The sequence below is a fragment of the Cervus elaphus genome, chromosome 5 (assembly GCF_910594005.1).
Source record: "Cervus elaphus chromosome 5, mCerEla1.1, whole genome shotgun sequence".
NCBI lineage: Eukaryota > Metazoa > Chordata > Mammalia > Artiodactyla > Cervidae > Cervus > Cervus elaphus.
In genome coordinates, this window is record NC_057819.1 from 19,801,128 (window position 1) to 19,864,129 (window position 63,002).

The 63,002-nt window shown below is 40.7% G+C and overlaps 2 protein-coding genes, 1 long non-coding RNA gene and 1 other non-coding gene across 5 annotated transcripts; 3 read left to right on the top strand and 1 right to left on the bottom strand.

Moving 5' to 3' along the window:
* Positions 1-5,488: 5,488 nt before the first annotated feature.
* Positions 5,489-18,826, top strand: DENR (density regulated re-initiation and release factor). 2 transcript variants are annotated; one of them, XM_043901969.1, is made up of 8 exons: positions 5,489-5,632; positions 6,712-6,825; positions 10,541-10,560; positions 11,246-11,330; positions 13,227-13,310; positions 16,114-16,230; positions 16,984-17,123; positions 17,231-18,826. In XM_043901969.1, the coding sequence occupies exons 2-8, from the start codon at positions 6,720-6,722 to the stop codon at positions 17,273-17,275; spliced, it is 597 nt and encodes a 198-aa protein (XP_043757904.1). In that variant the 5' UTR covers positions 5,489-5,632; positions 6,712-6,719; the 3' UTR covers positions 17,276-18,826. The 2 variants fall into 2 exon arrangements, with proteins under 2 accessions (XP_043757904.1, XP_043757903.1); XM_043901968.1 differs by lacking the exon at positions 5,489-5,632 and adding an exon at positions 5,760-5,914.
* On the top strand, positions 15,021-15,151 carry LOC122695871. The gene has a single exon (XR_006341610.1). It is a non-coding gene; the product is annotated as a small nucleolar RNA SNORA70 (small nucleolar RNA).
* Positions 18,827-22,369: 3,543 nt separating the features above from the next.
* On the top strand, positions 22,370-60,037 carry CCDC62 (coiled-coil domain containing 62). The gene is made up of 13 exons (XM_043901970.1): positions 22,370-22,549; positions 24,885-25,077; positions 27,699-27,865; positions 30,509-30,610; positions 32,510-32,681; positions 34,696-34,797; positions 38,940-39,028; positions 39,355-39,470; positions 41,284-42,009; positions 44,518-44,674; positions 47,677-47,799; positions 58,484-58,577; positions 59,261-60,037. Exons 1-12 carry the CDS (start codon positions 22,514-22,516, stop codon positions 58,535-58,537), a joined length of 2,037 nt encoding a protein of 678 aa, XP_043757905.1. The 5' UTR covers positions 22,370-22,513; the 3' UTR covers positions 58,538-58,577; positions 59,261-60,037.
* Positions 30,154-39,910, bottom strand: LOC122693956. The gene is made up of 2 exons (XR_006341067.1): positions 39,853-39,910; positions 30,154-30,247 (listed from the first exon to the last, which is right to left on the bottom strand). It is a non-coding gene; the product is annotated as an uncharacterized LOC122693956 (long non-coding RNA).
* Positions 60,038-63,002: the final 2,965 nt, after the last annotated feature.

Here is a 63,002-nt window from a genome sequence, read left to right on the forward strand (position 1 = left end):
CCCTCAATCCTTCCCAGCATCAGGGTCTTTTCCAATGAGTCAGCTCTTCGCATCAGGTGGCCAAAGTATTGGAGTTTCAGCTTCAACATCAGTCCTTCCAATGAACACCCAGGACTGATTTCCTTCAGGATGGACTGGTTGGATCTCCTTGCAGTCCAAGGGACTCTCAAGAGTCTTCTCCGTAACCACAGTTCAAAAGCATCAATTCCTCGGCACTCAGCTTTCTTTATAGTCCAACTCACATCCATACATGACCACTGGGAAAACCATAGCTTTAACTAGATGGACCTTTGTTGGCAAAGTAATGTCTCTGCTTTTTAATATGCTGTCTAAGTTGGTCATAACTTTTCTTCCAAGGAGCAAGCATGTTTTAATTTCATGGCTGCAATCACCATCTGCAGTGATTTTGGAGCCCCCCCAATAAAGTCTGTCACTGTTTCCATTGCTTCCCCATCTATTTCCCATGACGTGATGGGACCAGATGCCATGATCTTAGTTTTCTGAATGTTGAGCTTTAAGCCAACTTTTTCACTCTCCTCTTTCACTTTCATCAAGAGGCTCTTTAGTTCTTCTTCACTTTCTGCCATAAGGGTGGTGTCATCTGCATGTCTGAAGTTATTGATATTTCTCCTGGTAATCTTGATTCCAGCTTGTGCTTCCTCCAGCCCAGCGTTTCTCATGATGTACTCTGCATATAAGTTAAATAAGCAGGGTGACAATATTTAGCCTTCACGTACTCCTTTCCTGATTTGGAACCAGTTTGTCATTCCGTGTCCAGTTCTAACTGTTGCTTCCTGACCTGCATATGAATTTCTCAAGAGGCAGGTCAGGTGGTCTGGTATTCCCATCTCTTGAAGAAATTTCCACAGTTTGTTGTGATCCACACAGTCAAAGGCTTTGGCATAGTCAAGAAAGCAGGAATAGATGTTTTTCTGGAACTCTCTTGTTTTTCCGATGATCCAATGGATGTTGGCAATTTGATCTCTGGGTCCTCTGCCTTTTCTAAATCCAGCTTGAACATCTGGAAGTTCCCCATTCACATACTGTTGAAGCTTGGCTTGGAGAATTTTGGGCATTACTTTGTTAGTGTGTGAGATGACTGCAATTGTGTGGCAGTTTGAAAATTCTTTGGCATTGCCTTTCTTTGGGATTGGAATTAAAACTGACCTTTTCCAGTCCTGTGGAGTTTTCCAAATTCGCTGGCATATTGAGTGCAGCACTTTCACAGCATCATGTTTTTGGATTTGAAATAGCTCAGTTGAAATTCCATCGCCTCCACTAGCTTTGTTTGTAGTGATGCTTCCTAAGGCCCACTTGACTTCTCATTCCAGGATGTCTGGCCCTAGGTGAGTTATCTCACCATCATGGTATCTGGCCCAGTTTCAGTCTCTGGTTGGAGAACTAAGATCCTGTAAGCCATGAATTGTGGCCGAAAGAAAAAAAAAGCATGACTCTTGTCCAGTTATAAGTAAACGTGTCAATATTTTTATTTCATTCCTTAATTAGTATGGGAATCAAGAGATGTGAAAACCAAATTCAAGGGAGAATTTTAAAAAACATGCACACATAGGCATTCATATACATATACATAAGAATCAGAAATGCTGAAATGAATTTACAAGCAGATGGAAAACTAGTCAACAGAGAAATAATCAATTACAGCACCACTAGACAGAAGTGATTTGCATTTCTATGGACAAGAGCAAACTGCATGACTATCCATTTTCAACAACTTACAAAATTGTAAAATAGCACAAAAACAAAGAAAGATAACACTGAAGAGAATGCTAAACAGGACACCCAGTATTCTTTTTTGTCCATTTAAAAATCTTTCACAGTGTTTCCCAAGAGAAGAGATGCCCTTCTCAGCACCCACTTACATCTCATTGACCAGAATTGCATCACTTAGTCTCCTTCACTGCAAGGGAGGCTGGGCAATCAAGCATCTTTAGCTGGACACATGGCTACCTCAAGTAAAACAGGATTGTTAGTAAGGTAGTCTGCCTCACCTGTATCCCCACTTGATGTGTTAACAGCACTAGATTTTTATTTTTAGAAATATGTATTTATTTAACTACACCAGATCTTTGTTGCAGCTCATGGGATCTTTGCCTTGTGGGAGATCTTCCTTGCAGCATGTGTGTGTGTGTGTGTGTGTGTGTGTGTTAGTCGCTCAGTTGTGTCTGACTCTTTGCAACCCCATGGACTGTAGCCCACCAGGCTCCTCTGTCCATGGAATTCTCCAAGCAAGAATACTGGAGTGGGTAGCCATTCCCTTCTCCAAGGGATCTTCCCAACCCAGGGATCGAACCTGGGTCTTCTTCATTTCAGGTGGATTATTAACCATCTGAGCCACCAGGGAAACTCTCCTTCTGGCATGAGGGATTTTTTTTTTAGTTTTGGCATGCCGGCTCCTAGTTGCAGCATGCGGGACCTACTCCCCTGTCCAGGGATCGAACCTGGACCCCCTACATTGGGAGTGCAGATTCTCAACCACCTGACCACCAGGGAAGTCCCTAAGGGTCCTAGATTTTAAAATAATTTTTAGCACACATGAGTATGAGGATGGCTGGAGTAAACTGTCTATTGGTTTTGATACTTCAGCATCATTCCCTCTTCTGATCACAGTGCCTCAAATTTCCTTTGGGATGTAACCTGTTTCCACATTCCAAACCCAGCGCCAAAAATGGACACTTGACTCAGGGCTTGACTAGTTATGGTGACTGATTTAGGAACAGACGTGATTGGAAACAAGCCCATCAGATTCAACCTTTGGAATTTAATTGGAACAAAACTATAACTTACACTAGAAAAATAGTAATACTTAAGGCTGAAAGATATTTAGTCAATTTCCTGACAATGTTTAGTCTTCAACTGGATTCCTGTATTCTTTGCAATAATTTCCCTGCCTCTCAGAGTCTGTGGCTTCCTGGAGAGAAACCACTGTGATGTTTCTTTATTTAATAGGTTGTTCCTCCTTCTGGTACCTGAATGCTGACAGATTGTGATGAGTGCGTGAGGAAGTATAGCTCTGGGATTGAATGCCAGCAATGTCAGGCAGAGTTCACCCAGAGAATAGAACCCTATCTAAGTATTTAAAGCAGAGGGGAATTTCATTCAGGGCTTTAAAAGCTAAACAGAGATGGTGAAGCCACTCAGAAATTAGCAGCAAGAAGCCATCAATCACCACTGGTAGGCTAGAGACTAGATCTAGGGAGGGGGCGATGTTACAGGAGCCCAGAAGCTGAGATGCCTAAATTATGCAGGGGGAGAACCAGCTAGCTACTGCTAGAGATGTTGTCCAAGAAGATGGCATGGTCTCATTACTGCTTCCCATTGACTGAACTAGCTGGAAGCTCAGGAAAAAGAAAGCTTGGGAATTCAGTCATAGGAGTCAGCGCCCCCTTCTCTACAAAGCATAGCAGGAAAAGCATGAGGAATGGCACTGAAGACATTAGGTCTATTACACAGGACTGGCCACTTATCCATATTTCCTCATGTCTAAGATGCCACTGACTGCAAGATGCACCATTAGTTTATGCATCACTAAGAAAGGAAAAATACTGCCAAATTAAACTATGCCACAGTGAAATCCCACAGACAGAGGAGGCTGGCAGGCTACAGTTCATGGGGTCACAAAGAGTCCGACATGACTTAGTGACTAAAACAACAGCGCAAAGACTCCATTCCATGCAATACATCTTGATATGAGAGACATGAAAATGTAAAAATATGTATGTCTTAAGATCATTAACATGCTACTAGTTGTGTGTCTTAAACATAGGTAAACAATGCATCCCCATCTTTGAGCTTCGATTTTACCCACTATTTGGAAATTAGAGACAGTCACTACACTGTAAGGATTTTGTAAGTTTAAGACTGTTAAGCTCAATAAGATCAGGGACTTTTGTCTCTTGTTCACTGTTTCCCCAGCATGTAGCACATAGGGCGTTCTCAAGCATCAGTTGTGTCTGACCCTTTGAGACCCCCATGGACCATATAACCTTCCAGTCTCCTCTGTCCATGGAATCTTCCAGACAAGTATACTGGAGCCGATTGCCATTTCCTACTCCAGGGGATCTTCCCGACCCAGGGATTGAACCCATGTCTGTTGCATCTCCTGCATTGGCAGGTGGCTTCTTTACCACTATGCCACCTGGGAAGCCCCTGGCTCGTAGTAAGTACCCAAGTTTTATGAAATGAAGTCACCTGCACTCGATCCCCAAATGAACAGATTCTTGGCATATAAGTGTCAATAAATGGAAGCTTTTATTATTGGAATCAAATAGGCTTAGAAACAAGATCTTTTTTCATTAATATCTTTTAGAATTGATGCTCTTTTGTGAGAGGGGGAAACCACTCGTTTATTTAAGAAAGACATCAGAGTAGCGGTCACAGTCTCCGGTGCAAAAGATTATGCTAGATGGCTTCATGCACACAAAGTTCTGAGCAGACAATTTAAGGGTGGTACTGCTGGTGGCAAATGAAGTTGTAGGGAAGGGGGAGAATGAGAAAGATGTGAGTGGAGGAAAAAGCAAAATAGAAAAGAACCACCTCCACCATCTACAAAGCACTTTTGGTCTCCATTTCCCTAACCCACATCTCTTTAGCTGTTGTAGTGTTATTCCCATTTCCCAAATAGGACTCAGGCTGAAGATGGATATGAAGGGTTTTTCCCAAAATGAAACAACTAGATGGAAGCAAAGCCAAGACACACCATGTGTGAAAACCTGATGAGAAATGGACTATTTCCTGCAGTATTAGTACACAAAGGATGTCACAGTCATCATCACCACCAAACTGTGAGCTGGTGAACCCTGAGGGAACTCGGGAAGGAAAAAAATACCCGCCATCTAGCAGTCATCAGACTACAACTACTCCCTACAATGAGCCCTGAGGAAACTCAGGATGGGAAAACACAGAATATTGGCCCCAGGTAGCTGAGGTGTGTATTAAAGGAAAGATTTCAGTAAGCCCAGGTTCCTGCATCTACTCATACATAGAAAAATCACTTAATTTCTTTGATATACCTGATTTTAATTAACAATAATCTTTTGATTTTCAGACAACCTGCTCCTTGCTGCAAAATGCCTATATAGCCTGGCTTCTGCCCTCCCCAGAACAGTTCTCTCAGGGTTAACTTGAGATGCTGCCTCCTAGGCTCGAAGCCCTAAAATTCCAGCCAAGTAAACCCTAACTCTCAATCTTGAGGTTGTGAATAATTTTTTAGTTTACAGTGACGTGGGAGAGTTTAATTCCAGTTTAAAACACATATAAGGATCAGTAGACACCAGGAAGCTGTGAAAATAGTTGTTAGGTTAGTGAGACTGCAGGGCAATGAGAAAAATGGAATAGCATTGACACTGTCTTTTTAAAAAGAATTCCGCCAACATAGGGTAGGGCGTTGAAATTAAACCAAACGCCTTTTCCAGTTGCAATCTCCCCGCGGAGGAATGACATCCAATAGGCTGGAGGTTAGTCAGGACTGAAGGATGCACTCCAGACCCCAGGGACACGGCCACGTCCCCGCCTCGGCAGTAAGGAGTCACTGCGGACTTAGACGCTTATCTTCGCTTTCCAAAGAGCGCCCCCTTCCGCGCCGCGACCACGGACCACCCACCCTCTCCCACAGGTAACGAGCACCGCCTACTGGCTGTCAGCCTCTAGGCTGCTTGGCCCCGCCCCTGGGCGAAATGCGCATGCTCTCCAATTCCTCCCCGCCCCAGCCTTCAGGCTTCTCGCGACAGCCGCCCGGCGGCCACTGAATCTCGCGATAAAGGCTTATTGTCTCGCGGGACCGCCGCTGGTAGACGCGCTCTCGGGCGGCTCTGGCTGGGGAAGAGGAATCGCATGTGTCGCTTCAGCTGGCGGTAGTGGCGGGAGCGGAGGCGGCGGAGGCTGTGCGACCGCCTGGGTAATAACCCCTCGTGCCTCTCCCGTTCGGAGAAGCTTGTAGAGAGCGTGGGGAAGCTGAGGTGCTGTCCGGCGGAAGGGGGCCGGGCCGGGCGTCTCCACACCCCCGCCCACATGGGCCACTCTGGTGTCCCCGGGGTTGCCCCCTTCGCTTCAGGTCGCGCCCTCACACCTGACCGCTCTTGTCGCCTTAGTCCTCTTACATTCTGCTCCTTCCTGGTCCTTTTGCCTGTATTCTGTCTCCTCAGACTCTGGTGTCCCCGCCGTCTCCCACTTCCATCCCCTCTCCCGACTCTAAAGCGTCCCTTTCTTGGCATCCAGCCGCCCCCACACCCTGCACTCTGGGCGCCTCCGGCGACCCACTCCTTCTTCACCTTGTCTTCGTAGGTTTTTCCAGCCTCTTCAGCTGCTTCTTGGCCTTTCTCTGTTGTTATACTTTGCACCCCTTCCGAATCACCCCCTAAACCTTTTGCCTTGTCTCCACCGAGGTCACTCTCCCCATCCTTTTTCCCATTGCTGCTTCTTCCACCGGTGCCCCCCCCCCCCCCCGCCCCGTTGTCATGGTCCATTTGTTATGAATCTCGCTGTTGTTGCTCGTTTTCCTGTAGACCTGGAAAATGGTGTGCCCAGAATTACTCATATTTTATGAATCCAGCTTACCTTTCATTCAGCAAAGAATTGAAACAGATTTGGGGTGTGGGGGGGATTTCTAGTGGAAGACAAGGCTACAACCGAACAGGGTTTCTCTCAGGGCCTTGGTCCCAAATAGTGAAGCTGTGTTATTTTCTTTTCTGACAGGTTTTGAAATGGCTGCTGACATTTCTGAATCTGGTGGGCATGATTGCAGAGGAGACCAGAGGAGCAACACCAAGTTAGATGCAGATTACCCACTTCGAGTCCTTTACTGTGGAGGTAAGTGTTGGAAGGCAGAAAATGGCTTTTACTCACGGTATTTTTATACGTTATGATCAGTGGCTTCACATTTGGTCCAAGTAATTTTTTCATCTTTGTCATTTGTTGAATCTTTAATTGGGAGTTGGGGAAGAGGAGGCATGGGTGAACAGATTTTCCCAACCTGTGGGACTTGTGTCTTGCTACTTGGCCTGGAGAAATTTTCAGTCCAGTTGGAATAGACATGTGTAAATAGATTATTCCAGCCCAAAGTAACTTCCCAGTCTGGCTGTTAAAGTTGGGCTTTTTGTAAGATAATTGACTCTTAAGGGATGACTGGATGAGGGAGTGGGAAAATGCATCCTAGATGAAGTGAATAGCTGTGCAAGGAAAAGCTTGTCTGTGGAGAAATAAGCAGTTTTGTGTCAGTATAGTGTGTAGTGTAGGAATAGTGTAATAACAAGTGGAAGATGATGAGGCTGGAGTGATGGGCAGTAGGACAGTTGGAAAGTGTCCTTGGTTTGGTTAATAAAATGTGGATCAGGATTTTTTTTTTCCCTTTGAGTGTGTTTCCTCATTTTCAATTCAGAAATATTTGTGAATAAATAAATAAATTTTACTAGCATCTTGGAAAGGTTCAGAAAAATTTGAAGTCATATGACAGTAAAGTAAAGGACAAGTAAATATTATCTTTTTCAGTAAATATTTTTGGCCATTTACTATGTGCCTAACTGTTTTGTGTGCTGGAGACTGAATAATGAATAAGTTAAGAGAGGTCACTGTTCTTGTGGATCTTACCTTCTGTGAATGTAATAGAGATTTCTTCTGGAATTTAAGTACTATAAAAGGAGAGGTGATGTCACTGAGTTGAAAAATTGTATCGACTCATCATTTATTTACTATCCTTGATTAAGAAAATAAAATGAGTGTAAAATATCCCAGAGAGTAGGCAGGGGAACTTTATATAAGGTTGACTTTGGAATCATGGACCAGGGTTTGCATCCTTCCTTTGGGCATTACCAGCTGCTCCTGCTTAATTCTAGCTCTGTGACCTTGGGCAAGTTACCTGATTTCACTAAGGGTTAGAGGTTTGTTTCTTAAGGTCTGTAAAATAAAGATGGTGATTACATCTAAAGTCAGATAATTTCTATAAAGCTGGTTCAGCAACGAATACAAGAGCATAATACAGTAAGTGCTCTTATTAAAAAAGTATACTGGTTTAGTTTATTCCTTCTTGCTTGTCAGATGTAGTTACAAGTTATCGTTCTTTGTATCCTAATTCATTGAATCTAAGTCTCCATATGTTATAAGATGCACCATTATTTTAGGTTCCACTGAGAAAGAAAAATTTGTTAGATTGACATGCCATAGTTGTGGGATGCAGCCCTATAAAAGTGAAAAGAAGAAAGAATTAATGAAATACAGTATATGAAAGCCATCCTCTTCAATTGCTTATGTTACTCCTGAGATGGCTTTGAATAACTGCACTAAGTATGCATCCAACCCAGTGATATTTCACCAGTAGTCACCAGAGGTCCCTAACCTTTTTAAGAAAGGTTTATTTTTATTTCCCTAGTTTGTATTGATATTCCAGGCACTAGGATGGAGACAGGATTACATTTACCTCAAGGAGTTTAAGGTCTAGTTGTAGGAGAAGGACTTAGGGAATATTCAATGCTAAATTAAATGGTACTGACCAGAGCTATGAATTAGGATTTTAGGAAAAGGAGGGATCTTTGTTCCAAGGGAAGCTGGGAAAGTGAAGTGAGAAACCTTACATAAAAGTAGAATTTGCAAGGAAAGGTTGAGGAATTCACAAAAACAGTATGGGGGCAAGGTTTAATATGGTATTTTCAGGGTAGAGGGGAAAAAAGGGGGCTAATTGGTGCAGAATGCTGGTTGAAATATAGTGAGAAACACGGGTAAGTGGGATGGGGTCATTTCCAGGGAGACATTTGTCTGCGGGACTGAGACTTCAGAATCTGAAGTCAGTCTGAGTTTGAATCCTGGCTGAGCCGTTTACTTACTGGGTGACTTTAGCCAGTTCCTCATCCAGAAAATGGATAGCAGAGCCTACCTCAGCGAGCTGTTGAAAAGAATAAATAAAATAATGCTTCCAAAGGCCCAATCTCCTAGTAGCACCACATTGTGAATTTTGAGGGAACACAAACATGAAGACCATAGCAGAAGGTTTCTTGGATGATGGACTTTGTTCTTCATATCTCATCAGCAGGTACATAAGGTCAGGTTGTTAGTAATGTAAAGCTGGTGACTGCTCAGTATTTTCATTGAAGAGCTGTAGTTTACAAATAGTAAATCATCTGTGAAGGAAAATTGACTTTAAAAGCAAATAATGTGGAACTTGGAAGATTTTTCCAACTTTTTTCATCATATTAGAATTTTGCTGAACTGAATATTATTTGAAATGGTGTACAAAGTTTTATGGTTTTATGCAGTAATGGTATTTAACCTGTAATTATATCCTGAAAGTGTGGCTGAATATCTGTTACTACTAGTGATTGAACTTGAACTGTGAAGATTAGAGAGCTCTGGTTAAGCAGAGAGAGCTTTAGTGGAAAACTCTAAAATGAAATAAAGAGATGGTACACTCCAACTAATAAAAATAAATGGAAAAAAAAAAGATACATTTTATTGAATAGTTTTCTGCCACATTACCACCTTTGTCATTGGATGAACTATTTAACCTGTTTAAAGGTTAAAAAGGTTATAGGGCTTCATCTATAAAAGACTGATGATGGGCTGGTACACAGCTGCACTGCCTTGATAGGTTCTGTGATCTAATTAAGTGGTTAAGAGCATGAGCTTCAGAAACAGACCAGAGTTCAAATCTTGTTCTAACCAGTTGCAAATGAATTACTTGTTCTAAGTCTCATTTTTCTCAATCATGATAAACATATGGTAACTCTTACCTTATCAGGTTGTGATGATGAAACATAATACAAAGTATAACAGAGTGCCTGGGATGTGCCCAATAGATAGTAATTGCTGTTATTAGTAATGGTGTACCAACCGTCCTCTCCCTCACAGGCCTCAAGGTGTTGGGCCCAGTGAAATAGTCCATTCCTCACCTTAAAAATTAAAATAAGCAGTTGACCCAGTAATAGAGTTACAGTTAAAATTGGGAAACTTTGAGTTTTCTAGTCCCTTAGCCTTTGCAGGCTATCTAGTGACAAGACTGAACCAACGTCCCTTTGAAGGAAGGAAATTCAGTTTCATGATCTTGTATAGCATAACATGAAAAGGAGAGGAAAACTGTATTGCAGAGAAATGGTAGCAGAAGTGCTACGGAAGTCTGTAAATCTGTTAGTATGAACGAAAATTAGCGGCTGTTTTAGTGAAGTTATCAAAAGAAATAACTAGCTCCATTTAAGCTTTGTTGCATGGGTAATTGTTCCCATCCTAGCTTAGTTTCCGACCCATTGAAGTGGTTGTGGTAAAACCTTAAGACATGCCAGATAGTATAGTTTGATGTTTTAGCAACTGAAGGAGACATTGTTCTTTAGATCAAAAAAAGAAATCAAGATAGTATCTCTATTAACCCTGTGCCATTAACCTCAAAAAAGCACATGATGGGGGTAGTATTTGAAAAGTGGTATATAAAAGTTATAGGAAAAAATAGAAATGAAGCATTTTGTCAAACTAAAAATAAGTCCTGTGTGTGTACTTATTTATTTATTTATTTATATTTTCAAATCTTTTCTCTCCATTTCCCCAGTCTGTTCATTACCAACAGAGGTAAGTTCTTTTCAAATTCTTTTTTCTTTTTAAATTTGAGGTCATTGATTTTATAGCTAGCTTGGGCGCTTTATTTTGTTATTTTTCATTTTCTGTTATTTGCTGGCAGAGTTTCAACTTTTTATAGAGAACTTTGGTTTAGAATGATTTTATGGTCTTACAAATTGTTTTTTTTAGACTTTGAGTCATATGTGTGCATCTTTTGCACTTGGCTATACATGGTTTGGATTTTTGCACAGAACTCATGAATAGTTAGCCAGTAAAACAAAAGTAACCTTAAAGTCAAAGTTTAACATCCAAACAGAGAAGAAAAAGCATAAATTATGTGTAAGGTTTTCTGTTGATAAGCTTCTAAGTCAGGCTCTGTGGGCAGATCATAAAAATGAGACACCTATATGCCCGAAGCAAGAAATACTTCTGGTTATTTTTGTCTGTTTCCTCCTTTTTCTAATGGCCCTTCTGTTTGTTGGAGAGGAAATAAATTGTTACAGTGAGGAGGTGTGTTTTAATTTTTAATTTCTTACGGGACATTTCCTGGTTGAATACAGATTTTCTGTGGATGAGACATTAGGTAGGAGTAGTTGATTTTATCATTCTATAAATAGCAAGCACAGGGAATGATTTTTTAATTAAAATGATTAAAAATATACTGTTGTGACTCAGTTTGTTCTTTTCCCCTCTCCAGTACTGTGAATATATGCCTGATGTTGCTAAATGTAGACAATGGTTAGAGAAGAATTTTCCAAATGAGTTTGCAAAACTTACTGTAGGTATGAACATTTTTTTTTCTTTCATCAAAACCTGTACACCTGAAACAGATGCATGTAGGGCATTATTTTAAAGATACAAAAGTCCTCTAGTAGGAACAGAATTGTATCACTCTATCTATGTCTATTGACTTGAAAACTGTTTTAAGTTCTTGAGTTAATTAAGATTTCTTACATAAAATCACAGACCTCTTCATGAGTCTTATCTCTGGATAGGATAGGTCAAAATATCAACTTTCTTATATAAAGAAGAGTGATTTAGGGACATATATTTTCACTCATTCACTTAACAAATTATTTTTTGTATGCCTGTTATATGCTACACACTCTTTTAGATGCTGAGAATAAAGCAGTAAACAAAAGACCTGCTCTTTGGAAATTATAGAAGGAGAGACAAAATAAGTAAAACAAGACAAATGAAATAAATACATTAAATTATGATAAGCAGGGAATGGAAAGATAAGAATTTTGGGGGAGGGAATTTGAAATCTTGAAAGATTTTGCTGAAAAGATGGCATTTGAACAAAGACCTAAAAAAAGTGAGGGAGAGAGTCCTTTGAATATCTGGGTGAAGAATTTTCCAGGCAGATAGCACAACCAGTGCAAAGACCCTGAGGCAAACACTTACCACATATAGCATATTTAGAAAACAGCAAGGAGGACTTTGGTTGTTTGTTTGTTTTTTTTTTGGTGGGAAGGTGGTGGGGGAAGGTAGGAGATGAAGTCAGAGAAGTAACGAAGGACTACGTCTTAAAGAGCAAGTCTCGGCTTTTCTGAGTGAGATGAGAAGCAGTTTGAGCAGAAGAGTGATGATAAGGTCTGACTTTTGTTTCAGCAGCATCTTTGGCTGCTATGTTAAAAATAGACTGAAGAGAGACTTCCCCGGTGGTCCAGTGGTTAATACTGGTCTTCCAGAGCAGGGATGTAGGGGACTTGGATTCAATACCTAATCAAAGAACTAAGATCCCACATGCTGCGTGGCATGGCCAAAAAAAAAGACTGAAGAGAGGCATAGGCAGCAAAGCGGGGGGATCAAGTAGGTGGCTCTTGCAGTGATTGGGTCAGGAGGATGACCACCTACTCCAGGATGGTAGCAGTGGGGTGGTGAGAAGTGGTCAGATTCCAAACATGTTTTGAAGGTAGAGCTGACAGGGTCTCCTGATGTGTTGCATGTGGGATGTGAGGAAAAGGGCCAGCTAGACTTTTGACTGAAGCAACTAGAATGGAGTTGCTGTTGCCAAAGGTAAGGGAAACTACAGAAGAACAGATTTCCTCAATTAACAAATTGATGGCTTTTCTTACAAGACTGGTAAAAATGAAGGCAGTAGCAGGAAGAAGGGAAACTCTGGGCCAGAAACAGGGCTATTGAAGTATACCCAATATCATCCTGCTATTTGCTGCTTTGATTTTCAGATAGTTTTCCATGAGGCCCAACCCCTGAGACAACATGGTCTGTCTGTGATTGGATAAGAACCCTCAAATCTGATGTAACAGTCAGTCTACCTGGTGGGCCCTGAACATGTGACTTGCCTAGGACATATCTTCATATTTAGGGCCAGATTTTCTGTTAACAGAATCAGTATGCTTGATGCTAAACACTCCTGTGGAGTCTTGAGGGTTTTATGCTTCTTTAATGTGGCTTCTGTCACCATACACTTACCATAATGACTTCAGAATCAGGCCTGATAGGAGTCCAGGAATGTAATCACTGACTTTATAAATGTTACACTCATTTGTTGGTGAAATACCTTATTTGTCTGTAAAGCAATTATCCTTCAAGTAGAAAATAAGTAAATAAAAAAAAATACCTTATCTGTGTATGAGGTTTCTCAGGGGTAATTTCTTAATGTTAGTATGAAGTGATGTCAATGCTTATAAGGGTTTTGTTTTTACATCTAGAAAATTCACCCAAACAAGAAGCTGGAATTAGTGAGGGTCAAGGAACAGCAGGGGAAGAGGAAGAGAAGAAAAAACAAAAGAGAGGTGAGGCGTGATTTGACTTCTACAAACATACTGCTAGAAGAGGGCTTCCCAGAAAGCTCAGAATCCGCCTGCCAATGCGGGGGCCCGCGGGTTCAGTCCTTGGGTTGAGAAGATCCCCTTGAGAGGGAAATAGCAACCCATCCCAGTATTCTTGCCTGGGAAATCCCATGGACAGAGGAGCCTGGCGGGCTACAGTCCATGGGGTCGCAGAAGAGTTGGACATGACTTACCAACTAAACAACAACCACTAGAAGAAATAAGAAGTGAAAGCATTCCCAAACTGAATAACATCTTCCTGCTACTGCATTCTGTGTGAATACCATACAGAGGGGTATAGAATCGTTCTCAGGATGACTGGATTTCCTGTGATTTGGGCTCTATCAGTAAATTGAACCCAAGGAAACGTGCTTCATTTGCCATGTATATACATAAAAAGCAGCCAGCCAGCTTATTTATGACTTAAAAATTTTGTTACCTTATAAAAATATCTGTGTATTCTATTTAATTAGAGTGAGGACATTTATAAAAGATTTTGTTCTTTCCTTATTTCTGTCAGCTCAGTTGAATTTTTCTTTTCACAACTGATGAATATACCTGCTACCTCTCCTCCTTCTAAAATGAATTTCTCGTGCCTTGTATCCTATCCCTGCCTGTTTCTTCTTCCTGAATTAATTCTCCCATGACTAAAACTAGCTTATAAATATTTTCTAGGACTTCACATTAAAAACAAAAAAACATTCCCCTAAGAACTAGTGTCTCTCTTTGCCATATTCTCCTCCCCATTCCCTTCTTAGCTAGACTTCCTTGCTCAGACTAGACTCAGCTATCCTCCTTTCAGTTCAGTCGTTGAGCCTTCACTCCTCAGTCCATCCTTACCTGACTTTCATGCCATTGAAACTCCTCTGACAAGGATCACAAGTGGCTGGGTGGTTGCTCAGTGATGAGAGCACGTCTGAGCACTCCCTGAAGTGTTGTGCTTGCTCCCTCATTCTGGTTTCCTTCCTCCTCAGGCTTCTGTGTAGACTTCTCCCTTCTGTCCCTTTAAAAAATGGTGTTTTTCCCAGGACTCTGTACATTAACTTCTCATTCTGCATATCCTCCCTGGATGATTCTGCATCCTTAACTTTTGCCCCCACTCTGCACTTAGAACTCCCAAATCTAGTCCTGGATCATGTCTCTAGACTAGAAATGCTCATGGTCCCTTTGGCACTTCAAACACAGTACTTCCAAAGTAAACTTAAGTCCCAAATCTGCATCTTTTGTTTTCTTCAATTTAATTAATGACAGCAGTTTATCCAATCATTTGAGCCAAAAACCTGAGACCCGTCTTGGTTTCTTTCTTTTTGCCCCTTTGAATCAGTTCTGAATTCTGTGATTTCTTCTCATTCCTCTGTTTATCCTATGCCTAGTGGCCATTGGTGTTGCCACTGCTTTATTTAGATTTTGATTAGTTTCTGCCTGAACTAATGTAGGAGGCTCCTCAGTGGCCTCTCTTTCATTGCTCTTCACAGACCCACCCTCCACATGGTATGATGATCTTGACAGACCATAAATCGATGATTTCACTCCTGCGTAGTCACTTGTTCACTGGGTTCTTTTCTTTGCAGTATAACAGAGCTTGATGTGCTAGTCCTTAAATGACTGGTATATAATCTTTGCCTATCTGGCTTTCTTTCCTACGTATCATAAGCTTCCTTCAGACAAGTGTATTTGCAGCCAGTTAAGCCAACCATGTTCTTTTCCCCGTGGGGGCTCAGTGTGCAGTGGTTGTAAACAGTACACTAACTCCTCTGTAGTATATTCAACTTGTGGCCTATATGGGTCACCCTAAGGAGACAGCCCTTTCCAGTAGACACTCGCATCTGCCCTAAGGAGACAAAATGCCTATGGGACTACCCCAGTTGAGGCTCCAGACAGGTATGTGAAGTGCCTTTGGAAAGCCCCAGGGCACAGTGGCCAGGGTCCACATTGGTCAAATTGCTATGTCCATCCATACCAAGCTACAGAATAAGGAGCATGTGATTGAGGCGCTCTGCAGGGCCAAGCTCAAGTTCCCTGGATGCCAGACGATCCACATCACCAAGAATTGGGGATTTACTAAGTTTAATGTGAATGAATTTGAAAACATGGTGGCAGAAAAGTGGCTCATCCCAGATGGTTGTGGGGTCAAATACAACCCTAACCATGGCCCCCTGGACAAGTGGCAGGCCCTGCACTCATAGGAACCTTGGCACTGTCTTTTCCTTACTACGCCAACCAATAAATCCTACTTTCCTGTTAATACACCAAAAGACGAAGTGTAGTTCTCAATTACAGCATCCTTTCTTGTCTCTGTACTTGTTTCCTTTTATCTCCACCAGCCCATCTCCCTTCAAATGGACTTATTTTGCAGGCACTTAGATGCCACTTTCTCTGGGAAACTTTCTGTCCTCTGGAAGTAGAGTAAGCCATTCCTCTGCAGAGCTTATGGTAGTGCTGTGTTCATGGATCCTATTTCAGTATATACCAGATTGCTGTAATTGTTTAACTTGTTTTCTCCTTGCACTGGACTGAGAGCCTCTGGAGGACAGGGACTGTTTTTGTTCTCTTCGTCTTTGTGTCCTTGGCCCTTATTGCAGTGCACAGCACATACTACTTAATATGTATTGACTGAATGAATACTCACTCATGTGTTTATGAATTTTGTATTAGAAAAAGAAACTTTAGAAATATTTCATACCTTTTGAAAATCAGTATATTTAAAGATAGTATTCTCTATTTATGATAAAACAACTAATCCTGAACTGTTTCTTAATAAATAAAGGTGGAAGGGGTCAAATAAAACAGAAGAAGAAAACTGTACCACAAAAGGTTACGATAGCCAAAATTCCCAGAGCAAAGAAGAAATATGTAACAAGAGTGTGTGGCCTTGCAACTTTTGGTGAGTTCAAGCTTAAGTATGTTTAAAATTTGTGAATTTTATTCGTTAATTCATTTCATTATCTTTTTAATCTAGTACCATGAAAATTTTACAGTTCTGTTTTTTGCTAAGAAGGATACAAAATGAGATTTTGGATTTCTAACTGTAGTCAAACTTAAAATCTTAAAAAGTCAAACTTAAAATCTTAAAAATCTTTTGTAGAAGGGACTGGTTTAACTTTTTCCATTCCAGAATTTCTGCTTGTGCATATTTTATCTAGAATGAGGGCTGGACAGGTTTCCCTTTGAGGTCTACCAGCACTGCTCCTCTTTCCCTCCCAGTCTCAGTAGCCAAACAGTTGCAAAATGACCTGTCCTCTCTGGGATTACAGTAGAAGGTAAGGGAAGGTGGTTAGTGGCGGAGTGTCTTCCTTTGTAAAAAGGGATAACCACAAGAAACTTCATTTACTTGGAAGTGTATATGTAATGTTGGAATTCATGTGTTCCTGGATTTATTTTGGTCTTGAATCAGGAATAGTATGGATCTTATTTTTCTATACTGAGGCTTTATCTGACCTTAAAAATGTTACATTGTTATGTTGTTCAGATGACTGCCTATGGGTAGTTTGTAATTACTGTTCTGAAAGGAACGTGAAACCCATTAATATGATCTGTTTTATGAATTTAATATGCAGATTAAATTTCAAAATGGAAAAATATTCTTTGATGTATGATTCCGATTATAGTCTCACTGTTTCTTTTTTTAAAATAACAGAAATTGATCTTAAAGAAGCACAAAGATTTTTTGCTCAGAAATTCTCCTGTGGTGCCTCAGTAACAGGGGAGGATGAAATCATCATTCAGGGAGACTTTACAGATGATATTATTGATGTCATTCAGGAAAAATGGCCAGAGGTGAGTATCTGGAACCTGTGCATCTATAGAAGTAAGTTACTAAAGCAGTTGCTTCTGTGTTAGTTGCTAAGCACACCTCATGAAATGTAATTATTTGTGTTTTATAGGTGGATGATGATAGCATTGAAGATCTTGGAGAAGTGAAGAAGTGATTTTGAAAATGTGTCTGTATTTAATGATCTGAACTGATTGTTGGCCAAAGGGAGAGAGGCCTTTTAAAAATATATATATTTATCCTACAGTTAAACTGTAGCCTACCCTCACCCTTGGCATTTTCACTGTTCTGTACAAGGCTGCTTGTTTTTTGGTGTGTTTTTTTTTTTATTGCCAAAGTCTAATAAAACAGGAGAGACTGTCATGCTTATGCATGAGATAGAATTTAGTCAAATAAAAAATTTTGGTCATTTGGTACTGACTTTTCTCTTTCTTTTTAACTTTTTTGGAAAAACTAGATTTTCTGTGGAAAGCTTTTCTGTTGATTATTTTTAAATAATCACAATTTAATAAAAAATGATTTTTTTTTTTTTTTTAGCTGAGTGGTATTTTAAAGATTTGAATTTGGCTTCATCACCAGTAATAACTGTCTCCTTGCTTCTTTGGTGTGGTAGTTTTGAGATGCTTGAATATCTCATGGATCTATGGTTGAATTTGCTTCATGGTCACCAACCAAGTTCATTTTGTGGGCATATTAACATATTGTTGGTAACAGCTGTTTAAGCTGTTCTGGAGATTTTTTGGTAAAGTATATTAAAAGCCTTAAAACCATCTGCACTGTTTGACCCAATTTTTTGGCATTATCCTAAAGATATAATGTCTTAACTTAAAACTATGAATGAGGGTGTTCATCACAGTGCTACTCATAATATTTAAAAAATTGCAAATGATTATAAATGCACAGTTGGGAAATGGTTAAAGAAATGATGGTGTGTCATATGGTAGGATATTTGCATATATTTTAAAATACTTTCTAAGAATACTTGGAAAGGTGTTTGATAATGCTAAGGAGGAGGTCAGACCCCCAAATCCATTTTGTACATTATTTTCATCGTCTTGAGTGGACAGCCATTCAGAGAGGCTGAGTTCTTGTTCTGGCTGTAAATTTATGTGAGTGAAATTTTGCTAACCACTTGAAAATAATATACACTATTGCTCAGTATAGTCTGGGAAGCAGCAATTGAAATGTGTTTTTCTCGGAAGAGAAGCAGTGACAATGAATCTTAATGAATATATTAAATGAATTTAAACTCTGTTTTTATAAAGGTCCTAAGTCTGGTGCTACAAACTGGAAAGAAGACTCAGTGGTATTTTAAGTTGCTGTCAACACCTTTAAGAAAGTTAGAACCCATTGTCTGTTGCCATGCAGAATACCATCTTGAATGAATGAATGGGTTTTTGAGTAATTGAAACATTAGGAAGAATGTATAAATAAAGATGTAAATTAAGAAAATGAAATTCTGCATTAACTGTGAATTTAGTTAAATAAAATTATCTAATGAAGCAAATTTATCCATTAAGACCACTTGATATGTGTTATGTATGTATTTTTTTGGTGCTGGAAGATGTCTTTGTGCTTGTATCAACACACGTGTCTTCATGTAAAGATTCTTAATGTTCACAGTTCTTGGCAAATGCAGTTTCAGTCCATTTATAGCCACAGTGGATGTTACTGCAGGAAAATGCAGGATTAAAACTGTCCTTGTGTATATGTGTGAATCTTTTTCTTTGACTTGAAATTTAAAATGCAACTGTTTTATCTCTGATTAAAACCTATTATTCAAGGGGAATTCTGTGGCCGTCCAGTGGTTAGGACTCAGCACGTTCACAACTGTGGCCTGGGTTCAATCCCTTGTCAGGGAACTAAGATCCCACAAGCCTCATGGCATGGCCAATATATATATATATATATATATATATATATATATATATTCAAGGACTCAACTTTAAACAGCCTTATAATACATGTAAGATTTACAATGATTAAGCTGGCAATTTCAAATACAAATACAGTTTTGGTATGTAGTGTCTTATTTTAAAAAACATGCTGGCAATGTGTGGTTTTAAATTCCTTTTTAGTTGTTAAATAGTTGCTAAATAACATTAAGTCAGCTGTCACTTAGGGATAATCCATGGTAGCTTTCTCATTCTTAAAAACTAATAACAATTTTTTAAAAAACAATTTATACCTTTTAGATTCTGTTATTTACTAAATGCCTTTACTTAGGAAATATGGTAGAGAAACTGGAATGAGTCTGTAGAGGTCATCAATTTGAATTAATGCATAACTAGGTGCAATTTAATTCTTATATTTTCTCTTTAAAGATTTTTGACCTTAAAATACTAAGATTTTTGATTTGCAACTAGTCATAATAACCCTCTTAACCACATTCAGTTGGTACTTACCAACCATAACTCATAAAAATGAGCCTCATTTCTTACTGCTTCATATACTTGTACTTTTAAAGTGAATGTTAGGCATGTGATTGCCCGGTAAAGAATGACATTTTCAGTTCAGTCGCTCAGTCGTGTCTGACTCTTTGTGACCCCATGAGTTGCAGCATGCCAGGCCTCCCTGTCCATCACCAACTCCCAGAGTTTACTCAAACTCATGTCCATCGAGTTGGCTTCCTAAAAATCCCAAATTTTACAAAAGTGAAATTTGAGAAGCATGTGAATTAAAATGTTCCTCACTTGGAAAATTGACATTCAATCTCATTCCTTTTCATCTTTCTCATCCCACCACCACAACTTACTGCATAGTCATCTATGGATAGGTCATTTAACAACTAGTCAGCATTTGCTTTCTTGACTTTTAAATTCTAAGGCATTGTCTTGTTGGTTCTCCTGAACATGAGCCTGTCCTAAGGAGATAAGTGTCATCCAATTCAGTAAAGTTTCAAGGTAAGAATTTTTTTTTTTTTTTTTAATGTTGGCAGTGTTGGATCTTCATTGCTGCAAGAGCTTTTCTGTAGTTGAGCGTGCAGACTACTTTCTAGTTCTGGTTGCAGGCTTCTCATTTCGGTGGCTTCTCTTGCTGTGGAGCATGATCTTCAGTAGTGGTGGCTCCCCAGCTCGGTAGCACAGGGTTGATAGTTGTGGTGCACAGGCTTAGTTGCTCTGCAGCATGTGGAGTCTTCCCCGAACAGGGATCGAACCTGTGTCTCCTATGTTGGCAGGTGGGTTCTTTACCATTGAGCCGCCAGGGAAGCTCCAAGGTAAGAAATTTTAAATTTGTTTTTTCCATGTTCAGGTTATCTTTTATGAACATGAGGGCATGTTTTGCTAATTCACGGTCAACCAAAAGTAAAGTTGAAATACTATTACGAATTTATCTTGCCAGCACTGCCATCTTATGGGTTAAGTAGTAGGGGTGGGTGACCAGAGGTTAAATATAATAAGCATTACTTCTGTATAGTCCAGTTCCTATATACTGAGTAAAAAGGGGGAAGGAGTGACTATGATCAGGAGAAGAAAATCTTAATCTCAACTCAGAACATGGTAAATATTGTCAGGATAAAGTGCCAAGGGTCTCCCCGCACAGGGTGCACAACCAGCCCCTTCCCAGGGGGCAGGACCCCCAGGGTGTGCATCTCTACCCCATGGGGGTACATCATCATTTGACTTACCTCAGGGGGTGTATGCCCCCCCCCCAAGGGGGACAGCACACCCACTGATTGAATCTGCCTTAGTAAATATAGTGACCATAATTAAGTCAATCTCCTTAATGTGTGTCCCAAGAGGTAAGGCAGATTGAGTTAATTGGGGGGCGGGGTCAGGAAACCTAAGGTGTTTCATTGGTTCAATGAACAGTTAGGCGATTTAAGGACTCCATTTAATTGGGGGCGGGGGTGGGTATGGGTGTGGTATTTGAGAGAGGTGATTTAATCAGCAGCGACTCACGTGATTTAGGGGTTGGTTTAATATATAAGGAAAGTTATGACCAACCTAGATAGCATATTAAAAAGCAGAGACATTACTTTGCCAACCAAGGTCCATCTGGTCAAGGCTATGGTTTTTCCAGTGGTCATGTATGGATGTGAGAGTTGGACTGTGAAGAAAGCTGAGCGCTGGAAAATTGATGCTTTTGAACTGTGGTGTTGGAGAAGACCCTTGAGAGTCCCTTGGACTGCAAGGAGATCCAACCAGTCCATCCTAAAGGAGATCAGTCCTGGGTGTTCATTGGAAGGACTGATGCTGAAGCTGAAACTCCAATACTTTGGCCACCTCATGCGAAGAGTTGACTCATTGGAAAAGACCCTGATGCTGGGAGGGATTGGGGGCAGGAGGAGAAGGGGACGACAAAGGATGAGATGGCTGGATGGCATCACCGACTCGATGGGCATGAGTTTGAGTAAACTCCGGGAGTTGGTGATGGACAGGGAGGCCTGGCGTGCTGCGATTCATGGGGTCGCAAAGAATCAGACACGACTGAGCGACTGAACTAACTGAACTTAATATATAGGAGTCACAATACCGGGGCTTGACTGAATCAATGGGAATCACCTGACTTATAGGGACTGATTTAACAATAGGAGTCAAGTCATCCAGCGGCTGATGAAATCAGCCCGGGCACCCCCCAAGAGGGACAGCACCCTTCCAGGCTGAACAGCAGGGTGGATACACGTCCACCCTAAGGGGGCACGTCTACCCCAAAAGGTGCATCTCGTCATTTGATGTACATCAGGGGGTGCACGCCCACAGGGGTACCTCATTATTTAACAAAAGAGCTACATCAAGATTAAAAAACAAAAAAAAAAACTTCCCTCTCTTCATCTGATTCTCAGAACTCTCTGCGGGGCTGGTCAGCAATTGACTATCAACTACTACCAGAGGTGGTGTCTGCCTCCATCTATTTGAATGCCAGGTGCTGACTGTTCTCCCTATCCGGGTGTGCAGGGCAGCTAAGGCGACAGCGCTCGCAGTTTAGGAGGGAAAGACGCGAATCTGTAAGCAGCTGGTCATACATAGGCCAGGACGATGTGGCAGAGACGGCCGTTCATTTGTTCCATCATTCTCCGGGTAGTGGTGAAGAGCGGTTCTTTGCGGGCCGCGGGTAACGGCTTTTACATCGCCAGATAAACCATTCGAGAGTCTCCAGACTTGCAAGAACAAAACGCCGGATGGCGGCGCGACCCGCACCCAAGAGACCAGGAGGGAGCCAGCCCCCCGCGGGGTCTCGCGAGAGCCGGGGCGGCACCTCGGCGACGCCGTAGGCCGAGCGGGCCGGGCGCGCTCCGCGGGGTCGGCGGTTTGGGCGGGCTGGCTTGGGCCGGCGAGGGCGCGGGGCTCCGGGGCTCGGGGCTCGCCCCCCGCCGCTCCGGGCAGGCGCGCCGATGGCGTTTCTAAGGTGACGCTGCGCACACCGACTGTCTCCGGGGGCGGAGGAAACACCTATGAACCCTTCAGCCTCCTTCCTGGCCGGGCGCCAGGTGAGCGGCCGCCTCTCTGCGCCTCTGGTTTCCGCCGGCTAGTCCCAGGGCGAGCGGAGAGCAGTCTTCTGGGACAACGTGCATGGGGGTTACTCAGGAATCGTTCCTGCTTAAAATGTGAAGCAATACTCAGGACGCAGGGGAGCGTCACGTCCGTTTCCTTACCTTAATGAAAACGTGTTCAGCTCAGGCGCGGTGCTCACTTTTTAACGACATACCAATGGGCAAATGCAGAGTTGTTTCTCTGTACACCTGCTCATTCACCTGCACTTGCTTCCCAGCCACCTGTGAGTGGAGCAGCGCTGTAATCACCAGTTTTCCCAAAACGTCTTGAAAGTAAACTTGCCCAAAATATGCATGTGTCTGGTCCGTATAGGTTGAGATGAACGTGTTTTGCACACTTGGTCCATTGTTGTTTCCTGTGTTAGAATCTATGCTCCGGGCTGGCGAACTCAATGCCCCAAGCAACTGGTCTGCCCAGTGAGTATTGGTTGAGTGAATGAGTGAAATGGCTTACCAAAGACTGGAATTCAAGTCTTACGGCTTGGAATTCCTTGACTCCAAGTTCCATTTTCTGTGTTTAGTAAGTAACTAATGCATTCGTCATTATTATTTCTCTACAAATCTTTTAATTCAGAAAGCAGTAATGATGTACATGGGTCTCTGGTAAACAGTAACACTTTTTCTTTTTTTAATTGGAGTATAGTTGGTTTACAATATTGCATTATTTTCAGCATACAGCATAGTGATTCAATTTTTTGTTTTTTAGTTCTTTCGTTCATAGATGGGGACAGTGCCATACTTCAGAATGTGACTTACAGTCTTGCTGATAATTTGTTAATAATAGCTAATGTTTGTTGATCGGTTATGATGGAACAAAATTTTATTAAAGCAGGACATGAAAATTTTAACGTAAAATTTTCTCTGCACTTTGAGCCACACCCTCCTCCCCTTTGGTGTGTATTGTGCATCCCCCTCATACATTAACTCGATCCCTTTAGAAGATCTAGGAATGCCTGCTTACAAAAAAAAAAAAAATGGTGATTTTTTTTCTTAGAACTAGCAAGCAAGTCCTTAGTAGATAGCATTCCTTTTTCAATCATGTAAGGGGTCACAGTGACTCACCACTTGCCTTGTCTGTGCAAATCTGAACTGTGTAAAGGTGAATGTATTATTTTGATGTATTTTCAACCTTTTGCCTCGAAAACGTATGTAACTGTGTTTTGACATCTTACAGGCAGAATGGTTCTCAGAGCTTTTCGAAAGACTGTCTTCCAGGTTATAAACCTCAGATTGGCTGGAAAAAATTTTCCATTTCTTTTTTAGATTAACTGTTGATTGATTTTTAATGACACAATGGTGTGTAATTTTTAATGACACAATGGGAAGTGCTTTACAGACCTTATCTTGCTTAATCCACACAACTCTAAGAAATCGAAATACTGTTACTGCCATTTCACAGCAAAGAAACTAAGGGTTAAGAAAGTTGAGTAACTTGCCCAAGGTCTTAGAGCCACCAAGTGGCTCATTCTGGATTCCCACTTAGGTGAGACCAACTTGACTACACTAGACTTTCAAATGATATATGCTTAAAAGGAATTATTGTAGATAATTTTGTTAGGCATGAAAATGGCATCTTGGCTATATAAAAATGTTCATTTTTAGAGAGGCATACCAAAGTATCTAAAAGTAAAATATATTTTTTATCAACAACAAAAAGAAAAAGGAAAATTGAAATGTTGCAAAACTTTTGATAGTAGTAAAACCTAGTTACTGGGCAAATGTGGTTTATTATACTGTTCTTTTATCTTCTGTGTATGTTTGAAATTTTTCCTTTATAAAATTTGTTTTTAAGTAGGTATGCTGAATTTGGACCAGTTATATTTAAACAATATTTACTTCCTGTTTCCCTTTACTTGATTGTTCTAGAATTGCTAGATGGGGGTATAAGATGGGGGATAATATTGTTGATTGATATAAGGAGAAGGTTGGCAGCAAAGAAAAAAAAATGCAGAAATGGGTTTATCAGTGATTAACCAATGGAGGCTTTACAGCTGGTCCTGCTCTTTAAGAGTGGTGTGTTTTGTATGACAGAAAATGATAGAGTGCACAGTAGGTGTTAGCATGTGTTAAATATACATAATTTTTCTGCCATGTTATAATCAAGAAATAAAATTTCTTGATTCAAGTTGCTGCCTTGAATTGGCAGCAAAAGAAGATACTGGGTTGGCCCTAAACTTTCTTTGGCCTACCCAATATAATTGTTTGGAAAATATGCTTTGGCTGATTTATGTCGATGGCTTTATTTTGTCATGAGTCTACTTTCTATATTTAGAACATCGGGTCAGAGGTTGAGATTTCCACTATTGAGAAACAACGGAAAGAGCTGCAGCTGCTCATTGGAGAGTTAAAAGATCGAGATAGAGAGCTTAATGATATGGTTGCAGTACATCAGAGACAACTTCTTTCATGGGAAGAGGATCGGCAGAAAGTGTTGACTTTAGAAGAACGTTGCAGCAAATTAGAAGGTCAGACATATAGTCAGCATCATCCATCTAGCGCTGGTACATGCCAACATACTGAAAGGGCTCATGGTAAAAATAGAGAAGGAACATCTCAACAGTCCCTGCTGTCCTAGAGTTTAATGGAAGATAGGAGGACTTCATGAACATTCACAACAGAACAGACAAACACAGTATGAACTAAAGTAGGGCAAGCAAAGTATTAATATTTAACTGTAGAAAGTGCTGGGACAGCTCCAGTAGACAGGGAGAGTCAAGAGCGAACCTGAAGGAAATCAGTTTTGAGCTAGAATATGAATCAAGATGCCACTGAACTGGCCATTCCTTTTGAACTGACTCAAAGATTTTAAACTTTTGATATTGAACTTGATCTCAAATACCTAAAACAGTCATATTTTAAAATTATAGCAGCCTCAAAAGTGGCTTACAAAAATTTCCCTTTGTACCATATTTTAACTGTCATCCCTTTGGTGCTACCCTAAAATCTGACTGTTCTATAGACACTGTGTTAATATTACTAGAATGTACCAGAGGAGGAAATACTAGATCTGTTTAATAGAAAAGTAGGGACTTCCCTGGTGGTCTGTTGGTTAAGAATCCACCTTCCAATGCAGGGGATGTGGTTTCAATCCCTGGTCGGGGATCTAGGATCCTGCATGCCGTGGGGCAACTAAGCCCTCATGCCACAGCTACTGAACTCACATGCCTCAACCAGAGAATCCGGGTTCTGCAACTAAGACCCGACACAGTCAAAAAAATAAGAAAGCTAACCATATATCCCCTTCTTTTTTTTTTTTTTTTGCTTTTATTACACAAAGGATTCTGTAAATGTGACAATTTAAATATGATTAATTTTTCAGTTTCCTTGATTATCATCTGATTTTACTCTAACTGTACCCACTGCACATATATACACATAAATGCAGTATTTGTTTATTTTTAAAATTAAATTTTGTTTTAATTTTTGACCATGCCATGCGGCATTTGGGATCTTAGTTCCCTGACTAGGGATCAAACCTGTGCCCTGTGCATTGGAAGCACAGAGTCTTAACCAATAGACCACCTGGGAAGCCCCAATAAGGTATTTTTAAATTGAGGTCTACACATTGATTTTTGGACATAATGCTGTTGCACACTTAATATACTAAAATATAAACATAACTTTCATATGCACTGGAAAACCAAAATATTTGTGTGATTCACTTTATTATGATATTCCCTTTATTGCAGTGGTTTAGAACTGAACCTACAATATCTCAGAGGTCTGCCTGTATAACCATTAGTATCTGGTTTTAAAATGATCAAGCCACTTGAATAGGCATTTCACAGAAAACTGGCCAATAAATTTACAAAAAAGTTCTCATTTGTAATTAGGGAAACGAAAATGAAAATTAAAACCATAATGAGACTTCTTACACTTAACAGACTGGCGAAAAATATCAGGTACTGGTAAAATTGTGGAGCAAGGGAAGACTCATTCACTGCTGGTGGGAGAGTCAGTCAGTACAACTACTTTGGAAAAATCATGTGACGGTTCTAGTAAAGTTGAAGATATACCGAGCTATGGCTCTGCATTTCCACTTCTGGAAGTATACTCCCACTTCAGTATCCAAGTGAATTACCTAAAAGTGAAGTGAAAGTATTAGTTGTGCAGTCGTGTCCGTCTCTTTGCACCCCCATGGACTGTAGCCCAGTCGGCTTCTGTGTCCATGGAATTGTCCAGACAACGATACTGGAGTGGTTGGCCATTCCCTTCTCCAAGGAATCTTCCTGATCCAGGGATCCAACCCAGGGTCTCCTGCATTGCAGGCAGATTCCTTACTATCTGAGCCACCAGAGAAGTCCTCAGGATCTTACTAACAAGTAGATTGTGATACAGTAGGTCTGTGGCCCAAGAGTCTGCATTTTTAACAAGTTCACAGTTGATGCTGGTGCTGCTGGTCTGAGGGACCACATTTTATTTAGGAGCTCTTGCAAAAGCATGAAGATGCTTGTGCAAGAATCTTCAGAGCAACAGTGTTCATAATAGCTGTGAAGTGGAAACAGTCCAAATGACCATCGATAGTAGAATGTGTAAGTAAATGTTGGCATAATCATATAATGTTATTATGTGGGAATGACAGTGCACAAGGAGGAGTTACACAGCCACATGGATACATCTCAGGATCATAATCTTTATTTTTTGTCCCTGCAGTGCAGCTTGTGGGATCTTAGTTCCCTGACCAGGGATCAGACCTATGCCCTTGGCAGTGAAAGGGCGGAGTCCTAACCACTGGACCACTAGAGAATTCCCAGAATCATAATCTTAAGTGAAAAACAACAAACAGAATTCACACAATTAAAAAAAAAAAAAAGAATTCACACAATTAAACTATTTTTAGGGATGTGATCATAGATAGTAAAACTGTAATAAAGAACAAGGAAATGAGTAAGCTCAGGATGGTGGTTGGAAGGTGGGAATTGGAGAGACTGTCCAGGAAGTGACACCCAGGGCTAGTGTTCTGTTTCTTGACTACGGTACAGTATCGTGCATTTCGTAATAAAAACTTTTCAAAGAAGAATTAACCTTTGAAAGATTCCTTCGCACACTTACTTTTTAACCATTGCCTGAAAATAATCTCCCTCAGGTGAACTACATAAAAGAACTGAAATAATCAAGTCACTCACAAAGAAGGTAAAAAGCCTTGAATCGAACCAAATTGAATGCCAGAGTACGCTTCAGAAGACTCAACTACAGCTTCAGGAGATGGCCCAAAAGGCAACCCATTCCTCTCTCCTCTCTGAAGACCTTGAGGTTGGTTTTATTATTCTAATTAATTAATTTTTTATTAGAGTATAACTGCTTTACAATGTTGTGTTAGTTTCTGCTGTATGACAGTCAGTCGGTGAGATTGGTTTTCAGATAAGCTTCGCTAGCCCAAATTCTGTTTGTGTTTCAGTTATTAAAGTAGTTCATAGACTTAAATATTTCCATTAAATGTGTGTGTGTGTATAAAAGTATATCCATCCATTCAGCATCACAGTTTTATATTGATGGTGAGCTTTGGTTAGCCACTAGTGTTGTTTTGTCTTGAAGATGAAGCTTCATTACAGCTCTTTTCTAATTGTTAGGCCATTTGTTTGGTAGCATCCTTCATTTCATCAATAGTGGGTTAATTTAAAAAGTCTTTCTCAAAGTCTGAGATCAGTATCACCACGCAGCTTCAAATTATGTTTCCTGAATAACTGTGTCTAATTTGATGAAACAGATATCTACCTCATGTTAGTGGCATATTGGGAACAAAATGTCAGAGTGATCTTTCAGTTTTCAGTCCTGGCTGATGAAACATCAAATATCTTTTGAACTCATGCTTTTTGAGAGGCACAGTGAGAAAGCCTTTTTAAAAATATTTATTTATTTATTTGTCTTTTTTTTTTTTTTTACTGTTCTGGGTCTTTGTTGCTGCAAGGGCTTTTCTCTAGTTTCAGAGAGTGGAGGCTACTCTCTAGTTGAGGTGCATGGGCTTCTCATCGTGGTGGCTTCTCTTGTTTCAGAGCATGGGCTCTAGGGTGGACAGGCTTCAGCAGGTGCAGCTCACGGGCTAAGTAGTTTGGTGCATGTGGGATCTTTCTGGACCAGGGATCGAATCCACTGGCAGATGGATCTTTACCACTGAGCCTCTAGGGAAGCCTGAGAAAGCCTTTGTTGTTGTTGTTACTGCCTTCATGTTCTTGTTTCATAATGACACCAGTATAGATCTTGGTAATGTAGTGAATCTTAATAACTCATAATAATTGTATAGATTTTATGTCTTAATTTTTTTTTTTCAGATTACTCTTCTAGACAGTTTTAAGCTGTAAAATAAGTGAAAACTATTAATGGAATCTCTTGATGTGAAAGTGAAAGTCGTTTAGTCGTGTCTGACTCTTTGCGACCCCCATGAGCTATACAGTCCATGGAATTCTCCAGGCCAGAATACTGGAGTGGGTAGCCTTTCCCTTCTCCAGGGGATCTTCCCAACCCAGGGATCGAACCCAGGTCTCCCACATTGCAGGCAGATTCTTTACCAACTAAGCCACAAGGAAAGCCCAGAATCTCTGATATGTTGAATTAAAAAATGGAAGTACGTCAGCCAGCTTGGACTGCCATAACAAAATACCATAGACTGGGAGAAGTCTTAAAAAACAGAAATTTTTTTCCTTACGGTTCTGCAGGTTAGAAGTCGAAGATCATGGTGCCGGCATGGTTGGTTTCTGGCGAGGGCTGTCTTCTTGACTTGTAAATGGAATGGTCACCTTCTTACCACATCCTCGTGTGACAGGGAGAGACAGCACCTGAGCAAGCTCTCTGGTGTCTTTTCTTCTGAGGGCTCTGATCCCATCCTGAGGGCCCCACCCTCATGACCTCATCTAAACCTAATTCCTTCTCAAAGGCTCCACCCCCAAACACCATCACATTGGAAGTTAGGGCTTCAGCATATGCATTTGAGGGTGGATGCAGTTCAGTCTGTAGCAGGGAGATTTTTTCTTTTTTTAAATTAATAAACTTTATTTTTTTAGAGCAGTTTTAGGTTCATAGCAAAATTGGGTGGAATGTACACAGATTTCTCATAGACACTCCCTCCCCCGCCCTCTCCCCCATCTAGCCTCCTCCACTGTGGACATTGTGCATCCCAGTGGTATTGATACATTTGTTATAACCAGTGACACGTCATTGCCACATCATTGGGTGAGACATCAAAGTCCATAGTTTACGTTAGGGTTCACTCTTGGTGTTGTACATTCTGTGGGTTTTGACAAATAATGACCTGTATCCACCATTGTAATATCATACAAAATACTTTCACAACCCTAAAAACCCTCTCTGCTCTGTCCTTCTTTCTTGCAGTCCCTGGCAACCCCTGATCTCATAGTTTTGCCTTTTCCAGAATGTGGTGTAGTTGAAACCATAGAGTATGTAGCCTTTTCAGATTGGCTTCTTTCACTTAGTAATATGCATTTAAGTTTCCTCCATCAAATATAGATCTGTGGTTTAAAAAATCCCTGATAAGTGAGAATACCTCAATGTGAAGTTATTTCAACATAAAGTAGAAAAGATGCACAGAAGTTCTTAATGCTACTTTATTTTAGCAAAGGAAATCTCTCACTAATCCAGTTTCCGTTCATTCTTATGTTCATGCTCCTTTTTCTCACCAGCCTGAAAGTATACATAAAAGACCATTAGGAAGTAGGCATGTTTAGAAACGTAACTGATAGAATTCAGAAGGGCAAACATAAGAATGGAGAGGAGGATGGGGAAATAGATGTTTGTGTTGCTTTTTGATGACTGCTTAAATAGCTCACTTTGTTACTAAAAAGGTTAAAGAAAAAACAAAAAGAATGAGCACAGATTATGGCTGGTGAGAGTAGTGAAAGCTTTTAAATGACTGGGTTAGTATTTTGTGTTTTTTCCTTGTAGGCTAGAAATGAAAATCTCAGCAACACATTAGTGGAACTTTCTGCTCAAGTGGGACAACTGCAAGCTCGTGAGCAGGCTCTCACCACCATGATAAAGCTGAAGGTAATTCAGAATAATGATACCTCCATGTGCCAGGCACCTTGTGGTCGATAAAGTATAGTCATGTACCTTATCTTACTTAAGTCCCACAGTGACCCAGATGGGTCGAGCTATCAATATGATTATCTTTTTTTAAAATTCTGGTTTTAGAAATGAGGGAAACAGGTTTAAAATGATGCACCCAAAGCATTGAGAGGAGGCAGAACTCCACTGTGGGTTTCTGTCTTCAAGGCCTGTTCCACAGTTTAGCATGCCTGAATTAGCTGGTTTTCTTCTGAAGTATTCCACTACTACTAAGTCTCATAAAGTTATCAACAGATTACTTGTTAATGTATTTTAATTGAAAAGAAAACTTAGCAATCAGCAGTTGATATAGTCACTAACATGCCATAAATAGTGGTTGATAAACAGTTATCCTTTTTTTTTTTTTTTGGCCACATCGTGCAGCATGTGGGGAATTAGTTCCCTGACCAGGGATTGAACCCATGCTCCCTGCACTGGGAGTGTGGTCTTAACCACTGGACCACCAGGAAGTCCTGATAAACAGTCTCTTCTATTTGATGACACATGTGTTTGACCACAGGTGACTAGAGAAGTGATGCTGGTATAATGGGGCACTGATGGTAATTCACATGTGATTTTTCCCACCACATGAATGTTTTTGAGTGATCAGGGGCAAGGTTTCAGAAAATTAAAGAGAAAATATTAAAATCTATAGAGTTGTCTTTAATCAAGTAGTGACCAGTTTCCTGGCTTCAGCAACCCCTACAGTTTCCATCAAAGCAAAGTCCTGGTGAAGCTGCCAAAACTGAGATGCTGAAAATGATTTGCCTGACTGATGTGTGTGCAGTGGCATTTGCTTAACTTGTGTCCATGTATTTAATAGGACTACTGTGAAGTAGTCAGATTACTTTGTTATCTGATCACAAAGTTCCATCTCCTGCATCCCAACCCTTATCAGTTTTTGAATGATCTGCCCCAACCCTATTTTTTCCATAAATCCTCCTAACGTGAGATATACAAACTGTGAAGTGTTTTAGGAACACGTATATGATGCTACCACAGGTTTCTCTGTCCACGGGATTCTCCGGGCAAGAATACTGCAGTGGATTGCCATCCCTTCCTCCAGGGGATCTTCCCAACCCAGGGATCAAACCCAGGTCTCCTGCATTGTAGGTGGATTCTTTACCTCCTGAGCCACCAGGGAAGCCCAACTTGTGTAATTGTGGCCATTTCCTGTCGACTCCTCTGTCATGTGGGTAGTAACAACAGTTCTTACCTCAGAGAGTTACTATGAGGCTTAAATGAGTTAACACATGGAAAGTGCTGGATTGAAACTGGGTATACAATTACATGACCTGGACTTTTTTTGTTGTTGTTGTTGTTGTTTTTTTGAGTTTTTATTAGAGTACAGTTAGGGCTTCCCTGGTGGCTTAGAGCCTCTGCTCACAATGCAGGAGACTCGAGTTTGATCCCTGGGTCAGGAAGATCCCCTGGAGAAGGAAATGGCAACCCACTCCAGTACTCTTGCCTGGAAAATTCCGTGGGCTACAATCCATGGAGTCGCAAAGAGTTGGACACGACTTCACTTTCACTTTTCATTTTCCACAGCTGATTTACCATGTTCTGTGTTTTAAGTGTACATCAAAGTAAATCAGTTATATAAATACATAGACCTGCTCCTTTTTAGGTTTTTTTCCCATATAGGCCATTACAGAGTAGTGAGGAGAGGTCCCTGTGCTATATAGCAAGTTCTCACTAGTTACCTATTCTGTATATAGTAGTATGTACACGTCAATCCCAATCTCCTAATTTATCCCTGCTCCACAATGAGATTTCAGTAAGTGTCATCTTGTTTAGTTGGCATTTTAAAATGTAACAGTTTTCAAATTTGGGTTTTAGGACAAAGATATTATTGAGGCAGTCAATCACATTGCTGACTGTTCGGGTAAATTTAAATTGTTAGAGCATGCCTTACGTGATGCTAAGATGGTGGAGACCTGTATTGTGAAAGAAAAGCAAGATTATAAGCAGAAATTGAAGGCACTTAAGATTGAAGTCAATAAATTAAAAGGTAAGGAAGAAGCCTAAATGTAGGTGTTTTATCTTGGGAATATATTTCTTTGTTTGAGTTCACCTAATCTGATAACTGGGAGGAAGGCTGTTGTTAGCTTTAGGTCCCATCATAAAATGTTCATTTCATTTGTATAGAATTATGCAGCAGTTTTTGTGTTACAAGATAAATAGCCGAAAAAAAAAAAAAGAAGAAAAAAAAAAGATAAATAGCAAGAGTTGGGGAAAACTGCCTAATGCATTATATTTAAAAAATAATCCTGCCTTTGCTGTACCAGTTAACTATTGCTACTATATGCCTTGTGGCAACCAACAAAGGTATCTCAGTGGTGTCCTTTGATAAACTCATTTATCTGGAAGCCACTAGGGAATTGGCTGATCTCTGCTGGGCCCACTGGAGCATCTTTTCCCTGGTTGGGTAGTATGGGCATTTCTTCCCATGGTGAAGGCAGAAACTTAAGAGAGGAAGCAGAAAGATAAGAGGGCCTGGCCCGCCATCACTTGCCCTTCATTCTGTGGCCAAAGTGAATCACATGGCTGAACTCAGAGTCAGGCAATGGAAAAATATCCTCTGCCCTTTTGTGGGAGAAATTAAAAAAAAAAACAACTGAGGAATGAATGCAGAGAGGGATAAGGAGTTGCCACCTGCAACAGACTACCAGAGTGGCTATTCAGTGCATGTTCTATTTTGGGGAGAATTCCTTTTGTGTCTTCCTTTTTCTGTTTTCATTCTCACAGTAACTCCATGGTTTATTCTACTCCTTGAAGTTTTCTAATGAAATGAAGGCTGGGTACAGCAGATAAGTTAGTGCTACATACTTGGAGGTGGATCTAGGTGATAGAGTAAAAATTTCCATTTGTCTTCAGAGGGTACAGGGGGAGGCCCACTTGTCTCTGGCTTTTCCCAGCTGTATCACAGAAGAAGCTGTTGGATTCAGGAGCTATCTGGGTCTTAATTCCACACCCAGATGATCACATTTGTAAGTAGTCATCAGTTAGACATGAGGACTGACTCTCACAGTGGAATAGGCAGCCTTAGAATGACAAAGCGGTGCAATGGTGTGGTTATTCCGCCTCTGTCCGAGGCGGGGCCCCTCGTGAGGCAGGGAGTCACTGTTGAAATTGGGAAAGCTTATTGTGACAGGTTTAGTTTAAAAGACTCCACCTGCTAAAATCTTGTTCTAATGATGCCCTGACTCCTGGCAAATGATAATTTTGTGTCCATTTGTAGCTTCATCTAAAACCATAATCCTACTATAAGCCCCTTGACAGCAGGGATGGACTCTAGTAGCACAGCCCTTGGAGTACATTGTAGGCATTCAGTAAATTTATTGAATGTTATGTGTACCTAGGTAAGATTAAAAGTAAAAAGAAGTCTGTTTTATCAACTTTTACACCTTATTTTAGAAATTTAACATTTGTTTAAATAAAATAAAAACAGGGCCATGGATAGTGAGCCAGAGAGTAAGGGACAGAGACTCATTTAGTTTGAGTGCACTGGAAAGACATCTTCGAAGAGAACATTTGAGCTGAAACTTGGATGATGGAAAGAACTAGTCATGTAAAAATCTGGGCCAAGATCTTCCAGGCAGAAGAAACAGCAAATGCAAAAGCCCTGGGGTGGGTTCAGAGGTTGGGGCAAGTGAGAGGAACAGATTGAAAGGACAGGGCCAGGCTGTACAGGGCTTAAGGTTATGAGTTTATATTTCATCCTAAATGTAGTATGAGGGCTTTTAGCAGAGAAGTGATGCCAGCAGATGGCCCTGATGGCTCTGTGGACATCAGGCTGCAATGGGAGAGGCAAGGTTCGTGCAGGCAAACAGTGGGGAGCCTTGGCCAGGATCACTGCCAGGCATGCAGTGAAATGTCAGATATGGGACATTTTGGCTGTAGATCCAACAGGACTTCATATGGATTGGAAGTGGGTGCTAAGGACATGAGAGGTATTCACAGTGTATATTCCTCTAGAAAACTAGTATTTATTTGAGGACTTTCTCCCCCTTCTATTTGTGAAGAGGATCTAAATGAAAAGACAACAGAAAATAACGAACAACGAGAAGAGATCATTCGCCTCAAGCAAGAGAAGAGTTGCCTGCATGACGAATTGGTCTTTACTGGTAAAAATAGATTGTTTGTTTAAATGATTGAATAGTTACATATTTTGTAGCCTGTACTTTCTTTGGTACTACCATGGTGGGCTAAATGAACTGTGCCTGCCTCAAAATACTATATGTATTTATGTAATTAATTTTAACACCCTTTGAGAAATGAAGAGAGACCATGCAGGACATTTTAAAGCTGTCATCATACTTCCCAGTTAACTCAGTTTTCCCTTCTGTAAAATGAGGAGCTGCTCTCCCTTCCAACTTGAGTACGTGACTGTACTTCTTACTAAAAATGTAACACTTGGCTTAAAAATTCATTAAGAAAGAATCTTATGAGCCAAAGAAGGGAGGATGTTCATACTTTTGCAAACACTAGGTAAAAATTAGAAATTCAACATTTTTTCAGTTTTCCAAATAAATCACCCGTAATTATTACAGTTGGAAAACTTTATGTGTTTTGTTACATCAGTATGACCCCAAAATAATAATATTGGAGATGAATTGTTCATGATTTGAAAGCAAGTTTGTCAGTAATGTGTAATGTAAAAATTGCACACACACTTCTTCACTGGCTGCCATATCTCCTGCACTTTTAACCCCAATTCACCCCAGTATGTTAGAGTGTGTAGCTCCTCCTTTCTCTACTCCCAACTGAGAATCACTGATAAATAGATCTGATCCATATATGTCTAGATCTGATCTATATATGGCCCTGCCAGCCAAGATTTTTTAGAATTTAATTCTGGTAGTTTGTATTAAGAAAATCATAAATTTGGAGATAAAGTTCCAAATAGAAATTAAATGAACATTTTTGGGTCTACTCATACATACCCTCAATGTTCTTCCTTCTAGGTACAGAATACATTTCTATAAGTTAAAGGACAGGATACAGTATTACATTTTTTTTCTAAAGAAAGTGGAATTCTTTTTTTTTCTGAAAGTGGAATTCTTAATTTTAATCTCGTATGATTAAGATAGGAGACACGCAGTTTTCTACCACTAGAGGTCACTATTTCTGTTATTTCTAGGATTGCTGTGTTTCAAAGCAATACTGTCCTATGCAGCATGCACACAGCTAAAGATACATATATAAAGATAGACACATATTTGGATGTATACATAAAGATATTTGTAGCTTTACAGTTGAATTCACACAATCTTTGGATCAGCGTATATGTGCCAGGCACTCTGTTAGTGACCAGGAAGCTCAGGGCCCACAGAGTTCAGTTCAGTTCAGTCCAGTTCAGTCGCTCAGTCATGTCCGACTCTTTGCGACCCTATGAACCGCAGCACGCCAGGCCTCCGTGTCCATCACCAACTCCCGGAGTCCACCCAAACCCATGTCCATTGAGTCCTAGTGTTACATAAATGCTATGAATAAAATGCTATGAAAGGTCAGCAGATGGAGAAAAATTTACAAGATATTTAATAAATAACCTCCTTTTCTTTTGGTTCATCTATTTCTACTCATTCTGTTAGGTATTACTAGGTAAAGTATATGTAATTTGTTGGCTAATACTCCAATAAATCCATTTTGTGAAATAATTTTTTTAATCATTTCCTAAGCTTATTTCTTAAACATTTTTTCTGGTCAAACCACTGTCTCAGAACAATTTTTGTGAGCTTAAATGATAAAAGTGAATTACACCTAAAAATAAGTTTTAAAGGCTTAACCTGATAATACGCTCTCAGGTGCCATGGCTGAAAATTAACATTTTATTTGAGATTGGAAGATGCCTTAGAAATGTACTTTTAATTCAAAACTTCATTTTCCCTCTTATTGAAGTTCTTCACATAGGCTTAGAGACAGGTTTCATTTGTACATGTTGCTTATAAGAAGTTTTTTTAAAAAAAAAACATGATGCTAGTTTACATTTCTGTGGTCCTGAGAGTTCTGTAAGACTGAGTGAAGGTCTTTCAGGCAGTAAAAGGCAGAGCGGCTTGATCGGAGCTCAGCAGGTCCAGACTCCAGCACCCCTTCCTTTATGCTGCTGTGCTTAGGCAGATGTCAGCAGAGAGTTCCGTATCTCTTTGTTTTCAGTAACCAACTTGTGAAAATAGGCAGACCCACTCCACTATGGTCCCGAGATAATCCAGTCATGTAGGAAAGTGTCAGAGCTAAGGAAACAATTCTGTTTTATGCAACAGTAGATTATTCTAAAGACAAATTAAGGCAGTACTGAAGTACATTCAGAATCGCCCTTTCAATGCCAGATAAAGTCGTTAGCTTTTGTTTAGGGGGCTGTGCTGTGCCCTAAAGAAATATCTCTAAACACTGGGAAGGCACCAGCATGTTAGATGCTGTTAAAAAATGAGAGGTGGAAAAAAAAAAAAAAAAAAAGAGAGGTGGGTAGAACAGAGAGCAGCCAGGAGGCCTAGACGCCCTATAGGCATCACTTCCACTGTGAAAGGAGCTATGGCCCCTCTTTTATTGTTTTCTTTGTGCATAGGATTGAATTCATACAAACTAAATGGGGCTTCATAAATATTGCAAGTGCACTACTTTTTTAGGCTTTTGTTCTGGTGTTGACTCATCTAATGCAAGGAAATAAATTCAGAAATGAGGAGATGTAGTAGTTTAAACCTGAGGCGGTGGCTTTTACTATGCCATGTCCTCCATTCTGTGCAGGAAGATTACCTTTTTAAAAGTATGATGATGCTACAGACTGGGGTTGGGAGGGCTGAGCATTAAGCGTGTTTGGGTAGGAGGTGGTGGCTTTTCACAGGTCACTCCTCATGCTTTATTCCACCTGGCCTTGCTCTGATTACTAGCAAGCACTTGGCAGAAAAGCTGTCTAGGAAGAGTCTGCGTCCCCAGCGAAGCTCATGCCTTTGTCCTTGGATGGTTTCTGTGATGTTCCAACTGTAAAGCGACGGTAAAATAAATATTGTATTCTTCATCCATGAGAAAAATGACATGTGGAAAAGGAACTATTAATAAACCATAGGAGTTGCACATTTTGACTTAGGCTGCCTCTGATTGACTCAAAATCCATTCATGTAATAGAGGGCCATTTTGTGCATTTCATTTGAACTTCTTATAAAGATAGTGGGTTTTTTTTTTAGGTGAAACATTTACTGTCGATCTCTCACTTCTGTGTGAATGAAATGATTTCTCCTTAAGCATAATACTAATATTTTTTTCTGGTGCAAGACTTCATGTAGAGCTTCAGTTCTTTCCTTTCTGTGGGTTCTCATTTGCCAAGTTCTGAAACTATTTTAAAAATATTGACTTCTCATACTCCAACCCTAGTAATAATGAAGTGTCCCCATTTCAGCAGAATGTTTATGGTCTTTATAAGATGGAGGTTTAAAAAAAAATACCTTTTTGTCTTTCTGAGCTAGGAAATTGAGTGTAATACTCAAGTGTATATTCAAGACAATTCTGAATCTTAATTACCTATCAGGTAAAAAGAGTTTTCAAGAAATAGAAAGTCTGTAAAGGAGTCCTGGGCTTTCATTAAAATGGAAAGACAAGTTTATCTACCTATGGGGTCACCTCATTGGTTCAGGTATTTTAAGTCTTTGGTTTGCAAGATCACATAGGAATTGTGAGATCTCACATAGGATTGTGAGATTATATCAGATTGACTTACATACTGATGAAAACAGTGATTTTTTTTTTCTTGCCCCTTGTAATGTCAGTTTTTTTTCTGTTGATAAAAGTAATATGTTGTTTGGATTTTTATAAGGAAAATGCATTTATAAGTTACCTGTGTAATGTGAATAAATAAGTAAAGAATAAAGTATTAAATTGTAGAGATTTAGAACTCATCCCCTCCCCCCAAAAAAGGAAAACAATTTTCTTTAATCCTTACATCTAAAAATTACTTCTTTTGATATTTCAGTGTGCTTGCCGTCAGCATATATGTACATACAGACACACACGTGTCATTTGATCATAGAGTTTGTACAGTTTGGAATACTTTTTTGACTTAGCATTAATTATATTGCGAAAGTTTTCAAATTTGGCGAAGGATCTAGTTAGAATCACAGATTAAACTTCTTCCCAGGCATCCATTTTGCAATTTTAAAATTCAGAAACAAGTGGGAAAAATAATGTTAGCCATGTGCACATTCAGTTGTCAGAAATGAAGAGGTGTGTATTGATGTGGCTGGTGAAAAATGTTTTAATAATATTTGTTCTTAAATAGCAGAGAGAGAAAAAAGGAAAGATGAGTTACTTGATATCGCAAAGTCAAAGCAAGAACGCATGAATGCAGAACTGCATAATCTGAGACAGGTACGTCCCCACTCTTCACTATTAAGTGGGAAACATAAATTAGGAAAAGTGTATGCCTGGTGATTTTGTTTATGGTGCTTCTGGAATCCTGACTACTTTAAAGGTGTATCAATCGTATTAACCTCACAGATAGAGTCTTGCTTAAAGTAAAGGAGACTAGTTATACTAACAAATCTTGGTGCTAACATAGGAAAAATGAAAGCAAACATATTCAGCATATGTCTTTAGCCGCTATCTTATACGTTTTAGCATCTGAAACGCCCAATTGTTGGCTTGCTTTAGCTTTGTCGTTACACTTTATATTGATTTATCAATATCTATGGCAGATTTACGTAAAACAACAGCGTGATCTGCAGTTTCTTAATTTCAATGTGGAAAATTCTCAGGAATTAATACAGATATATGACTCAAAGATGGAGGAATCAAAGGGCATGGAATCCAGGTAACCTTAGTAAGATGCCATTAATATCATATTGTATTTATCCCATCATTCATCAATATTTGTTAAGTACCTACTATGGGTCAGTACTTACTACTATTCCCTAGATAGCAGGGAGTAAATGGGAATAAATATATGTGAGCTAATAATTATCATTCTAATCCTGGGTTGTAGTGAGACTAGATTTAGAATTTTAGGCATGATCCTAATTAAACTATTCGATAAATTTCATTAAATACATTATTTGTGTGTGTCTGTGTGTTGTATAGAAGGCTTTGAGGTAAAGTAGAAATTACAGAGATGAATCATTTATTCAGAACGCTCAGTATTTTAGGCACTGGGCTAGGAACAGGGGAAATAAAGATATACTGGGTATTATACTTACCTAAAAGAAAGAACATCAAAGAATGGTAGAAATAACTGCAGTAGAAGTTCAGCTGAGGGTGACCTCTGCTTGCAGCTTGATTTTTCCATTTTCCTTATTAATAGAAGAAGATATCTGCTCTTACCTATAACAGGCAGTATGTGAATTAAATTGGTTTCTGTAAAAGTATAATATAAACATATGAGGAGTGGTTTAATTTAACAAGCATGCAACTGTCCCACAGTTCAATTTAGTCCACTTATTCAGCCAAAATAGTAAGGGAGTCGTGGAAAGGAGGAGGCATTCAGGGAATTCCCGTCTCTCCACATAAGGGCAGAAGCTGGACCCAGTGGCGCAGCTCCTCTCCCTAGGAGGGTGGGGTTCAGGGCTGGGAGTGGTCAGGAGTTGCAAGGTTTTGCTGCAGACAGTAAGACTGGGGACTCACCCCACACTTTGCTACATTGGCTCTGCTTTTCTTCGAGGTCTTTTATTGGGGGTTCTAACACCATCGCTTTGTATCCCAGCATCTGCAGCTGCTACTAATAAACACCAGAAGCCCCTAACCAGTTGTATCTCTTTCCTTTTTGTACTTCATTTCCTCTGGGAGGCACCTGGCCTAGATGATTGAGGTTATTCTTTAAGAACATAAAGTGACCTTTCCCATTATAGAAGGAGAATCAAAATCATATAGATTAGAACCCCTGAACACGTGTGACATGAGAATTTTAACAGGCAGTGTATTAAAAGGTTTATCACAATGATTTTTATTTTATGCACATGCGTCATTTTTACTTTAGACTGGTTTTCAATGCATAGCTACATAGGCATGCCGCAGATAAATGGGATGGTCATGAATACAGTATGGTAAACACATCTGGCACTGTCCAGTTTATCTCTATACCTTGAATCCCCATTGCCTTTCAGTCTTGGCTTTAGCTCTGTTTACTGTGAAACTAATAGAATTAGGAAAAGAAATAACAGATCAATCAACGAGTATTTACAGAACACTGAGTGTGTATTAACAACCATCCTAGGTGCTAGGGGGATTAAAAATGCCTTCATATGTGAAAAACACCCTTAGGCATCTTCAGACAAGACATTCACATGTATGAAACAGCGGGCCGTACAGTTGTAATGGGAGAGGCTCACTCTGATTAATTAGATCATATATGCAGTAAGATAGTGATTTGCAGTATGGACAGTATGTACAGTAGACCTTAAGGATGGGTCATGGGGGAGTGGGCATATGGGCTTGATGATCAGAAAGACTTCCTGGAGGAGGCTGGGCTAAAATTGGGCTCCGAAGAATATAAAAAGTCTGCCTTCTATTTTCAACTGAGACAAATGGGTCTTATTAGGGTTTAGCTCAACTGATGAGGTTTGAGTGAAATATTTAGAATGACAGTATCAAGTGTATCTTATAACTTCCCGTTTTTTGTAATGCCACCATAGCAGAGACATGTGTTTATCAGACCTTGAAAATAACCACCTAAAAGTCGATTTTAAGAGGGAGAAAAATCAGAAGTCACTGGTTAAGGACCAAAAATTTGAGACCACGTTGGTTCAGCAAACTAGGTCAGACAAGAGCTCTTGTGATGTATGCAAAGAGAAGAAACTACAGGTTAATACTTCATTTGGGGGAAAAAGTGTAATTGCTATCTCATCTCTATTTGCAAAAGACTTAGTGGAGAAACAAAAGTCTTGGTCTCTGGGAGGAAAAATCCAGATTGAACCCGAAAACAAAAGTACATTTTGCAAGATCCACGCAAAATCACACAAAGGGAATGGAATTGGGATTCAGAACGAAGAGAAGCAACCCTCAGAAACATCAACATCTGTATCTGATGATAAATGGCATGATGTCAACGTTTACCTGGGCCTGGCCAGCTGTTCTGATTCAAAACCGCCAGAAAAGCTGGATGTTGACTATCAGGACCACCTGGAAAGGCCTGGAGTCTCCTGTTGCCACAAAAATGAAGCCTGTGTGGATGAAAGCAACATGTGGGAGTCCAAGTGCTGCCACCCGAGTAACTTCATAATCGAAGCGCCAGGCCACATGTCTGACGTGGAGTGGATGAGCATCTTCAAGCCTTCCAAAGTACAGAGGGTCGTGCGCCACAAGTCCGTGTGCACCTGTTCAGAAAGTGCCAGCGGGACCAAGTACAACTCTTCGACAAGGTCAGTCTCCTTTCACCTTTGTAAACACCCAGGGAGCCTGCTTGGTGCAGTGGTTTAGTTGCTAAGTCGTATCCAACTCTTTTGCGCCCCATGGACTGTAGCCCGCCAGGTACCTCTGTCCATGGGATTCTTCTGGCAAGAATACTAGAGCAGGTTGCCATTTCCTCCTCTAGGGGATCTTCCTGACCCAGGGATTGAACCCACGTCTCTGCATTTTCAGGTGGATTCTTTACCGCCGAGCCACCAGGGAAGCCCAGGGAGCCTACTTACTGAGTTTAGAAATAGAAAAGGCCTGCAGGAGCCACTTCATGCCAACTGTGAAATGAAAGCGGTGTTTGCAACAGACATTGCATTTGACACACCGCTTCCTCTTTTCATCACAGCGTAGGCTGTTGAGTTTTTGATTGCACAGAGACTGATTCCAGTGAGAAGTTTGTGCCTAGGACAGCATCTGAGGCAAAGGTTTTGCTTAACAACACAGTCAGTTGTCATGAGCTGAGCAAACATGTTTTATTTTAAAACAAATGGGGAGGTCACTTCACTGAGTAGAATGCTGCTCTGGGGCATTCCTCAGCCTGGATCCTTTTGAATCGATAAGCTGTTTCTTTCATGTCCAGATTACATTCCCTAGACCCCAGATAAGACATTCTCCTGGCCTGCATTGGCTTATTGATACATCCAACTGCTTTGGCCTTTGTGGTCAGTCTACATCTCCCAAACTTTCTTACTTTTCAAAATCATGCAAGAGAAAGAGTATTTGTATTTAACAAGCTGGTAACAGTTATTGGCCTTTTTTTTTTCAGTTTTATTGAGATATAACTGATGTAGAACACTGTCTAAATTTAAGATGTTTGCCATAACGATTTAACTACATCAGGAAATGATGACCACAGTAAGTTTAGTGAATATCCATCATCTTGTATAGATACAAAAGAAAAAAAAAATTATTGTTTCCTTGTGATGAGAACCCTTAGGATTTACCTTCTCAGCAATTTTCTTATATAGCCTACAGCAGTGTGAATTTTATTTAATCCTACTGTATGTGAAATCTCTAGTTCTTTTAACTGTAAGTTTGTGCCTTTTGACCATTTCTATCTGACTGTATTTTTTATTAGTTATTTTATATTTTATTAGTTATTAGCAAATGCTGCTCATCCCACTGTCAGTTGCTGAATTCTGTAGTTAGTTGTGGGGCACTATGCTAACTTCTGCTATTATTAAAGAAAACCTTGCTCTTTGACCTTAAATTATAGAAAAATAAAGTTTCTATATTGAGAGCCTTATCTGAATCATCACATTGACTTTCATAGGACTTTATAGTTAAAAATTCCTTTTTGGAATTTTCATTGTTTGGGTTATCATTTGGCCTGAGTCACATAAAAATCATATACTGATTCTGTCAGTTGCAAAAGTTTTTTTAAAAATTGGTTGTTACACTAAATGTTACCTGTTCATATTTGGTTTTAATAAAAGATTGCCTTAAGTACTCGCAAATCCCAGTAGGGCACAACTTCCTGTTTTTCACTACTGAACAAAAACACGCATATATTAAGGGAAAATTTTGTGTTAGACAGTTTTAAGAGCACAGTGGACATACATTAAATTTAAGGCATGAAAGAAATTCAAAAGCAACTTCAGAGTTTTCTTTCCAGGCCCTTTTGACCTCCCTGGCTTAAAATAATTCAAGTGACTTATTGTTCCGCCAGCAGAGGCACATGCCAAGGCATCGCATGACAAATGCATGATTAAGTAGAAAAGATAATCATGTTTTCCCATTCTTCCTTAGATTATAAGAACTTGTGTGCTCACTTCATCATCTGACCAAAATGTTCTTCACACTTATACCTCCATTCCATTTGACAGCTAGGGGTGTATCTGTGGATGGAGAAGCCATAGCAGCCTGCCCTGACTGATCCAGAAGGTCCGTGGGAGAAGGAGGTTTCCAGGGCCTGTTTCCAGGCTCTGCTTTGAGGCCAGACTTTAATAACTTGCCCAGAAACTTAGCTACATGTGTCTGTTCTCTAATTACTGAGATCCTGTAGAAGAATTAAGGACCCATAATGGTGCCATTCAACTTTCACATAAGAACTTTTAAAAAACTATTAACAAAAATCAATCTCATGCCCAAAACCTAAAATCTACACGTTTAACCTTATACTGTATTAATTTTTTTCCCCTGTCTCTCTTGGATGATCCTATCCCTCAAGCCTCTTCTTTGCTGTTTTTTTCCCAAGGTGTAGAGAGGAGGACAATTCTCTTTTCTGTAGTTACCCTTTAACAAAGAATTTTGTTTTCTTGCTGTGAAGGGTGCACATTAATTTATAATATCCTATATAAATATCCTATTTGAATCGATAACATTCTATTCAAACTTGAGCTTCTTCATCAAAAAAGAAGAATCTCTCTTTTTTTTGTCCTGTTGAGATGCTTTTCAGTATAAGAGTACTGGTGTCATATGTTTGCTATTGTTTCAAGATGCCTGTTTTTGTTTGGTTTTATTATTCACAGTGAGCTGATTGCCATCCAGCAGTCCCACTGTTTGGGTTCTTCAAAATCTGCCTTAAGAGAGGACGAGAAGTTGACAGAGATAGAATCCTCTTTGGATAAAAAGAACTCATCTAAGATTTTGTTAGTCAACAAAGATGCAGCCCTGCCCAGTGAAAAGGTTTGTATTTCGCTTAGAAATACTCAGCTTAGGGACTTCCCTGGTGGTCCAGTGGTTGGGACTTAGCTTTCTGATGCAGGGGGGTGTGGGCTTGATCCCTGGTCAGGGAGCTAAGACCCCACATGCCTCATGGCCAAAAAGCAAAGAACATAAGAAGAATATTGTAACAAATTCAATAAGGACTTTAAATATGGTCCATTTTTTTTTTAAATCTTTAAAGAAAGAAAGAAATATCCAGCTTGTTCAAGCAAGATTTCCCCCCAGGCACTTTTAATTCTCCTGTAACAGTATTGTTAGTGTGCTTAATTTTGGCTGTTTTTCAGGTTTTATTTTAGCTATAGGACTTTACCTGCATTATTGAACTGAAGTCATAGTCACTTCCCTTCTTAAACATACTGTAGGTTAGCTTCAGGCAAAATGTCCCTCAGGCCCCCCAAGTGATTGCTGTATCTATTTTTAGTAAATAGTTTAAACACACAGAAAATGAAGAGTACAAGAAGCAACTGTGTACCTACATTCAGATTTAACATGTTTACATTTTGCTGTATTTGCTTTATTTTTCAAGTGTTAAAGAAATAGAATCTTACAGATAAAGAGTAAACTCCATGTGTCATTCTGCCCCATCCCCCCGCCGCCGCCTGCCCACCACCACCAGTTAACCACTACAGTGAAGTTGTGTCCACATTTGCTTTATGCTTTTATGTTTTTCATAAAAGTGTACATTTAAACATCACATACTGTTACTTTGTTTAAAATGTACATAAGTGTCTTTTGCAATGTGATTTTCCAGCTCTTTTTCCCAGTATTTTGTGACCCTCATCAGTGTTGACATTGTGGACCTAGCCTCTTCATTTTGATGGTTGCTCAATGTGCTGTCCAGGGATTGAATAAACTGTGGTCTGTTTGTTCCACCCCTACATGCAGGCAGTGAGGCTGTTTCTGTGTGGGCGTGTGTTTAGTCGCTCAGTCGTGTCCAACTCTTTTCGACCCCATGGACTATAGCTCGCCAAGCTCCTCTGTCCATGAAATTCTCCAGGCAAGAATACTGGAGTGGGGTGCCATTTCCTACTCCAGGGGATCTTCCCCACCCAGGGATAGAATCCACTTTTCCTGCGTCTCCTGCATTGGCAGGCAAATTCTTTATGACTGAGCCACTAGGGAAGCCCTGAGGTTGTTTCTACACTGTCACTATTGTGGATGAGCCAGTGTCTTTATCATGAACAGGCTCCTGATCACAGCTCTATCATAAAGAAAATTAGTTCAAGTAAACTTAGTCATTTTGGGGGTTATTTTGGGAAGATATCTGGCTTTGAAAGCATCTGATCTGAGTTCAAATCCCCGTTTTGCTTTGTCTTAGCTCAGTGACCTTAATACAGTTATTCAACTTCTTTGAGCCTCAATTTCTTCACCTACAAATATATAATTAAAGCATCACAGTTGGGGCTTCCTTCATAGCTCAGACGATAAAGCATCTGCCTGCAATGCAGGAGACCTGGGTTTGATCCCTGAGTCGGGAAGATCCCCTGCAGAAGGAAATGGCAACCCACTCCAGTATCCTTGCCTGGAAAATCTCCTGGACAGACAAGCCTGGCAGGCTACAGTCCATGGGGTCGCAGAGTCAGACACACCTGAGCGACTAACGCACACACACAGCATCACAGTTCCTTGGTTTCAAGGGGATGTCATAGGGCTTGGCCACTAATGGGCGTTTTGATGAGTGTTGGTTCTCTTTGTTATGAATTGACGGTACCAAGTGTTGACTAGAATCAGGAGCATCTGGACCGTTCATTCACTGATGGCGGGAATGTAAATGGCAGAGCCACTTTGGAAAACACTTGGGTACTTTCTATTAAAAAACTGCTTAAAAAAAAAGTTAAATATATACCTACCATATGACCCAGCTCTTCTACTCCTGGAGAAATGGAAACATATGTCCACATAAATATTCAAGCAGCTTTATTTTCACTAGTTAAAAAAACCTGGGAACAACCTGAGTATGCTATGGAGGTGAATAGATAGACAGTGGTTTATCTATACAATAGAGTACTTCTCAGCAATAAAAAGGAAGGAACTATTTATACACATACAGCATGGGTGTACCCCAAGATAATTATGCTGAGATAAGAAGCCAGACAGACAAAAGTATGTAATGCATTTATATAAAGTTCTAGAAAATGCAAACTAATCTCCTGAGAGAGAAAGCAGATCAGTAGTTGTCTGGAAATGGGAAGGAGGGACTCTGAGAGGCAAGAATTCCCCAGGGACACAGGCATGATAAATGTGACCTGTATTCATCATGGGAATGATTTCATGGGTGTGTACACGTGCCAGAACTCACCAGATGTTCACTGAATTGTATAGTTAATTGTATGTTCACTGTGGAAAACTCACAGGTTGTACACAGGTTATATACTGTGAAAAACTTTTTACACAAAGTAGAAAATTAAACAAGAATGAACAAACTAAGGTGTATTTCCCCATATTTTTAAAAGCTAACAGAGGACTTCCCTGGCGGTTCAGTGGTTAAGACTCTGTGCTTCCGATGCAAAGGACCTAGGTTCGATCCCTGATCAGGGAACTAAGATCCTACATGCTCCATGGTATGACCAAAAAATAATAAATTAGACAATTTAAAAGCTAGCAAGCCTTCAGTGTTACAGTTGCATTTTGTAAGTGTTTTGACTTGGTAATTACAGCCTTGACAAGTTGATTTAAGAGAGGTAAACAACACCTACGATTCTTTTATCACATGGGTGTTACTTAATTAGTTGTGTAGTAAGTTCTGTTGAAGTCAAATTACCTAGTCAAATAGGTTTTAAGAAAGAACTGAAATTTGGTTCTTTTAGTATTTAGTGTTCTGCTTTGGGATGTAACAAACACCTAAAGTGAAAGAGCGAGTCATGAATAGTTGACGTTTGTGTCTGTTAGATTGTTCTTGTAGACATAAACGCTGGAACGTGTTTCTTGATTTCATCAGTGCTTGAATTGTGTTGTGTTCCCAGGATGATTTTTCCCCCACGAGTAAGCTGCAGCGTTTGCTGGCAGAATCCCGTCAGATGGTCACGGACCTGGAGCTGAGCACCCTGCTTCCCATCAGCTCTGAGAATCTCAGCGCCAGCAAAAGCGTACGTGCTTCCTTTTCTTTTGACCCCCCTGTAGTATCAACATTTTCCGTCATTGTGTGCCAGCATCACTTTCTGTTAGAATGACAGTGTCTTCATGTCGGGGGGAAGGGGTTAGCAGCCTGGGTTTAAGGAGGAACAGAATGTTGCCACAGATGTCACCACACCCAGACTTCCTCTTTCCAATTACCTGGGCACATGCACGTACATTCTGGGGGATTTTTAAAAGACATTTTATTATAGAAAATTTCAGGTACAGAAGTAGAAAGAATACTTCTAATCCCAGAGTTTCAGTAACCATCAGCTTTCTGCTGCCTTTGTTTCATCTTCCCCTATCCATCCCTGTTTTTTCCTGAAACATTTTAAAGCAAACCCTAGACATAATGTCAGGTTTCCCTGGCAGCTCAGTGGTAAAGAATCTGCCTGCCAATGCAGGAGATGCAAGAGACATCTTGCATCTAACATTCGATCCCTGGGTCGGGAAGATCCCCTGGAGTAGGAGATGGCAAGCCACTCTAGTATTCTTGCCTGGAAAATCCCATGGACAGAGGAGCCTGGTGGGTAGCTACAATCCGTGGGGTCACACAGAGTTGAACATGACTTAGCAAAAACAACAACAGACATCATGTCTTTTCACTCATATGTACTTCATTCTGTGGCTCTAACAGATAAGGACTTTTATCACACCCAGCCAAATTCACAGTAACTTCTTAGTATTGTCTAATGACTACTACACCACCTTAAGTTCTCCCCGTTTGTCTCAAAAGTATCTTTTTACTATTTGTTCAAATTAATACTCAACCAAGATCCATATTTTGCATTTGAATGAATCCCTAACGTCTCTCTTCGTCACTAACAGTTCCTTCTCCTTCCTTCCCTCCTTCTCTCCTTCCTTCCTCCTCTCTTCTTTCTGTTGTGTTTCGTTTTTTTTGTGTGTGTGTGTGTGTTTCGTTTTTTAAAAAATATTTATTTGTTTGACTGTGCTGGGTCTTAGTTGCAGCACGTGGGATCTTATTAGTTCCCCAACCAGAGATTAAACCTGGGCCCCCTCCATTGAGTGTAAAGTCTTAGCCATTAGACCACTAGAGAAGTCCCTTCTTTCTTTGTCTTTTGATGCCACTTATTTGTGGGAGAAGCACTGGGTCATGGTCCTGTAGATTTGCCCAGGGACTGAGATAGGCTTGATGACTCCGTCCTCACTGTTGCGTCACACATACCTCTAACCTCCAAATTCCTGTAAGCTAGTATTTCTATCTTGTGACTTGTTTAGACTTGGGTCAGTTTGGGTTCTCTTTGTTTTGGCGCTATGCCTTCGTGGGTGACACCTAGTCTGCTGCCTAGTGCATCATATCAGCAGGATCCTCATGTCCCGTTGCCCCACTTTTGGATGTCAGACTTAACGGGGAGGTTGTCAGCCTGAGGTTTTTTATTATAGAGTTTCCCTAAAGTTCACTTAGTGACTTTAGTGTTTCTTGATTGTTATGCTTTAGATCTGTTGTATTATTAGGAATTGCAAAATAGTCATTTTCTAAATCTATCAGTCTTTGGGGAGTCTGTCACACATTAATTCTAACTGCTTTCTCCGAGCACAGGAACGTTGCAATAGCAGTGATATGTTGCTTTGTAGATTTTATAGCCTGACATAAATAGTGAAAAGAACATTGAACTTGAAATCAGGACACTTGAGTCCCAGTTTCCCAATCTGTAAAATACAAGCTTGAGATGGGTGCTATAAGATTCCAGGTCCTTTAGTTGGATGTGCTGTGGACATAGATCAAGATACTTGAAAGCCATTGAGTTAAACATTTTTGTATCCTTGACCAAATAAAATTAAAAAGGTCTGCAAGACATTGAAATACCATTTGTTAAAAAAATTTTTTAATTTATTTTTGGCTGCACTGTGTCTTAGTTGCAGCAGGCAGGATCTTTGCTGTAGCAGACGGGATCTTTCATTTCAGCGCACCGGCTTCTCTCTAGTTGTGGCATGAAGGCTTAGGTGCCCTTCTGTCTGTGGGATTTTAGTTCCCCGACCAGGGACGGAAGCTGTGCCCCTTCATTGGGAGGTAGATTGTTTTTTTTAACTTTTTTACTTTGTATTGGGGTACAGCTGGTTAACAATGTTGTGATAATTTGAGGTGAACAGGGAAGGGACTCAGTCATACATACACATGTATCCATTTTCCCCAAACTCCCCTCCCATTCAGACTATGGAAGGTGGATTCTTACCACTGGACCACTAGGGAAATCCCTGAAATACCTCTTTTTTTTTTAATCACTTATTTATTTATTTATTTATTTATGGCTGCGCTGGGTCTTCACTGCTGCACGTGGGGCTTTCTCTAGTTTTGGTGAGCGGGGGCTCCTCGTCGCAGTGGTTTCTCTTGTTGCAGAGCACAAGCCCTATGCACAGGCTCAGTAGCTGCACTGCACGAGCTTGGTTGCTCTGCAGCATGTGGGATCTCCTGCACTGGTAGGCAGATTCTTTACCACTGAGCCACCACGAAAGCCCGTAATGCCTACATGCAGGCATGCATGTGTGCGAAGTTGCTTTAGTCGTGTCCAACTGTTTGCAACTCACTGGACTATAGCCCACCAGGCTCCTCTGCCCATGAGATTCTTCAGACAAGAATGTTGGAAGGTTGCCATTCCCTTCTCCAGGGGATCTTCCCAACCCTGGGATCGAACCCACATCTCTTATGTCTCCTGCATTGGCAGGCGGGTTCTTTACCACTAGTGCCACCTGGGAAATGCTAGACTCAGTGGTAAAGAATCCACCTGCCGAGCAAGAGACATGGGTTCAATCCCTGGGTTGGGAAGATCCCCTGGAGGAGGAAATGGCAACCAACTCCAGCTCCCCTGCCTGGGAAATCCCATGGACAGAGGATCCTGGCGGGCTACAGTCCATGGGGTCAGAAAAGAATTGGAACTGACTTAGCGACTGAACAACCACCACCAACATCCCTCTCAAGATATAGAACATCTCCATCACCCCAGAAAGTTCCCTCATGGTCTTTGGAGGGAATCTTTCCCTCCCTCCACCCCAGGCAACTACTGATTTGACTTTTATCATTAGAGAATAGTTTTGCCTGTTCTAGAACTTCGTATAAATGCAGTGATACAGGTTGTACTATTATTTTATGACCAACCTAGACAGCATATTCGGAGAAGGCAATGGCACCCCACTCCAGTACTCTTGCCTGGAAAATCCCACGGATGGAGGAGCCTGGTGGGCTGCAGTCCATGGGGTCGCTACGAGTCGGACACAACTGAGCGACTTCACTTTCACTTTTCACTTTCATGCATTGGAGAAGGAAATGGCAACCCACTCCAGTGTTCTTGCCTGGAGAATCCCAGGGACGGGGGAGCCTGGTGGGCTGCCGTCTATGGGGTCACACAGAGTCGGACACAACTGAAGGGACTTAGCAGCAGCAGCAGCATCAGACAGCATGTTAAAAAGCAGAGACATTACCTTACCAACAAAGGTCCGTCTAGTCAAAGCTATGGTTTTTCCAGGAGTCATGTATGGATGTGAGAGTTGAACTATAAAGAAAGCCGAGCACCGAAGAATTGATGCTTTTAAATTGTGGTGTTACAGAAAAGACTCTTGAGAGTCCCTTGGACTGCAAGGAGATCCAAGCAGTCCATCCTAAAGGAAATCAGTTCTGAACATTCATTGGAAGGACTGATGCCGAAGCTGAAACTCCAATACTTGTGGCCACCTGATGTGAAGAACTGACTCATTGGAAAAGGTCCCTGATGCTGGGAAAGATTGAAGTTGGGAAGAGAAGGGGATGACACAGGATGAGATGGTTGGATGGCATCACCGACTCAATGGACGTGAGTTTGAGCAAGCTCCGGGAGTTGGTGATGGACAGGGAGGCCTGGCATGCTGCAGTCCATGGGGTCGAAAGGAGTTGGACAGGACTAAGCAACCGAAGTAACTGACTGACTGACAGGTTGTACTCCTTATCTAGCTTCTTTCAGTATAATTATTTTGAGATTCATACATGTTGCTGTTTATCAGTATTTCACTCTTTTTTTATTGCTGATTAGCATTCCATTGTATGAAAAGACCACAGTTTGTTTGTTTGCCTGTTGATGGGCTATCTGGGTTGTTTTCAGTTTTGGACTATCATAAGTAAAGCTGTGAACATTTCACACACACAAGCCTTTTTTTAAATGGACATATCTCTTCATTTCTCTAAGGGTAAATACCTGGAAGTAGAATTGCTAGTTATAGCATTTAAATTTTTAATAAACTGCCAAGTCATTTTTCAGAGTGGTTGGTACCATTTTACGTCCCTCCCAGCCCTGTATGAAAGACCTAGGTTCTCCACAGCCTCACACAACTGTGATTTTTTTTTTAAATTATGGCTGCACTGGGTCTTCATTGCTGCTCATGGGCTTTCTCTAGTTGTGGTGAGTAGGGGGCTAACCTCTCTGTTTGTGGGGTGCTGGCTTATTGCGGTGGTTTCTCTTGTTGCAGAGCAGAGGCTCTTGTGTACTGGCTCAGTAGTTGAGGCTCAGTAGTAGTTCCTCCATAGCATATGGAGTCCTCCCGGACCCAGCAATCAAATCGTTGTCCCCTGCTTTGGAAGGCAGAGTGTTAACCACTGGACCACCAGGGAGTCCCTGGCCTCAGTTTTGTCAGTCCGTTTGATTTTAGCCATTCTACTATATTTGACATAGCATCTCACTGCCATTGACTAGTTTTCATTTTCTTGATAACCTAACGACAGGCATCTTCATGTGCTCGTTGGCCCTTCAGGTGTCTTCCCCTTCTCCTATGTACTCTGCTTTCCCAGCATCTCTAGAATCGGTGAATCAGTTCAGTTCATTTAAGTCGCTCAGTCGTGTCCAACTCTTTGTGACCCCATGAACCACAGCACGCCAGGCCTCCCTGTCCATCACCAACTCCTGGAGTCTACTCAAACTCATGTCCATCGAGTCGGTGATGCCATCCAGCCATCTCATCCTCTGTCATCCCCTTCTCTTCCTGCCCCCAATTCCTCCCAGCAGCAGGGTCTTTTCCAGTGAGTCAACTCTTCGCATGAGGTGGCCAAAGTATTGGAGTTTCAGCTTCAGCATCAGTCCTTCCAATGAACACCCAGGACTGAGCTCCTTTAGGATGGACTGGTTGGATCTCCTTGCAGTCCAAGGGACTCTCAAGAGTCTTCTCCAGCACCATAGTTCAAAAGCATCAATTCTTCGGCGCTCAGCTTTCTTCACAGTCGAACTCTCACATCCATACATGACCACTAGAAAAACCATAGCCTTGACTAGACGGCCCTTTGTTGGCAAAGTGATGTCTCTGCTTTTCAATATGCTATCTAGGTTGGTCATAACTTTCCTTCCAAGGAGTAAGAGTCTTTTAATTTCATGGCTGCACTCACCATCTGCAGTGATTTTGGAGCCCCAAAAAAATAAGGTCTGACACTGTTTACAATGTTTCCTCATCTATTTCCCATGAAGTGATGGGACCAGATGCCATGATCTTAGTTTTCTGAATGTTGAGCTTTAAGCCAACTTTTTCACTCTCCTCTTCCAATTTCATCAAGAGGCTCTTTAGTTCTTCTTCACTTTCTGCCATAAGGGTGGTGTCATCTGCATGTCTGAAGTTATTGATATTTCTCCCGGCAATCTTGATTCCAGCTTGTGCTTCCTCCAGCCCAGTGTTTCTCATGATGTACTCTGCATATAAGTTAAATAAGCAGGGTGACAATATACTTTGTTGACGTACTCCTTTTCCGATTTGGAGCCAGTCTGTTATTCCATGTCCAGTTCTAACTGTTGCTTCCTGACCTACATACAGATTTCTCAGGAGGCAGGTCAGGTGGTCTGGTATTCCCATCTCTTGAAGAATTTTCCACAGTTTATTGTGATCCACACAGTCAAAGACTTTGGCATAGTCAATAAAGCAGAAGTAGATGTTTTTCTGGAACTCTCTTGCTTTTTCGATGATCCAGCGGATGTTGGCAATTTGATCTCTGGTTCCTTTGCCTTTTCTAAAACCAGCTTGAACATCTGGAAGTTCATGGTTCACATATTGCTGAAGCCTGGTTTGGAGAATTTTAAGCATTACTTTACTAGCGTGTGAGATGAGTGCAGTTGTGTGGTAGTTTGAGCATTCTTTGGCATTGCCTTTCTTTGGGATTGGAATGAAAACTGACCTTTTCCAGTCCTGTGGCCACTGCTGAGTTTTCCAAATTTGCTGGCATATTGAGTGCAGCACTTTCATAGCATCATCTTTCAGGATTTGAAATAGCTCAACTGGCATTCCATCACCTCCACTAGAATCAGTGAATAATACATTGGAAAATATATGACATCTGAAGGCAGTATTTTTGCCAACTAAATGATTATCTGATTCTAGCTGTGGGCTGTTAAGCAAGAGATTTAATCACTTTCCCTCTCCTGTGAAAGGAATGTTGCGATGAGATCGCTCTTCTGGATCTTTCCAGCTCAAAAATTCTTTTAAACCAAGTTTTCAGTAACCGTTTCACTAACCTGAAGTGTCTTTAAGTCCTTTGCCCATTTTAAATATGAGTTGTTGGTATTTCCTAGGAAGATTTTTTTTCTTGACAAAATCTTTGCAGCATCAGTGAAGTTGTTTACTTACATTGGGATAGAACATTTTTAAGTATTAGTGAGAGTTTTTAAAGTTTTTAACAGCATTTATTGAGGTATAGTTCACCTATCCACAACCTTCCCCCATGTAGAAGTGTACAATTCACTGGTTTAGTATATTTACAAAGTTGTGCAACCGTCACCATGATCCAGCTTTAGAACATTTTCATCATTCCAGAAGAACCTTGCACCCACTGGCAGTTACTCCCCATTTTACTTCCCCTCTGCTTCAGGCTGATGTTCATCTACTTTCTGTCCTCGCGGATTTGTTGGGCAGAGATTTTTCATCAGGGTTTGTTGAATAGAATTTAGAAGATCCTAAATTTTCATGGGGGGAGTAAAAATTACACATCAGGTTATTTTTGTGAATCTCTAATTGAAATAGAGCACTTCCTTCAGTTATGAATATAGGAAACAAGCCATCATCGTACCTGCTACTTAAGATTTTGTCATTTGTAGAAATAACAAATAATTCCTACCACATTGCAGTTATTACTGGTATCTTGAAATATCATTTACACTAAGTACTGTGTCAGAATTACAGACCATTAGGCCTGCTGCTAGACTTTATTATTTAATGCACTAATAAAGAAGGCTATATACTATTGTATCACAATCTTATTTAGTATTTTGATAACCACAGCTACAGCTGCCATAATGCAACGTATGGGTTCCTAACAATCACCACACAACGCAAAACTGCACAACAAAAACCTTACAGTTTATGGGGAAAATGGGATTTGGAGCAGAGCCTCAAAACCTTTATCAGTGACACTCTTTAAAAGGACACTTTAAAGGTCATTTAAATGGTAGGACAGCTTTATGCATGTTAAAGAGTTAAGAAACACACAAATATTGCCATAAATGTGGCACTTTACCCTGAAAAAGCCCTGAAGTTTGCAGGTAGAATTGGGTGTCGGAGAGGTTGCAGTCTGTGACTCACTGGAAAGTGGTAGCAGTAGGTGTGGCTGTGTTTCGTGACACCCCCAGGGCGAGAGCTGGTAGATGCTGGAGGGGTCTGGAGGTGGGGGTGGGTGTATTCCTACATGACCCAGCCCAGTTCACCTAGGGTTTCTTGTGGACAAAAATTGTGCATTAACAAACACAGACAACTCTGGTCATTCTTGAATATATCAGATGAGCTGGAACAAATTTGTGTTTTCAAAACAAGTGTCATAGCAGAACCGACTATACTTCAGAATCATCCTTCTGACAGCTTCTACTCACCCTCATGGCCTCAGGTTCTTCTCTTAACCTCCTCTTTGGGGTTTCGTGTTAATTCCTAAGATGTAAGCAGGAGCGGGTCCCTCACTTTTGTCCTCATAGCACCGCTGGGGTGTGTGTGTGTGTGTGTGTGTGTGTCAGAGTGCGTGTGCGTGCATGTGTCAGAGTGCGTGTGCGTGCGTGTGTGTGTGTGTCAGAGTGCGTGTGCGTGTGTGTGAGAGTGCGTGTGTGTGTGTGTGAGAGTGCGTGTGCGTGTCAGAGTGCATGTGTGTGTGTGTGTGTGTGTCAGAGTGCGTGTCTCAGCACATGACAGCTGGGAACATCCATGGACCTCTGCTCCCGCTTTAGCACCTTTAGGAGCCTCCATCACTCATCCTAGCCCCAACCCCCCGGTGTAGCACAGGCCATACCTGCTACAGAGTATGCCTGGTAAATACTGTGAATGGAGCTGATAGGAGAGTTCAGGAAGAATGCAGAAGGGTGACCACAGGTATAGACGGAAAAAATGCTACAGCTATTCAAGTTTGGTGAAAACTTGGTTTAAGAGAATTTTTGAGCTGGCAAGATCCAGAAGAGAGATCTCATCACATCCACTCCTTTTACAGGATAGGGAAAGTGATTAAATCTCTTGCTTAACATCCCACAGCTAGAATCAGATAATCATTTAGTTGGCAAAAATACTGCTTTCAGATGTAATATATTTTCCAGTGGATTATTCACTGATTCTAGAGATGTTGGGAAAGCAAAATTTAACTAACAGAAATCTACTTGGCAATACACTTTGCAAATTCTGCCCCTCTGGTCCTTTGAGTGGAGTATTGCTGGTTACAGAAAAAGTAAATAATTTTGTAAAATATTCTTAATTTTTGCAGCAAGGAAGCGGGATAAGTTCTGAACAGCCTGTCAGCTTCCCCAGGATTTTGCCATCTGTCACGAAAGACAAGGGTCTTAATTGAAAGCCTGTCCCTGAAATAGGCACTCTCACATTGCTGGGGAAGCACGAAGTGCTTCCGTCCTTCTGGCAAGGAACCCGTCGATGTTGTCTAAAACTTGCCCTGGCAGCATCACTTTGGGACTGTCTCGTTCACATAGAGCTGTGTGTATGTAAAATGGTATATGGACAAGTTTTCATGGAAGCCTTGCTTTATTTTTATATTATTATTTTAAAAATATTTATTTTTACTTATTCATTTATTTGGCTGCACTGGGCCTTAGTTGTGGCACACGAACTCTTAGTTGCAGCATGTGGGATCTAGATTCCCTGATGAGGGATTGAACCCAGGCCCCCTGCATTGGGAGTGTGGAGTCTTAGCCACTGGACCCGCAGGGAAGTCCCATGGCAGCATTGCTTTATAACAGCCAAAGTTAGGAACTGATCTAAGTGTCCAGCAAGAAGGAGCTGAATGAATAGCTGTGGCCTGTCCACCTGATGGCATATTACCCTGAGACAGAATAGGAAGGTCCTAGGTGTGGAGATGTTTCCAGGATGTTCAGGTCAGTTGCTCAGTCCTGTCTGACTCTCTGCAACCCCATGGACTGTAGCACGCCAGACTTCCCTGTCCATCACCAACTCTGAGAGCTTGCTCAAACTCATGTCCATCGAGTCAGTGATGCCATCCAACCATCTTGTCCTCTGTCATCCCCTTCTCCTCCTGCCTTCAATCTTCCCCAGCATCAGGGTCTTTTTCAGGATGTACTAGTGAGTGAAAGGAAACAGGATCCTGAAAGGTTCATGTGGTATTCTACATAAGAGGCGGGAACAGGAATCTGTCTATCTACGTATATATATTCAAACTATGCTCTTTAAAAAACATTAATTTAAAAATAGAGGAAAAAAAGGAATGACTGAGACAGCACAGCTGCCACACCATCAGCAGCAGGCCTCCTGTGGGGTGGGGTGGGTTTCAGTTTCAGCCTGAAACTGAAGTTGGAGTTTTGACCCGAACACAGGACTGTCTCTTCATCAGTAGTTGGCAGCTGTTGGGATTACCTGTCAAGGTTCTTAACCTTGTCTGTGGCAGGCTGGTAAAGCCTATGGATTCCTTTTAGAATCATCTTTTTTTATTTTATTTTAGTATCACTTTTAAAAATTCATTTATTTATTTTTGGCTGTGCCTCGAGGTATGGAAGTATGGAGTCTTAACCACTGAACCACCAGGGAAGTCCCCTCTAGAATAATGAAGAAAAATACATCATATTGTCAAATACATAGGAAGGCTATCCCAGTAGAGAAGAAAGCAGCGTGATTAAGAGCCCAGGGGTCTGGAAGCACCCAGAAGAATCCTAACATGGCTCAAAGGTTGGCCCTGTGGGAAGATGAGGCGGCTGAGCAAGCCCAGGTTCACCACTGGAGTCTACCAGTTTCTTTCCAAGTATCCTCCTCATCTTCTTTCCTTCTTTTTTAATATCTCCCCAAAACCTAACCATGCTACGCCTTCAGTAGGCACTGTGCTGAATTAAAGCATTGCTCAGAGTTGTGGAGTCTTCTTGATGACCCTTGTCCTCACTGCAGGCTCACCGCAGAGTCTATATTAAGGCTGACAGAGAGCCAGTTATATTTGGGCGTTAGCTGACTCCCAGGGTTTAGCCATAACACGCATACGGTAAAGCAAATAGAACATTCCAACTACAGGCTTAGAGACAGAGGGGCCCCACACATGAGCAGGAAATCAGTCCATCTTTGTTGGCTGGCTAGATGATGGTTGTATGAAATTGCTTCATTGTATTTCATTAATTCCCTAAGATCTTTTAAAGGCATTTTTGCTGTATTTGTGTATTGTCCTCCTAAGTATTTTCTTGTTCCATCCTGGGTACTCATTTGGGAGTTGTTTTGTAGAATATGGAAGTCTCAGAAGAGTCAGCTGAAAAAAATACCCCTCTCAGTAACTGAAGAAAACAAAAGTCAACCTCAGTGTTCATCGTGATCATGGGTAAGTCACCTTTCCTTATCTCACCTTATATTTATATTTAATAAGTAACTTGGGAACATTGATAATCTAGAAGCACGGCAATGAGTTTGACCTGTAGTCCTTTCTCTTTGCCTGACCTATTTATATATACCTTCTAAATTTAATCAGAGTCAAATGTCAGTTACTTATAAGAAAAATGCAGATCAAAAAGTTCTTGTTCTCAATACCTAGAATTTTAAGCCTAAAGAAGTGAATGCATATAGCTTTCAAACTCCCATGTCAGCATTTCATCCGAATGTCTGGAAATAAGTCTTTCCATAGGGTTTCGAGTCTTCTAAAAAAGGCTTATTGACCCAGGAAGCACTTTCTTGATTTGTGTTTTCTTCTATCGAACCTTCATTTCCTATGCCAAGTTTCTTTAGAAGCCAGTTTGATAAGTTAAAATATAAAATCATCTCAGTTGTTTTCCACTTAAGCATTAAGAACATTTTTTAGGATTGTGAACGCACCAAGCATAAGCAGCCCTCTCTCCCTGTCTTCTTTCTCTTTGCTGAGAAGCCTTCATATTTATAATAGTTTGCATGACCTTATGTTGTTGAGAATCAAGACTGTATAGTTCATTTTTTTTTAGAAGCTAGGAGCTTATCGCACACCATCTAGTGCTCATTGATTTTGATTTGATTAACTCTGTTTCCTTCCCACAGAAGCTGATTTCTCATCCATGTGGAAGGCAGGAAGCAGACATCCATACCTAATACTTAGCCTTGAAAACAAAAAAAGGACAGTAATCCTTTGTAAGCAACATCTAATACCAAAGGGGAGCTGAAACCGAAAGTTAATTTTTAAACATGTGTATCTTGTTTGTCTTCAGGTTAGCCATTTTCATGTGGAAGACATATTTTTCATGTGTAAGAAATGAGACCTAATTGTATATTGTATGTAATATGCCAACTTGGAATTTATGCTAAGAGAGAAAAAGCCTTCTCTATAAAGATGCTGACTCTGGTTAAATACTCCAGAATCTCTTTGAAAGTGTGAACATCAAATGGAGAATCCATGCATAAAAAAATGCTGTTTTAGCCATCTGATTTTTTAAACCTGTGCATACATTTACATTATAGCCAGTAGCTTATCAGCGTCAGCTCCAAATATATGAGAAATAGTATTCCCTTGTAGTTTTGCTGTGTAAATAGCCATAAAGTAATATGATATAAAACCTTTCTAACTGCAAACTATCTCTTGGGTTACTGACAGTTGAGGCTCCTTCTGTCCCAAAAGCTGAGCAGAGCTCCCTCTTGTCTGGATCAGTTGTAGTCCCATCAACTTATACAAACCAAAGCTCGCTGGAAGATCAAGTTTTATATGCATTTTTTTTAATCCTTGAAGACTGAAACTTCTGTTTTAACCTGTAAAGTAATTTAATTTTTTAAAGAATATAATGATCAGCTTCAGTCAATAAAAAATATTTTTAATAATAAAAATAGTTTTTTGGGATTTCTTTTTCTGACACAGGAGCGAAATAAGGAAGGTTACTCTCTTGAAACCAAACCTGGCAAGTTAATTTCCTGAGGAATGGGAATGTCGTTTTTTAAAGCATTGCCGATATCAAAGTTCTGTTGTGCTGTATCAATGACCCTTTGTTAAAAGGTTTCAGTGCTACTTCAGAGATGATTTTCATGAGAGTGGAGGAGCCACCCCATTTAGCCTTTTTAATGAGGGTGCTGAAAAGAGAAATTGGGTGAAGTTTGGCTATGTTCTTTATAAATGCTTGCTTTTTCCCCCAGGCTAGGCTGGTTTATACAGGGCAAAACTGAGAAAGGTACTGTGTATAGTCGATTGTGAACCATTGCCTCCAAGTTAGAAACCCAAAATGTCCCTGGAGAGGCCGACTTTCTGTCTGAGAAGCAAAATATTAAATTTTCTCCTTCTCTTCATGATAGGTTCACGGCTGCACGTCAACTTACTTAAGTGAAAAGAGAGAACACTGATGAGATGCTAAGAACAATTTCAGGGACCTGAAAGATTTGAGAAAAGTCCAGTTGTTTTGTAACTAAAAGTCTTTTAGCTCATAGAGTTATAATATCTACCCATACCTATTCTTACCCATCCACATTCTTGTGTATTACAGTACCTGCCTTTCAAAAATGGAAACCTTAGTATTATCAATTTCTCTCTCTCAACCCTAGTTATTTAAGTCCATTAGCAATTTCTGTGAAAGAGAGGCAGCCTTTGGTTACAAGATAAAACTAGATTTCAGCCTTTATATTTTGTCATCAACATTTTTCATCTTGAGAGGGGAATTCCCTGGCAGTCCAGTGGGTAGGACTCTCTGTTTTCACTGCCAAGGGTGAGGGTTTGATTCCTGGTTGGGGAAGTGGTTTTTCCGGTAGTCATGTATGGATGTGAGAGTTGGGCTGTAAAAAAAAAGCTGAGCGCCGAAGAATTGAAGACTTTGAACTATGGTATTGGAGAAGACTCTTGAGAGAACCTTGGACTGCAGGGAGATCAAACCAGTCAATCCTAAATGTAAATCAGTACTGAATATTCATTGGCAGGACTGATGCTGAAGCTGAAACTCCAATACTTTGGCCACGTGATGCGAAGAACTGACTCATTTGAAAAGACCCTGATGCTAGGAAAGATGGAAGGCAGGAGGAAAAGGGGACGACAGAGGATGGTTGGCATTACCAACTCAATGGACTTGAGTTTGAACAAGCTCCGGGAGTTGGTGATGGATAGGGAAAGCTAGCGTGCTACAGTCCATGGGGTCACAAAGAGTCGGACACAACTGAGCGACTGAACTGACCTGGGGAAGTAGGATCCCATAGACCATGCAGAGTGGCCAAAAGAGAAGGCAACTGAATTGTACTATAATTTGCCTGCCAGAAATTATCTCAGCCTTCAAAAGAGACTGATGGACCTGTATTTTTATAGTTTGTGAATAGATCTATTAAATAGAAATAACCCAAAAGAAAGAAATTCTGAATAAAGATAATATTGAAATTCTGAATACAAGATAATACTTAAAACTTTTACCTAAAAAGTGCTAATAGAATGCAAAGGATTGAGGGTCACTATGGGGTAAGCTTGGTTTATTTCAGGAAATGTGGCTGAGATTTAGAACCTTGTGTGTGTGTTAATCGCTCAGTCGTATCTGACTCTTTGTGACAGTATGGACTATAGCCCACCAGGCTCCTCTGTCCATGGGATTTTCCAGGCAAGAATACTGGAGTGAGTGGCCATTTCCTTCTCCAGGGGATCTTCCCGACCCAGAGATTGAACCTGGTTCTTCTGCATTCGCAGGCAGGTTCTTTACCATCTAAGCCACAAGGGAAGCCCCAGAACTTTGTGTATACCATGGCTAATTGATCTGGAGTTGTTATTGGTAACCCTGACCTGAGATTTTCCTTCTCTGGTTAGATACCAGTAGCTACAGTGGCCGTTTCAAAGCCATGCATCTTTCTTTCTCTTGAGCCATGTGATGACAATTCTTTTGGGGTCCATTTCAAAAAAATTCATCATTCTGGGCCAAACAGAATCGTCATAGTAACCACTTCATACATGATACAGAACAATGAATACAGTCAGATTAAGAAACCAGATGCATTAATCAGAACCACAGCTGACAGGTTAGGTTAAAAACCAGAATGGTCTTTGAGAGAACTTCATCAAATGAGGGCACATTAGTCAGTCCTGTAAATGATGATTCCTGGGTCCTCAGCCAAATGCATGCTTAAGAGGTCTAGCAAAAAGAGACAAAATAATTTGAGCTCGCATTAAGTATTGTTTTGCTGGCCACTGCAGACACAACAGGGAGCAAAGCAGACTCAATCTTTGTTTACAGTCTAGTGGAAGTTGTTGTTTAGTTGTTAAGTCATGTCCAACTCTGTGTGACCCCATGGACTGTAGCCCCCCCCAGGATCCTCTGTCTAGGCAAGAATATTGGAGTGGGTTGCCATTTCCTTCTCCAGGGGATCTTCCTGACTCGGAGCAAACCCGTGTCTCCTGATTTGGCAGGTGGGTTCTTTACCACTGAGCCACCAGGGATGCCCATCTAGTGGAAGAGACAGATCTTGATCAAATAATCACAAATAGGTTGTGAAAAACTGGTAAATGCTACAAAAAATACAGCTTTGAGCTACTGTGTCAGCATACAATAGGGGCACAGGTCAAGAGTGGAGGGTTTGGGGAAGGCTTCCCTGAGGAAGTGACATCTGAACTAAGACTAAAGATGAGTAGATGCTGACTGGCAAATGGGAAGAAAAAGAGCATTCTAGATAAATGGTAACAGCATGTGCAAAGGCCCTGAGGTAGAAAGGAGCGTGATACATTTTCTGACCTGATGGACTAGGATGGAGCAAGATGAAGCAAGAAAGGGAGGCTGGGACACTAGAATGATACACATGTCAATGAGGCAGCGTGGGAATTGCAGCACCATCATTTAGT

Excerpts from the sequence above, each read along its gene's own strand:
- CCDC62 (XM_043901970.1), top strand. The coding sequence starts at position 22,514 with ATGAACCCTTCAGCCTCCTTCCTGGCCGGGCGCCAG. Across the intron at positions 22,550-24,884 it reads CCTTCCTGGCCGGGCGCCAG|AACATCGGGTCAGAGGTTGA; the intron begins GTGAGCGGCCGC and ends TTCTATATTTAG. Across the intron at positions 25,078-27,698 it reads ACGTTGCAGCAAATTAGAAG|GTGAACTACATAAAAGAACT; the intron begins GTCAGACATATA and ends AATCTCCCTCAG.
- DENR (XM_043901969.1), top strand. The coding sequence starts at position 6,720 with ATGGCTGCTGACATTTCTGAATCTGGTGGGCATGATTGCAGAGGAGAC. Across the intron at positions 11,331-13,226 it reads GTTTGCAAAACTTACTGTAG|AAAATTCACCCAAACAAGAA; the intron begins GTATGAACATTT and ends TTTTACATCTAG. Across the intron at positions 13,311-16,113 it reads GAAGAAAAAACAAAAGAGAG|GTGGAAGGGGTCAAATAAAA; the intron begins GTGAGGCGTGAT and ends TAATAAATAAAG.